This window comes from Tachysurus fulvidraco, chromosome 7, assembly GCF_022655615.1.
Source record: "Tachysurus fulvidraco isolate hzauxx_2018 chromosome 7, HZAU_PFXX_2.0, whole genome shotgun sequence".
In the NCBI taxonomy this organism is placed as follows: Eukaryota; Metazoa; Chordata; class Actinopteri; order Siluriformes; family Bagridae; genus Tachysurus; species Tachysurus fulvidraco.
In genome coordinates, this window is record NC_062524.1 from 10,352,972 (window position 1) to 10,413,919 (window position 60,948).

A 60,948-nucleotide genomic window follows, 5' to 3' on the forward strand; every position below is an offset into this window, starting at 1 on the left:
AATAAGAAGTTGATAGAGTCTATTTGGACAAATAAGGAAATCATGCAAGTGTTTGTGGCATACGTGCAAGTGGTTCATGAATTTAAGCTTACATAAATGTGAGAAAGAGAGACACTTGAGCTGCACTGAAAATTTGGCGCGCATCCTGTGAGGTGAGGCAAATAAATAAAAAAAAAAACCGCTCGCGCCGTCCCCGAGAGTGAAAAGGCGCGCTCGTGCAAGTTCTCTTCCGCCCACGACGTCACACACCCCAAAACAAAGTGGAGTAAAGAGCGCGCGCGCCATGCGCTTTTTTTTGGTTTGTTTGTTTGTTTTTTCGTTTGATGGAATAGAGTCTTAAGTTGCATGCACATAATTTCCTTCGCACGGCGTTTTTTGTTTTTGATCTAATGAGCCCACAGTGCATTAGCCGTGAAGTGTGAAACACACAAACACCACCAGGAAAAAAGGTCCACATGGAGAGCAGCTGCAAACAAAGACAAACAGGCGGTGGCGCGTGCTCCAACTCCGCCTCACTCACTCAAGCCCCCATCATCAATACCCCCAAGTGGGTCAACCTCGTGCTGAATAGAATAATAAATAGCCTTTGATCTTTTGCATCTAAACCCATTGGAACCCACCAAGCAAACTATAATGTAGACCAAATCTGTGTAATGGTGTATAAGTGCTTTAACTTAACTATGCAAAAAATATATTAATGATAAACAAACCTCAGCAAGATTTTGCATGTTTAAAATAAAATTAATAAATGCACAAACATTTTTGTACACAGGAGCACTCACCTGATCCGCCTCTCGCACACACTTCTTGCAGCGTGTAATGTTAGTTCGCGCATAAGAAGTCCAAATCGAATGTCGTCACACCAGATGTTTTCTCCTATTGGCTACTTCTTGTTGACGCCTCGGGCTTTTGGTAAGTGTAGTTCTTCAGCTCCTCACGACGTGCTTAGACAAGAACAAAAATAACCACCAAAGCGAGACCGGTTTTTCATGCATTGTTGACTGTTTTAGGGGAAGGTAGCAAATTCACGTCTTAAAATGAATAAAATAATAAATCAATACAAATTATACGAGTGACGTCATGGAAGAAAAGTTGTTTATTCGGTCATTCGTATTGCTCATTTGCATATCGCAGTATTTAATATAATTGGTATTTATTTTCATTGTTTAAAGACAATGAAAAACCCTTTTACAAGCTCTGCAACTAAAGCAGCGAACAGCAAGTAAACTTATAAACAGATTTTTAAACAGCAACATATACAGGACACACACACACACACACACACACACACACACACACACACAAGTTTGCATGTAATGTTTCTGTTTAAGAATAATCACACTTAACCATAGAGATTTATATATATATATATATATATATATATATATATATATATATATATATATATATATATATATATATATATAATGATGTAATGTATATGTAAATATAATGTATGTGTGTGTAATGCTAGTGGAGTAGTACTGCAGTTTTTGTCTTTTGTCCTGCACTGTCTTTCTATCTTTTTGTCTTTGCACCAGGTTGCACAGATGCATTTTATGTATCTAGGACTAACTAAGTCCTTAGCTCTGTCTTTGTTTTATGTAGCACCGTGGTCCTGGAGAAACGTGGTCTCATTTCACTGTGCATTGCAACAGCTATATATGGTTGAAATGACAAAAAAAGCTTCTTGAATTGACTAGTATGTAGAGTATTATTGCGCCTAATTAGGGTAGGGGCTATGTATTGGTTTATCGCAGGAGTCCTGATGCATTTAAGCATTTGACTGTCCCAGGGAAAATAATTTATTTTTCAGTCTGTTTGTTTTAAAGCTTATTACACTGTATCTCCTTCCAGACAGTAAAGGGGAGAACAGATGAAGTCCACGTTGTCTGGGGTCTTTTGAGATGCACTTGGCCTTCCTTTAAAGTCGGCCACTGTAGATGTCATTGAGTTTGGACAGTGATGTACCTATGACATGCTCAGCTGCCTTTACTACCTTCTGCAGGTCCTTGCTGTTCTGTTCTGTGCTGCTGGAGAACCACACAGTGCAGCAGAAGGTCAACAGACTCTCTACAGCTGAAAGGTAGAAGTTGGTCATGTTACATGTATGTTACATGAAGAAGGAAAATGTCCTGACAAGAACAGAGTTTTAATAGTTTTTATAATAAAAGTTAATGGTGACACTCTAACCATCAAGCTAGCAGCAAATGTATATGGTTGATAATGGATGTGTTGTTTGCTTCTGTCCAACTCACTTGCTTAGTTAAGACAACTGTTCAAAAAATGAATGGGTATAAAAATAAAAGTATACATTTTATAATACATTTTATTAATATATATTTTTTAGATAAATTGTCTCAATTGTTTTTAAGTTATTTGTAAAAACAAATTAAGAAGTTCTCTATCACTAACTACTTTGACTTTTACACTAATGAATGATTTGTACAGTAGCAGTATGCAGGCAGTGTATTTTGGTACTCTTTTGTATATATGAAAATAAATCTTTAAAATATTGTTCAACTTTTACAGTTCACATGCTTGGGTATTCAGATGATGTCTATATGTGTATATACAGTATAGGTGTATAGTGCAAAAGCAAGGAAGAGTTATGTCTATTTTTTTTATAATGTAGCGCTAATATTCTCTCTCTCTCTCTCTCTCTCTCTCTCTCTCTCTCTCTCTCTCTCTCTCTCTCTCTCTCTCTCTCTCTCTCTCTCTGAGAGATAGATTCCTCTTTTGCACACACAGGCCACAGATAATGGCTCTGCCTTAGAGCATCTCACTAACAAGTTCCAACAGAGGAAACTTTTTGAGATCTTATATTTCAAGCATAGAAGAACTCAGTGGATGCACAATAGGGTGTTATTCCTGTCTGGCCTAGAAAAAGGAAATATAGTTAAAAGATTAACATCAGCATTGTGCTATTATGAGTTTATAATGCAAATGTCCTTGAATCGGCTTTCATACTTTTACAGTTCTCAAAAGTGAAGATTCAGAGGCCAGAAACATATTTTTTTTGATAATAATTTCAATCCTTAATTTATTTCATTATCTTGACAAGTTTGCATGTAATGTTTCTGTTTAAGAATAATCACACTTAACCATAGAGATGCAATGTTTGCTCATTATTATCAAGCCATGCAGGTATTGTAATTGTTTTGTTGACAGTAATGCACAAGAGTGTTTTTTTTTAATCTTGTGGGATTATAATAGACAATGTAAAACCCTGTGCTTATTGCAAATGTGTTGGTATTGATGTGACCTCTGCTTGATCTAATATCGTTCATGCCGTGTCTCTCCTAACCTTCTTTAAGGTTTGAATACCAGATAATTCGATATTCCTGATGTACTCTCAGGCTGTAAGAGCAATCAGAACAATGCAGGATGTAATAGACGATAAGCGATGTTTCTTCTACCACGTGCTGAATCAGACTGCGCTACCACCACATCATACCACTGAGACAATGATGTCATCAGCAACACGGTGTAGCACTTAGAGGAAAACAAAAGGATGATTATTCGAAGAGTGGGGAGGATAGGATGGAGAAAATACAGTGTGTTAAATGCCTCAAATTAAGCTTCACCAGTCCTGTTGATATCACAATAATATGATCAATATACCAGATTTACAGATTTCTTTGTGTCTTTGTGGTTAAAGGAGGTTACCAATGGGTTTCCTTTTTCATATGCTTGCTCTTAATTTTAAGTATGTTGCATATGGGGCTGCATAGTCCAGTCAGGGTGGCCATGCCGACACCTGTCCACGCAAAAGCTCCAACATTGGTAGTGTGAGCATTAGAACTGGACCACGGAGCAATGGAAGAAGGTGGCCTGCTCTGATGAATCATGTTTTCTTTTACATCACCTGGATGGCCAGGTGTGTGTGTTATGGCACCAGGATGCCCTGTGGAAGAAGGCAAGCTGCCAAGGCAGTGTGATGCTTTGGGCAATGTTCTGCTAGGAAACCTTGGGTCCAGTCATGCCTACTGTAAGCATTGTTGCAGACCACCTACACCCTTTCTTGGAAATGGTATTCCATGAAGGCTGTGGCCTCTTTCAGTAGGATAATGCAACTTGCCACAAAGCAAATATGATTCAGGACTGGTTTGAGGAACACAAGTTTGAGGTGTTGACTTGACCTCCAAATTCCCCAGATCTCAATTTAATCGTGCATCCTTGGGATGTTCTTAACAAACTGTTCCAATACTTTAATTGGATATGAAGGATCTGCTTCTAACATCTTGGTGCCAGATACCACAGCACACCTTCAGGGTCTAGTGGAGTCTATGCCTCAGTATATATACATATATGTATGTATGTTTGTGTGTGCGCACAAGTGTGTGTGTATTAGAAAGATCAACGAAGTGTAAATAATAGTAATTAATAATAAATAATAATAAGTCAAAGGTTGTAAACATGTCTATGCACACTCCTTGAAATTATCCTGTCCTTTAAAACAAGTAGAAGAGACAATGTTTCTTGGACACTTATTTCCTCTTTGACTTGCCTTTTCTGCTTCATATGCCATACTACAGCACTGCTGGACTTTATGTTTCATGGAATAAATTAAGTAATGGTTTCCATTTTACAGTCCAAGGAAGTAATAACTTAAAACACATGTTAACAGAAAAATCCACCCTGAACAACTCGCATGTTATTCTTCATCATTAGCGCAGACTTTCTCAACAAAAAAAAATTATGTAAGCAACACTGTTGTACCAAAACATTTTTCTTGACTTAACAGCCAATATAATTATATCATTTAAATGCTTACAGCAATAAAGTACACCTTACTGATCTTGTTACTAAATTCACCAAAATATACTACTACAGCTTAATCCGTACAGGTTTGGCATATATGATGCTTTACATCATGAAATTTAAGGTATCATTCATTTTTAGTCTTTTTGACTTTTAGAATAGGATTTCCTCATAACAGGACAGGTTTCCTCATAATTTCATCCACTGCAACGACATCTTAGCAAGTAAAATATATCATTCTTTTAGGTAGGTAGATCTATATTTTTTTCACGTTTCAATGTAAAAAAAATAAAAGTACAATTTTGGCGATGGTGATTACGTAAGTATGAATTTAAACAAATTAACATATCGTGACGTTACTGACTGGGTCTTCAACTCGTGCCTTCGGACACATCATTGCAAACCTTATTTTGATGCAGGTTATATAGACCACAAACAAATTGAAATCTTTGTCAAAAACATGTTTATTGCATGAATTTCAGGTGCATTCATTTGAAGAAAAAAAATAGCTAATTTTAGTGGTTTCCTTCAAGTTAGTTGACACGGTCATGGTTAGACTAGACGGGAGAAGGGATGGGAAAAGATCTGGGCACAGTTTTTCCAGACCTTCGTGCCAAGTTAAAGCGGTGTCGAGCTGTTTTAATGAATTTTTAGATGAATTATGGTGCCCGAACCCGTATGATTTTGAACGATGACTGCAAACATTTTGTTTACTGCAGCCGCAGCCATCATTACCAAGCGCGAACCGTTGACTCTGACAGTGAATGAGAATATGAGACGAAGCGAACGCACAGGCCATAGTGTGACATCCGTTAACCAATAGTGTAAACATAGATGACGTCATGGGTTTTTAATTCAAAGAAAGAACGTAGCCTTCATTTGTATGTAGACCTAGGCAATTTATATATTTACAATACTTACTAAAATATAAGTAATATTAATTAATAATAATAATATTTATTGCTTTTGTATTAGTTGAGTAAAAAAAAATTGGTCGGTCTTAACGCAAATTTACAACCGGCAAGTCGTTCGGACTTAAAGCCAAAAAAATAAATAAATTTGAGTCGGTCCTAAATTGACAGGGTCGGTCGGGTTACGGCAAACAAAAATAATTTTAAGGATCGCCTTATACCTATTCCTAGACTTTTTTCAAATTTTCTAGCCAACTTCAAGATTCAAGTCTTGTTACTTTTGAAGATAATTTTGCTAATTGTTAGTTTCAACTATTGCAAGTAGAATATGAAAACCTAGAGCTTGAAATTACTAAAGAAGTCTATAATATAGGTTTCATTTTTTTTTAAATTTTATTTTAATTTGGTTTCATTTGGCTTTTAGAAATCCTGTAATCGGGCTTTATTTTTTAATGTAATTTATCAAAGAAGCTCAACAAATAAGAGCTACTGTCCTTGTTAGAGCCGATCGTTCACCTTTCAGTTAAAAAAATATTTCCTCAGAAATTAATTTTGATTGTGGCAGCTGAGTAAATTGTTAACCTATTGAAAGTTTAAAACAAACAAACAAAAAAACACAGTTGTTTTAATGGTTATTGTGATGTTGTAGGTCATATGACAATGCCAGCATTGTCTGGTTTGCTGGTTTCTTGAGAGGATAAGTCTCCATCTAGTGTTCAGAAAGGGGGACATTTCTTATTAGTTAAAAAAATCCAGGCAAAGCACATTGTTTTGTGCAAAACCCAAACCAGCATGAATGTTTTAATACAGTCCCAGCACCCCTTCCCTGTAAAGACTGGAGGTAAACTCAGTTAAATCAATCAGTTAAATGCAGAGACTTATGCATTGCTATAATCAATAAAATTGCATCTTAAATATTAATTTTAAGTATTTAGCTATTTAGTATTTAAGTGGATTTTCGTACAGTAATGTAAGGTGTAGAGGTGATATTGTGCATCATTACTGAAGTGCCCTGTTTGTTCAGAAAATCGGTTTCTACATTCGCATTGATCTACAAGGGAGTAAAGAAGGGAATTTATAGCTAATAACAAAATATAGCTAATAACAAAATAATAACACAAGGAAATATTTTCCAGTCAAGCAATTATTTTGTAACAATTATTTTATTAATTTATTTTTATTTACCAGTTTTCATTTGTATAAACAGTCCACATTATTATAAAGGTAACTGATAACTGATCGGATTACAAAAGGATCCAATTTTCAATTAATATGAAAATAAATTAGAATTTTTGTGCATTTTATAATGGAATCAAGGCATAATCAGATGTGTGTTCCTCATGTGTGGATTACTGAGTTATCTAGATCAGATGTATGACTTGACACATTCCTAAATTCTTCAACGTAGACTTGTTATTGTTGGACTTGTTACCTAAAAATGATTCCCACTCCACACAGAATACAGTAAATTTCATGATTTCTTGCAATTTCAAAATCAATTTTGCAAGATTCCTTGTGTCTTTGAATTATTTATTTATGTACTCTCATCTAAACATTATTTTATGTACTCATCAAACGAAAGACTTTCAAAACTTAATCCTACCATTTTTCTTAGTGTTAAGAACAGAAATGTAGGATTTTATTGTCACTGCCACCATCAGGAGGTTGGTATAATTGTGTGAGGACTTTTATATAAATCAATTCATTGTTGCTTTTATATTTTTTGTTGTTGTTTGTTTTATTTAAAACAAAGACAGAACTATGTCAAATTAATTAAAGGTATAAAACATTGCTTTAGTTGAGCAGAACTGAACCTGCATCTAGTTATATTTTCATTCTATGCCATATCCTGACCTTTCAAGTGTTGCTTTAAAGGGTTCAGACAGGAATGCCAAGCTGAAAAACCTGACCCAAAAGCAAATTATTGTTACAAATAGAAAGACCAACATGAGAACAGGCTGCAAAATCAGTGAATGACTAAATGCCTCCTGAATTCGAGTCCAGATCTTTAAGCTCCAAAATCATGTATCTATAAACAGCAACATACTCAGAAAATTAAAAGTGTTAAGTTTAATGTTAATGTTAATTTCAAGTAATGCTGAAACTATCATGTTCAATGTGTATTTTATTTGAACAAGGTAACACTGGTATAAGTGGAAATTCTCCAACTTTATGTCTGGTATTCATTGGATTGGCCCTGCATTCATTTCAACCCTGACCAAGACAAAATGTTTACTTAAGATGAACGAATACACAAATAACTACTGTACAAAGATTTAAAGATCTTACAAATATGCAGATTTCATTGTAACATGTAGATTATGATTTGAAATAAAATTAAAAGTGCATAGAAAGTGTGATCAAGTGAAACACGCCTGGTGTGATGCCTGGGCTCGGGTCTGACTTTCAGTAATGAGACACCTATTGTGGAATGAAATGCTAGTTAAAATGTTATGTTTTGTGACATGACTCACTTTTTGCCCCCCAAACCAAAGCCCATTTACTGCTGTTTTGCATGTTCTCAATGTTTTATTTACATTTGCTAGTTTTTGTAATTGACTAGTTTTTTTGCACTATTCTATTTATTATTAAACAGTTTTACTAATTACTAACAACGTATGTTTGTCTAAAACAAATGTTATGTGAACTCGCAACTGATAATCGAATGCTAGAGTTGCCAAAAGAGATCTTTCGCCTAGCAGTAACACATGGAGAAGTTGCTGACACATTCTGCGTGAACATTAAAAATTGAGTGAGAGTAATAGTACATAGTACAATAGTAAGAGCATCCAAATTATATCATGTACTGTCTGTGATGTGCTTGGCCAAACAGTTGCTTTAATACTGTTCTACTAGCCATTGCCAAAATGTTATAATAGAATGTCAAAACTGCTAAATGACAGACAATTATTACAGTACACTTTGTTTAAATGCTCAACTAGAGTCAACAATTATTTCCAATGTCTTTCTAGACTCTTATATTAAAAATGTCTATATCATAGTTTCTAAGACTATTCTGATTTGGCAAAGATAAAAAGACCTCAGTTTGCCAGTGTACTAGGGATACTGACAGTATTCGGAGGTTTCCATCTATTAATCCTAATAAGAAAAGTCTTCTCCTTGATTTTCCGTCACACACATAAAAGACCCCCTTCCCATACTGTCCTATAGATACCTCTGCATTGGTACTTTCATGAACTTTCCCAAATATTATTTCTGTAGACACATGAGGACACACAGACCCAATCTCTGTAGCACAGCTACCATGCTACTGCACCTCCAAAATGTCTCCCAATTTCTTCCTGCCTCACTGTTCCACTGTCTTTTCTTTTCCTACTTCTCTTTCTTTTCCTGTTACTGTAGGACTTCTCATAGTGGAGACTGGGAAGTTAGGATTCATCCTTTCCCTCTGAGCTCTCTGAAGGTAGACAGGCCTCCTGAGAAGTTGGTGACTGAACTCCTGGTCCATCTGCAGAAAGAGAGAGAGACACAGAGAGAGAGAGACAAAGAGTTAAATTCTTATATATTACGTTACATCAATGTTATTTTGAATAGAAACAGAATTTACAGTGTATAGAATTTATAGTGTGGCAAAAATCCCTTAATCATTTTTCTCACCTGCAAATACCCACCAATCAGCCAGCTCTCCCCTATTATATGACAGTTACCAGTTGGGGAGAGTAAAAATTACATAATGGTTGGCTAGTGTTGTTGTGATTGACAGGGGAGAAAAAGTATTTCATCACTGCCATCCAGAGACCACAACCAATTTTGATTCTTTGGCTCACAGCCACAGAGTTACACTTGTGGTTTTCCATATGATAGGGCAAGTGGTTTTATGTTGGGACACATTGGCACCAATCCCTTAAGAATAATAGTTTCACCCTACCCCCATATTTGAAAAGGTCCAGACCATCTTAATGTTTATTGTATTAAAGGTAGAAGAACTAACAAACTAAAACCAAGTTGTCTGATTATCCAAAATCTATAGAGGATTTAGATTTAACATCTAAACATGTGGGTTCAATAATAGTGGGTTAAGTAATATTCTTTAGGGTAGGATAGGATAAGTCCTTGGGATAAGCCTTAATGAAACCTACATTCTTTCCTGAAGGAAAGAATATAAAAGAGGATTTTAGCAGGAGGTAGAGAGGAGAGCCTCAATTGGCATCAAGTGGAAGGAAAGGTAGCCACAGTATAAAAATACTACTTAAAGAAGATAATGATGGTGAATGAGTGAGCCAGACCTACTTCGGCCGGCACTGGAGAGTGGTGTAATAATTAGTTTATTGAAAGCAAGTGTTTAGAAAGGATCTAACTGTGGCTGAGATCAGTATAGATTTATCTGACAGTAGTGTGGCTCCCTTTGCGTGTGTAATCCTTAAAGAGGATGGCTGCTCATGCTGAGTGGCGGCTTAATAGAGATGAATCAGGAGCATCAAATCGAACTGAGAAATTGGTATGTGATGATGGCTGGAAAACTCTTCATGTGATGAGTTTATTCTTAATACAAACAAAGTGCTTGAATTTGGGCCAATTAGCACACACTTTGTCATCATTTTAATTTTGTAGACTTTATAGGAATTGAATTTAGAAAAAGACAGAGCTTCAGGAAGGCTCTTTGGAAAAAAAATTCTGCCAAATCTCTCACTCTCACTCATACACACTTCTCTTCAGACTGACCTGTGAGAGACAGGTCAGTCAATTTCAGAGGCAGGTCAGATGGGTTGACCCCTGCTGGCGAGCCTAAAACGTCAGGCAGAGCATTACGTCGTCCAGACCTTCCTGACGAGGCAAAGTCCAACACCGGCTGCACTTCTGTCATTTCACCTCTTCCTGGAGACATAGAGAGAGAAAGATAGAGAAAGCAATTGCTATTATTTATTCTCAGTGTATTTAATGCAAGTAATGTATGTGTGTGTGTGTATATATATATATATATATATATATATATATATATATATATATATATATATATATATATATATATATATATATATATATATATATACACACATACACATACACATACATGAGCATCCCTCCATGGTCACAGTTTCCCCATCTAATGGCTAATTCCAGCATGATAATAAACCATGTCACTCAAATGTCACCTCTAACTGGTTTCATGAGCATGACATGAGTTTGGTGTTCTTCAGTGGCCTTCCGTGTCACTATCTGAATCAGAAAGTGGATCTGAATTACAGAAAGTGTCTGATCCAATGGACTAGAATCTCAAAGGAATGTTTCCAACATCTTGTGGAATCCATGTGACAAAAAATTTAAGCTTTATTAGAAGCCCTACCCAGTATTAGTGTAATGTTCCTAATAAAAGTGCATGGCTTGTGTATTTCATATACATGTCTTTTTGACATAACTGATTAAATGTAGGTTTTATTCAACAACATTTTGATTTAAAATTTATGCTAGAAATTTAGAGATTTTTTCCATGGGTTTTCCATCCACCAGAGGGAGTGTGTATAATAAAGGCAGGCTCTCTTTAGGATTGGTTAATTCTTGTGAAGAATAGCACTTCTGTGAAATTCCTTGTTTTAAACACACATATGAACTGTTCCTGTCTCTTCTTATCTGTATCACTTTCTTCATCCCTCACTTTCTTCATCCCTAGTGTTTAGTTTACTGACTTTTTCTTTGTCTCTGATTAATTTGCTCTGCAATGAAGGAGGTGTTTCATTGTCTGTTCATGTAAAGCTTTGACATGGAATAAAAAGGTAAAAAAAAATGTTTAAAAAAGCGAATTGTTGTATATAGAATTTAGACATACAGTACATTATCTACCAAACACACAAACACACACCAGAGCATGGAAAAACATATATTGTAAAACAGTGTCTGTAGTCATGGAGACAGTGGATGCTGAGTATAAAAGCTTCAAATGGAATGACTGACAAGCATCAATATTTCTAAAAGTAAAATATATTTATTAAGCTTAGTCTTTATACTTTATGAATAAAGAATGCATATCCACTTTCTATACAAATTGTACTTTGTACAGGTTCCTGAAAACACTTTCACACATCAGCAGAATCAAGAGAAAGTAAGATAAAGTCAGGGAGAGCTGCTGTTTCTATGGTAACAGTGTAAAAAAATAACTTATGGCACCACCATATCCTTTTTTATAATTCGCAACAACAAAACCGTGAAAAACTGCACTGTTTTTAAGCAAGTAAAAGCGATTCCCACATACACACACATCCAGAAACACGTTCACCCCTACATGGGATTCCTAAAAATTTTTCTTCATTTAACAGATCAACAGGATTTTTTGGTCTACACTGTAAAAAATTGGCCTGTCGGTTATAAAATAAATATACTATAAATAAATTAGTTCCTGGGCTTGGATTATTGTGTATCTTCTATCTGTTCATTCTTTCTATAGCTATATTTTTTTTTTAAATAAATCCGCAGTTCAAACTGCTCACTCGCAGGCAGAAGTATCTGCCGTATGTGTCCGTTCTATTTTTAACCGAATGCTTGGGGCGTTTCAGGAAGCATAGCTCGGCTCCTCATGTCAGATCTTCTCTTTGTCCGCCTGTCCAGGACAGCAGACTGCAATTAGCATGCTGTTATTAGTCTAGCACTGTTTGGGTGACAGATCAGGGCCGAGGCGAGCGTTATGCTGTATCTGATCGAGCTGCTTTTCTGCTTTGAACTGATTTGTTTATCTTCTACTTACAACATTTCTGTCTGTGGAGAAGTCATGCTTTCACATGAGTTCTAGAACACGGACTCCATATTAATACTTATTTTGAAAAATTATTTTAACCTTTAAGCTACATTTTTATGGTTATTATTTGAAACTGGAAAAAAAAAATTTTTCTTAATTCTTTGTTTCATTTTTTAAATATAAAGTATATTTAAAATTCCTGATGTTGTTCCTGATTCCAGATTGATCAGAAGGTGTTGATTCAGTTTCTATCGGCGTCTCTGACTTGACAAACAGGATTATTCACAGGAAATGTCAATTTAAGATATTCCACATAATTAATAATTTAATAGTAAACTTCTTCAAAACCGTGCTATTATTTAAGACAGAAAAACATAGAATAAGGAGCTGATTAACATTTATAGAAATCCAAAAAGTCTCCAGTGTCACAGCATTGAGGAGTCTTTAGAACAGACTTCACAAATGCAAAATTCCAGTCAATTCGATTCAAATTTCTGCTTACATATATTTGCGTAACGAAACAAGAATGGCTGGTGATTAATGACTATAGCTGCTATATTGTAACTGATAATAAATAACTGTCACAGATGTGATGTTCTTGCTGAGGTATAAATGTAATGAATCATTGCTGTTAAAAAAAAACTCTTCAGCTTCATGGTCGTAACTATTTTGCATCACACAGTACAATTGTTGATCAATTTCCTATAACAGCACATACCATAATGTTTTATTTCTGACTTAAGGACCTTTCTTACTTTTTTTAAGAAATTATAGGATATGATATGGTACCAAAAAGGGATCCATCATCATTGTAACATTTTTAAGATCACAGGGAAGCACAGTGGAGTGCTTTCCATCATAGAAAGTCTAAAACAAAATTGCTATCTGATAACAACTGTCTGGTACCATTTCCCATAAGCCCCTGCACTGAGTCATGTTTGAGTTTCCCACTCCACAACACAGCCTATTAACATGACCACACCAAACTCACCTTCCCAGAAACCATCTGCACTTCCTCTTTCCCAGTGACTTTCCTTCAAATTGTTTTGACCTGTTTTTAATTAGTGAGGAAGCTCTGTTTCAGTATGTATTTTCCAAATTAATTGCTCAGTTCTTTTGTGTCTGTAATGTTACCAAGCCTTTAATCACAATTTTTTCTAGCCCATATTGACCCGTTTAGCTAATCGACTGACCTGTGCCTGTACTGACCCTGCCTTAAGTTATATTGAATATTCCACATGAGCTGTTCTTAATATATTGACCTGTTCCTGATAAACAAACCTGAACTTGCATCCACTTTTAAGAGTCTGTTTTCCTGACAGGATAAGGTGTTGGATTAATGATTGAAGGGCTGAAATCCCAAAGCTGACAATGCTGGAACCTTGAGCAACACCCCCAACTATTCAGTTATATGAATATGATAAATATAGTACTCTCTGGATAAGGGCCTCTGCCAAATTAATGCAAGTCTAATAATGAGCACTAGTATTTACATTCTGACGTTTGTAGAACTCCTTGACTAGCATATGTCAAGCTCTCTTTGTGATCTCATGTGTTTCTATGCTTGCCGACATCGCATTCATGACTCCAGAACCCAACAACAGTTAATACATACAAATAAAAGAGACCTTTCGATCTTGTGCAAAAGTTTTAGTCCTTTTACCTTTCATTTATATTAACACCTTTCATTCTCTTTCACCCTTCTGTGATAGCAGGACCAAATGAGCTGTGATTACTGCATGAAGTACTGTAGTACAATACAAAGCTATACACACATGTAGTCTTTCAATTAGCTTTTCGCTCTCAATGTCTAATCTCAATTTAAATGTCCACAGTAATAAAAATTAACCAGTAAATAATATTCCTGAAATGTCCACCAATAGAACTTTATAAACTTTATTTATAAGCATTATTTTTAATTATTAAGGTTTGGATTAAACCCATTCAAATCAAGTGACTAGTCAAACAGAACAAGGTCTACAGGAACTCAATAATAAGTGTAACTTAAACTTGTGTGTCTGTGCGTGGCAGAAGCTCTGCTAGTTCTTTCTTTCTCTCTCTCGCTCTCGATCACTATATTTCATATTACATTACTAACATTTATGCTGATGATTCAGATAATAAACAGGCTTTAAAAGATCACAAGCTGAGAATAACCCCTTCCAAAGCAATTATTGTTTTTTGTGTCACCCAGGGTTACAAGAACATCAGGAACACCTTAAAACATAATCACACTATCAACTATTTTTTGTCTTAAAGACAAATGAACTGTCTTTATCCTGGGTTAAACAACAGTCTACAGAGAAACTCAATTGAATATGAAAGAAATTAACATGATTAGTTTGATTCTTTTCTGCTTCAATATAACTTGCAGTCAAGTCCATAAATATTTGGACAGTGACAAAGTTGCTGTTATTCTAAGCAACTTATCACAGCATATAGAGATAATGAAATGAAATAATGACTATGAGCCAAAAGACAGTATTTCCATCCAAATTTGGTAAAGAGTATAAGATTTACCACACTCTGGATATTCACTTTCCCTAAAATTGGACAAACTAACATGATCATAAAAATATATTGTTTTAATACTTAGTAAATCCTTTGCAGTCGCTAACTGTAGTATGGAACCCAATGACATGACCAGGTGCTGCTTTTTCACTTGCATTAATGTCAGGTGAGGTAGGCCTATGCTTCGGGTCATTACACATCCATCTGCGGTGTAGCTGCATCTAAGCAGATATACAACCCTATACACCTCAGGATTCACCGTGCTGCATTTGTCGGTAGTTACATTGTCAATATATAGAAGGGAGTCAGTTCTACTGGCAGACAAACACAACCCAGGGTATAAGATGATGTAAATCATGAGCAGTTCCTTTCCTTCTTCATACTCTTCTCATCATCCTGGTCCAAGTTGATCTCTGTCTCATCTGTCTGTTGATTAGTTGTATTTGTAGGTTTTTATAAAATGTTTTTGGTTAACCCTAATTTTTTTCTAATTTTAAGGCTTAACAATTGTTTACATTTTGTGTTGTCTTGAACATTGTCAATTGCTGTTTTGTACAATTCATTAATATACCTCATACTGTATAACTACTGCTATTATATTAAGTGTAAATTCCTACCTTTTTGAACATGTACTGTAAAATATACAGGATGTATATTGGTCAGCGCTGCTTTTGTGAATTGTCTGTAGTGTTTTGTATCGTTGTCCACAAAAACACTTATTTGCTTGTTAAAGTTGATTTTCTGCATTTCAGGTATACTCGCTGTTGTGCCAAAGCAAATTTATCTAGGTCTAAAGTTGTGTATGGTACATTTAGGTGATTTTTCAACATATAAAACCATGTGAATCATCAAGCTAAAAGTTAGCCTGAATTGCTAAGCTAGGCCATTTTTACCAAAATGTTGGCTATGGGGCAAAGTGAGCCAGATGATGTGGGGTAAATTGAACCAGTGGTTGGATAAGTGAAGACACTTTTGCAGAGTTCTTTGAACATCTGGTTCAGCATACCAAGTGCTCCTCTGACCATCTCATAGTGCTACTACTTGATTTAAGCAAAGAGAAAGGGGATTGTTATGCTCACAATTCCACCCCACACATCTCATCGCCTGCAGCTTCTGGACAAGAGTGTCTATGGTCCATTCAAGACCAATTACAGCCAGCATATACTGTACCACATCCCTGTATGTGTGAACGAGGCTTTCATGTCAGCAATGACACCATGGAATATCTGTTCTGGATTCAGGTCCACAGGGATTTTTCCTTACAACAGAGATATTTTCTCTGATGCAGAGTTTGAACAATTCATGGTGTCAGACAGACCAAACCCTGATGTGCGGTCTACGTCTGTAGATCAACCCATGGCTTCAACCTCCACCTCTATGTAGGATCTGTCCCACTGAATGATGTGCTGAAGAAGCTTCCTAAACCTTGAAAGGTTGGACTTCAACTTTAACTGGTTTGTTTTGTGTTGTTTGAGGTAGCTTTAATAAATGTCATTGTTTGGAAAGGTAAGTGTATTCTTAAATAACTTTTTTAAAAGTTTTTTTTTTTATATTATACTTGCATAAAATAGGATGGTCAATTTACCCCCAAATGGCTCAATTTACCCACTGACTGGGATCAACTTACCCCTAGCCTGGGGTAAGTTGAGTCACATGAACACTTTTTTTTCTGAGGTCATATTTTCAAGGATCTATGTCATAGGTGCATTCTTATATTTTCAGTTGATAGGCAACATCCCAAATTAACAGTAGATGTCTTCGTTTTACTTCTGTCTAAATTTCCCTTGCCTGGAGATCCACATAAGTAAAATCTGGCTCATCTTACCCCACTCTCCCCTACTGTGTCAGTTGTATTTGGTTGAAATGACAATAATAGTGTCTTGGTTTGACTTGACTTGACAAACCTATGTATTCTCTCTGGTGAAGTCTTTTCTTGATTACTGACTTTGATCCTGATATACCACTGAAAAAAAATACTGTTGAACATATTTAATTCAAATGTGTACACTTCCAGGTGATTGAATTGAGTAAAATTAACACAATTAGGTTTTGTTCGTCCAGCAGAATTTGACTGTGTATTTTTCAAACCCTGGATAAAAAACTGAGCTCCCAGCTGAGTTGAGAATCAAAATAACAAAACTGGTTTTATTTTAATTTTTTGCAGCAAACACTGCAGTATTCTACCACACATGCCTAAATGAAATCCTATAGATATTGTTTAGTTCCCATCAGCACCAGCATCCTCATCAGATTTCTCCATGTAACTACATGAATTGATCACACTCACTCTACATAAGTCAATCTAGTCATTATAAACTTAATTACTTTAAATTAAGTTTAGAAATAAATCACATTGTACAGAAGCATAATAATTTTATGGAGAATAGACCTTTTGTCTGTTTTCTTGTAAGCAAAATAAAGTAGGATTAACACACATCTGGTACTCTGTGTTAGACTGCTTAAAAAAAACAAAAACAAAAACAATATATTTTCAATAATAAAAAATGTACTGAATCTTTCACATTTTCAAAAATGGGAATGCCCAAATATTTATGGGACTGACTGCACACACATTACCTGTATCTGAATGTCAAATTCCTAACAAATTCTAACAACATCTTTAATTATTCAGACGTGATGTACACTGTGTGCAGCTTGCAGCTAAAGTTTCTAACTGGTAGTAGATGCCCAAAATTGGAGGTTAAATGCAAGGTCATGATAATTGAGTGATTAATTTGAATGTAATCATCCAGGTTTTATACACATACACACACACTATTACTTAGTAGGTATTACTTACTTCGCTTCTCCAAGACTTGTTTTGTAGGCTGATTATCATATCTAAATCTCATTATGTGAATGGGTGTGCGAGTGTGCCTTGAGTTTATTTGCCACCCTGTCCAACTAACCAACTAACAATCTGTGTCCCCCAGTATACCACTGATAAAAACATGGTAAACACAATACTATGAACCTCAACTGCAGAACTACAGAATAACTGGTATCAGTTGCTGTGAATTTATAAATAGGATTCATTTAGTGAATTTTGCGAATATTTTCAGGAAACTTGTCATTTTAAATGAATGAATTAAAAGAAAGCAATCCAATACAAATCCATAAACTACAATAATTTTGGATCAAAAAATGGGACCCTATAATAGAGGTGCCCTTTTGTTGTTTTCAGTCTTGTAAGCATTGCCTTTTTGCTCTTGTGGGTGTCGTTTAAATGTAAACCATCTGTGTTATGAACAAGCTTTATGTGTATAAGTGAGAGCAAAGAAAATCAGTTTTACTGAAACATCTGTCAGGACAAACGAATGTCTGTGTTGTGATGTAGGAATGGAGCAGTTCAGATAAATAAGGAGGAGCAAGAGTGTGAAGGGCTTTAAAGGTCATATGGAGGATTTTGGACTAGGGTTGATTATCAAGAGAAATTTTTCCGGTTCCGCTCCCAGCGCTTTGCCCATCATCGCATCGGAACCGCGTTTGGAACCAAAGCTTAAAAATTCTGCTCGGTTCCAGTTCCTGTTGAAAAACAGAACCGGTTCTGAATAAGAATCAGTTCTCGGTTCCCAGCGCTATTTTGGACCGAATCCTAGATGCTACAGGTAGCCAGGGTAGGTGATGTAAGATGAGTGCAATGTGAGTGGACTTAGAGGAGCAGGTGAGGACTCCTGAGTTATGACCTTGGATGATAGCAGTAAAAAATGCAGTCAAGAGTCAAGACAGGGAAGAAATAAATTTATGGATGCAAATGTCTGTTTCTATAAGCCTAAGAATGTGATGGAGGGAGTTACATTGGTGATAAAAAGCAAAAAAAAAAACAAACAAACAAAAAAAAAACGCAAACATCTCTTTACTAATAGATTGATAAATGTGGCCTATTGCTGGCAAAGTATATCCAATAACCTTTTATACTGACTAAATGGAATCTTAGAAATTCATCAAAACAATGAGACGTTGTGTGTATTCATACACACACATTGAAACATTCACACAAACACATTACTGGGAGTGAAGTGCTTTAGATGTTACTAAATAATAAAATGGCAGGTAATGAAATGATTCAAAGGTGCCCTTGAATACAACCCCTAGCAGATTAGCATATTTACAGCAAGCAACAAAGGCCATCTGGTTAGGAATGCTGGCATATCTTTTGGCATGACAGGGGCACAGAAAGCAGGGCAGCAGGCTTTAATTGCCCTGTAGCATGAACCACTTTTGTTACTGAATAAGAGCTGGAGGAGAGGGAACTGTAGGAATAAGAGAAAATGGAGTGTGCTTTAACTCTCTACATTTGATTATATTGTCTTCTGGTAAAGTAGGTTCCTGTCTTTTGTATACTATCTGCTTAACTCACTTTGTTCTAGAGTAGTGTGATTTGAATCGTGTTATATTCTATAGCATTGTTGATTTTTATAGTGTTGGTTTTTGTTGTTCTCTCAGCTGATTAATCAGGAGTAGTTTCAGTCTCCCTTAAGGTGTGAATTGGGGGCAGGGCTTACCTATTTAAATTGAAGGTTCTCCGCTACAGACGCTAGCGTCTCCGCTACAGACGCTAGCGTCTGTAGCGGTTTGTTTGTTAGTAGCTCTCTCTCTCTCTCTCTCTCTCTCTCTCTCTCTCTAACATTAGTGTCTAGTACTGTTTTGATATATTCTACCATACCTCAATTCTCACTCTTGTTTGACTACAAATATGTGCCTTAAACCCATCTCTGTACTCAAGGCCTACTCTCGCAGACGCTCTCATCCACAAAGCAGAGGTCACAATCCCAATAACCTCATCTACCCTCCTCTGTTATGTAAGTCTCAAACAGTAGTGGTAGGTGGGCTCTGGAATTGTCAGTCTGCGGTAAAGAAAGCTGATTTTATCTCTGCTTTAACTTCCCATTACTCCTTTGATTTTCTTGCTCTAACAGAAACCTGGATATCCCCACAGAACACTGCTACACCAGCTGCTTTATCCTCTGCCTATGCTTTCTCTCACTCACCACGAGAAACAGGCAGGGGTGGTGGTACAGGTTTATTGTTGTCAAAGAAATGGTGCTTTAAACCTCTACTCTTCTCTAATTTAACCATCTCTTCTTTTGAATTTCATGCCATTTCAGTTACCTCTCCTATCAACCTTGTTATCATTGTTGTCTACCGCCCTCCTGGTCCCCTAGGAAACTTCCTGGAAGAAATGGACTCACTGCTTAGTGCTTTCCCTTCCGATAGCTCCCCCCTGACAGTGCTTGGTGACTTCAACCTCCCCTCTGACAAGCTACATTCTTCTTCCCTCCTGTCTCTTCTCGACTCTTTCTCCCTCACACTCAACAGCTACATCCCCACACACAAAGGAGGCAATGTCCTGGACCTGGTTTTCACCCGTCCTTCTCCAGCTACAGATGTGACTGCTACCCCACTCCACGTCTCTGATCATCACCTGGTATCCTTCACCATCACTCTACCTATCTTACCTAAAACTACCTCTCACCCCCTTGCTCTTACTCGCCGCAACCTTCACTCTGTCTCACCTTCATCTGTAGCTTCTGGCACTCTTTCTTCCCTTCCTGATGCTAAGTCTTTTTCCTCACTACCCTTAGACTCAGCCACAGATACTTTCCTCTCATCTCTTTCCTCAACTATGGACTCCCTCTGCCCTATGTTCGCTAAACCCAAGAAAACTTCTTCTTCTGCTCCTTGGCTTTCAGATGTGCTGCGCAACAATCGAAGAGAGCTAAGATCATCAGAGAGAAAGTGGAAGAAATCACAACTTGATGCAGATCTTGATTTTTACAGAACACTTCTTGTCAAGTTCTCCTCAGATGTGACTTCTGCCAAGACTTCCTTCTACAAGGAAAAGCTTGAAGCTTCCTCACATGACCCTCGGAAATTCCACAACATCATCTCTTCTCTGCTCAACCCCCCGGCTCCACCTTCTTCATCCTCCCTGACTGCAGAAGACTTTGCTTCTTTCTACCAGGAGAAGATTGAGGAAATCTGCCGGACCTTCACTTCAGCCCCGACTGCACTTACATCTCAGAGTATGGATTCCCCTACACCTTCGTTGTCACATTTTTCAACTGTGGCAGCAGAAGAGATTTTACAACTCATCCAGTCCTGCAATCCTACCACCTGCCCATTGGATCCACTCCCTACCACTATGCTCCAGACCATCTCACAAGACCTCTTGCCCTTCATTTCCACTATCGTCAATAGATCCATAGCATCTGGTCAGGTACCAACTACTTTCAAGAGAGCAAGGGTTATTCCCATCCTAAAGAAACCTGCTCTGGATCCATCAGACATCAGTAACTACAGACCGGTATCACTTCTCTCATTTCTTTCAAAAATTCTTGAACGCATTGTCTATAATCAACTGTCTGTCTATCTCTCACAGAACAACCTCCAAGATCCCAAACAGTCTGGCTTTAAAGCAGCTCACTCTACAGAGACAGCCCTTTTGGATGTCTCTGAGAAGCTACATACTGCTAGATCAGCCAAACTATCATCCGTCCTTATCCTCCTTGACCTTTCAGCAGCGTTTGATACGGTCAACCACAAGACTCTCTTATCCTCCCTCAAGAGTCTTGGGATTTGCGGATCAGCTTGGGAATGGTTTGCCTCCTACCTGGAAGGACGCTCATATCAAGTAACATGGAGGGGAGTGACATCTGCTCCACGCAGACTCTCCACTGGCGTCCCACAGGGCTCAGTACTTGGTCCTCTTCTTTTCTCCTTGTATACTCACTCTCTTGGTGAAGTTATTTCATCACATGGGTTCTCTTACCACTGCTATGCTGATGATACACAAATTATCTTCTCTTTCCCACCCTCAGATGCCACAGCTTCTGACCGGATCTCAGCATGTCTGGCAGAAATTTCATCATGGATGACTGCTCATCAGTTAAAGCTCAATCCTAGCAAAACTGAACTGCTGTTCATCCCAGGTGATCCATCCCCAGGTCACGATCTTGCTATATCCTTGCACAACGATCTGATCTCCCCTTCAGCCACAGCTTGCAACCTTGGGGTAACCATGGACAATCAACTGTCCTTTTCCTCTCATGTTGCAAATGTGACTCGCTCATGTCGGTTTCTTCTCTACAACATTAGAAGGATTCGGCCATTTTTGTCCACACAGACTGCCCAGGTACTTGTTCAGTCTCTTGTCATTTCTAGACTGGATTACTGCAATGCACTGCTGGCAGGTCTACCTATGAACGCAATCCGTCCTCTGAAAATGATCCAAAATGCAGCTGCCCGGCTTGTTTTCAACCTGCCAAAGTTCTCGCATACCACCCCGCTACTGCGATCCCTCCACTGGCTTCCGGTAGCTGCACGCATCCGGTTCAAAACACTGATGCTGGCCTACAAAGCCAAAAATGGACCAGCCCCCTCTTACCTCAAAGCACTGCACCCCGCAACCTCCGATCTACCAGCACTGCTCGACTGGTTCCACCATCTCTCAGGGTAAGAGGCAAGTATACTACAAGACTCTTCTCTGTACTGGCACCAAGGTGGTGGAATGAACTTCCCATAGAGGTCCGGACAGCCGAGTCACTGGCTATTTTCAAGCGACGGTTGAAGACCTACTTATTCAGGAAGCACTTCAACTAGCACTTCTTTCCTTATCTTTTGCATTTAAAAAAAAAAAAAAAAAAAAAAAAAAAACACCTTTGACACTTTTTCATTGTAACTTTGAACAAATGTTTTAAACTCATGGTATCTTAAGTATGTAACCTAGTGAACCAGCATTAATGTATTCAGTGTTAGAGATTTAAGCACTTATGTACGTCGCTCTGGATAAGGGCGTCTGCCAAATGCTGTAAATGTAAATGTAAATGTAGAAAATGAGACTGCCATAGACTGTTTGAATACTCTCTCAGCCCTCAAAATATACTATAGATGCTGGACAGTGTAAGAAACAACAGGCTGTATTTCAGCAATGTTATTTTTTTAAATATGCAACTTCTTTAACAGACTCTCTATTGCAGCTTACTACAACCATTCACTTAAACAATTTCTGGGCATTATTTAGCTTAAAATGGAGCAGGGGCAGTAGTGGCTCCCAACCTTCCCTACTGTAATGTAATAATATATGTGACGACTTCTTATTTTAAAAGCACCTGATCAAGAAAGGAAAATGTTTCATGTATTTTTTTTTTTTACAATTAATTTATTCACTTTGGATTGATTACATGAAATGATGACATGCTATATATAAAAACAAACTAACACAGAAGAAAAAAAATCAACTAGACAGAGAAGTCGGCTTCTATTCTCTACTCCAAAACAGATCTCATCTGTTCTAGAGTCAAAGGCATAGTTTCAGACATATTGACAGGTGACATTCCTTCTCTTTATACATTTACCTATGCTGAGGCGTGACTACTCGACTATATGGGAAATTAAGGGCAAAGTGCACATAATGTAAGCTTTGTTTCTTTTACTCCTCCATTAATCTAAGAAAAGAAAAACTTAAAATCAAAATCTTAAAATTAAATTAGCACCAGTAAGAACCAACACTTTTTTAGACAATACCCAGTCACTTGTCAATAACAGAAGACTCTGTCTTCTAACATGCTACAAATACAAATACACAAGATCACAACATCAGGACTTCTGGAAGTTCCCAGATTATCAAAATCTACTAAAGGCGGTAGAGTGTTTTTGTATTTAGCACCTAAATTTTGGAATAGCCTTCCTGACAGTGTTCAGGGCTCAGACACACTTTCTCAGTTTAAATATAGATTAAAGACACATCTTTTAGCCAGGCATGCACATAACACATTCTACAACAGTGTGCTCCAGTAGATACGTCATTATTTTTGTTAAGTGAAATTCATGTAAATACTTCAAAGATTGCAGCCTTCACTCAAAGTATTGTCAGTATCATCAATAATGAGAATGCAAAATAGAATCATTTTCACTAGTGCCTTATATTGTTACAGTATATACAACTATAGAGAATCTGTGAAGATTAGTCCAGGGGTCCATATCAGATTAGTCCAGGGGTCCAAGGTCCAACATTTGAGAACCACTGAACTAGACAATAAGTCCTAGACCATACTCCACATCAAGCAAATGGAGTTCATTTATAAAGCTATAAATAACCACTCATTCATAGCACTGAGAAAGAAAGACCATTGTATTCAAAAGTGAGACACAAAGATGATCATAGTATGGCTGCACGTGAAACATTAACTGATATTAAGTATGCAGGGTGTGTGCTGTGTAAGATTTGCACTTACCGAGCGGTGAGTCAACAATCCCCGTGCGAAGCAAAACGTCTCTGTCTTGTCTTTTATTCAGTTATCATGTTCACTGAGAAACACGCGCGCGCACAGTTTGTGTGAAATGTCTAACTGACTCGTGCACACGTGAATGTGGTGTTACCTCTGTTCGTTCTAGTGTGCAAGCATCACACATATCCGCTCAATCTCACGCACAATTCGTAGGAATTCTCATGCATTACATGCGCGTTTCACAAACGAACAAACCCGAATGAAGATTTTGCACTCGTTAGAATAAAGTGCGCGAGCGTGTAATCCATGTCTATTGTGTCAGGGTTCTGTCTCGGAATCATGAAGCGCGAGCCCAAAAAAAAAATGCAAACTAGTAATATTTTATCTTTAAAACTGTGTAATCTTGATATCCAGCACTCCATATTGTGCATATGTTCTTTAATTTGTTTTCATATTCTTAAATGCACTTATTTAACATACATTGCAAATATTGTATTGTTTGAAATCAAGGAAAGACATTTTTACTCACTTCTGCATGATCACAGTTCAAAGGCCAAATAGTTCATGCTCAATCAGTGTCCAGCTTGACGTCACATCCTAATTAACATATTGATGCATTGTCATGATTGAAAAGGCATTTCATAAGAGGGAAAATATAGATTAGTATTGTATATTTTATATATATATAAAATGGAGACCGCTGGTCAATGCAGCATGACTATTTGCTCATTTCCAAAATACTGTATGTTAAGTTATTACTCTGGAACTAGACATAAAGGAAATGGATATAGGTGGAATTAATCCGCTTTTAATAATTATCCAGCAAAAGAGTTTAATATGAATAACGTACGTGAGTGCAAACAAAGTTGATAACAGACGTCACAGCCAATAGTTATAGCATTTCCTCTAAACAGGCTTCGTTCTGTATTCGGCTCAACTCGGCTCTGGGAACATGAATCCTTCATTGTGTTAACAAGGGCGTTGTCAAGCATCAGCTGAAAGACCAATAGGAGGCGCCATCAAACAGGCAGGTAATGCCTGATGATTCTCATCTGTGTCTTGGTAATACAAGTCTAATTATTTTTGTATCTCTGTGCTTTTAGTGACTGTATCCATATTTAAGAGAGAGAGAGAGAGAGAGAGAGAGAGAGAGAGAGAGAGAGAGAGAGAGAGAGAATTTGTGTGTGTGTGTGTGTGTGAGAGAGAGAGAGAGAGAGAGAGAGAGAGAGAGTGAGAGAGAGAGTGTGTGTGTGTGTGAGAGAGAGAGAGAATGAGAGTGTATATGTGAGAGAGAGAGTGTGTGCTTGTGCCATATTTTTGTGTGTATGTGAGAGAGAGAGAGAGAGAGAGAGAGAGAGAGTGAGAGTGTGTGTGTGTGTGTGAGAGAGAGAGAGAGAGAGAGAGAGAGAGAGAGTGTGTGTGTGTGTGTGTGAGAGAGAGAGTGAGTGAGTGAGTGAGTGAGTGAGTGAGTGAGTGAGTGAGTGTGTGTGTGTGTGTGTGTGTGTGTGTGTGTGTGTGTGTGTGAGAGAGAGAGAGAGAGAGAGAGAGAGAGAGAGAGAGAGAGAGTGTGTGCTTGTGCCACACACACCTATACAGAATACACAGATAGTAAAACTGACCCTGACCGAGAGAAAGCTGAGAGTCTGGGATGGGCTCGTTTTTTTTTTTTTGTTCTGATTTTAGATCTGTTTTAATTGCGCTGAATAAACATGACACTCAAACTCAGCAAAAAATGAATGCCTCCTGTGTCTTCCTCCAATTCCTCACACACAGGGGTTCTACAGTAATATTTTTGACCTTCATGAGTTTGAGTTACACAGTGAGGAAACATTCATGACAGCTCCAGGATTGTCTTTTGTTGGTACCAGCTAGTCAGCTGCTGGAGATGAGTGATGTATATTTACCCATGTATAGTTAATGTTCTAGATATAACATGTATGTATGTATGTATGTATGTATGTAATGTATGTATGTATATCTAAAGCAAATATGAGTATATAATGTACGAGATAATCTATGTACGGGTTCATGCTATGAGCAGCCAAGTTAAGGGGTAATTTTATTTATTTTTACTATAGTTAACGTTGACTGCAGCAATACAATTTAAAAAGGTCATGAGTGAAATTAGCCTGTTGATTAAACTCATAACCAGCAGCTGTGAACTGTAGCCATATCAAATGCACAATATTATCTTACATCTGGTGAAAAAGTCACTAGTCACTATTTTGTGTATGCTTTGTATTTTGAGGAATGGCAAGTCAAGCCTTGATGGAGACTTGATGGAAATGTGATGCAGATCAGCTGAATAGAGTTATGCAATACAGTGTGGATCATGTCACCATGAACAATAAAACCATTTGTTTCAGTTCAGGGAATATTTTTTTCCACAGCACAGTTTGTTGAGAAAGTTGAAGAATCTCGGCATTGAACCTGAAAGTCGACAAATAGAATTATGAAATGTGTCCAGTTGTGTCCCAGGATTAAGTTTTACTCACTTATGGATGAAGTGGACCTCCACTTCATCCTCCAGCACCTGAACTTCCCTGGAACCTATGCTAGGATCCTCTCTGCTACATGAAAAGCTCTCCCAGCTGAGCATGCCTGACTCCACCTGCAGGTGGATCTCTAGTTAAAAAAGCTCAGCAGCGGATGTACTTCCAGTGTCAGCTGAAGACGTTCAACCTACCAAAGGCTATGATGGTGCACTTCTACACCTCCATTGTTGCATCTGTACTCGCCTCCTCCATCACCATTTGGTACTCTGTTGCCACTGTCAAAGACAAGAGGAGAATGCAGAGTGTCATTCGCTCTGCAGAGAAGGTGATCGGCTGCAATCTACCACCTCTTCAGGATCTGTACACTTCCAGGACCCTAAAGCGGGTAATTAAGATTGTGGCTGACCCTCTCATCCTGGACACAATCTCTTTGAGGCACTCCACTCTGGCAGAAAGCTGCGGTCTATAAAATACAAAACCTTAGGCCACAAAAACAGTTTCTTTCCATCTGCAACCGGCCTAATCAACATCCAGGACCCGGTATGGTCTGTTATTTGCCACATTGACATTTCTCTCTCACACTAGTCCACTATTGTATATCTTGCACTAATATTCGGTTGTTATTTTTTTTCTTCAGTTGTACTATGTGTAACATTTTTAATTGTGTATTTGCACTGGCCACTTTGCACATCCTCATTAGTGTACCATTCATGTCTCTATTTTTGTTTACATCCAATTGCTTGTTTTTTTTGTAAATTATGTTTATACACAATAATAATAAGAATAAGAATAAGAATAATAATTTATTTCATAACCTGTGTTTCCTATATTTATGCTTCTTCTCTATTATTATTATGCACAAATACACCAAGACAAATTCCTGTACATGTAGACACTACAGCCCCTGGCAATAAACCTGATTCTGATTCTTATGGTGAATTAAACTAACGTCACCATGCTAACTTGAGTTAACATTAGCAAGGACTGTCATAACTTCTTTTTTAAGCACATATTTAGTTGCTAAACTCTTTAAAAAATGTAACTTCTCATAAAGATGTAATAATATGGGAATGTGCGTTGAGGGCTTGTCGATGAAAAGACTCACAAGAAGCCAATACAGATACAAACAAATTTTCCAGGACCGGTTCTTACTAGTACATCATCTGTACTAGTAAGAAATTAAAATATTGTACATTTGGGAACTTTCGGTTTGCGTATGTTAAGCGCATTAAGATCTGATTGGTCCAGTTGAAAGCGCTTAGTCTTCCTGACCAATCACTTCCACCTCGGTGAGTATTACTTCACCTCTTCTTGAAACGAGAAAACTTCCGCACTTTACAGCTGATCTGTTTGACGCATTTAAAATGGGCGCTTGTATGGCTTTGTGCTCTCTGGCAAACTGCGTAAGTATTTTTTTGTTTTGTTTTGAACATTTTGTAAGGTATACCACGGAGGATAGTTGTTAGCTTTAGTTTTCATGATGATTTCTATGACTAACTCACTGTTTTTCCGGGTTCGCTAACGTTCCATGAACGCATTTATGCCGACGTCTTATTATTTTTTTTCTTCTCTTCTTTTGTCCACACTTTTTAAACACAATGTGTCTTTGGGTCAAGTCAGAAAAGATAAAAGCGTTCAATGTTTGAATAAAGCTTCATTTGGAGTTAGCTCTGATTTACAGCATGGCATATGACCGTGACGTAGTTTCCACAAAAAAGGCTAACCATAAGGTATTATTTGTCAAAATATCTTCATTTGCAACAGCAGAAATCTCATGGATAGCTCTAATGGGTAAACCTTTCTATAAACCATTTTCGTGTCACATGAACTGAGTTGGTGAGAGTTGTCTTTAAAGCTAGACCATTTCCCATAGTGCACTTTAGTGTGAATAACTAAACATATTTAGGCAAATTAATGAATTATTTGGTCATTTTTATCTCTTGTAGGCATCTTGTTTGTGTGGTTCTGCTCCATGCCTGTTATCGGGATGTTGCCCCTCCACTTACAACTCCACCATCACTCGCCTGGCTTTCTCCTTCTTCCTACTGCTTGGCACAATTGTGTCCATCATCATGATCCTGCCTGGAATGGAGTCTTACTTGGAAAAGGTACACACACTTAATTATTTATTTTATCTTTATTTCTAAGCATACCAGGAAATATGTGTGATATCTGTTAAATAAAAACTGTCTGACATGGGCTGCTGGGGTGTAGATACTACTACTGGTGCTAATAATAATAATAACAATAATCACATTTATATTACTTCATTCATCTTCAGTAACTCTCCATATAGAGGCCCTTTCATCAGGATCATAATAGACCTGGAGCCTGTCCCAGATTTACTGGGTATGTGCTGAGAATTTAAGCAAGATCGAATGCTAGTCCACCACAGGGGACCATGCACACATTTACACATTATTACACATCATTAATATTTGGGTTAATTTAGAATTGCCAAGAACCTGCTGGAGAAACCTGGGGAGAGAAAATGCATAGAAAATTGGCACAGACAGTAAACCAAGGATCAAAGAGGACTATGGAACTGTATTTTTTATTATTATTATTATTATTATTATTATTATTATTATTATTATTAAACAGTAATACATAGGTCTATTTTCAAGTTTCTAACTAATTTTATATTTATAATTTATAATATTTACCATTAAAGGAAAGCTTTTAGACATTTGATCCTTCTGTTATCTTGACCCTTGTTGGATCTGCTGTTTATCTACAATTATAACTCGTATAAACCCTAAAAAATCACCTATTGTTTTTTCTGTTATCCTGCTAACTCAGGGGTGCCCAGTATTATGTGCAAAGGGCCTGTATGGGTGCAGGTTTTCATTCCAACCAAGCAGAAACCAGGCCCGAATCTACTGAAAGCTAAGATCAGCTGATTAAACAGGTGGAATCAGGAGCCATGCCTGATTCCACCTGTTTAATCAGCTGATCTTAGCTTTCAGTAGATTCGGACCTGTATTGGTGCAGGTTTTCATTCTAGTCAAGCAGGAGCCATGCCTGATTCCACCTGTTTAATCAGCTGATCTTAGCTTTCAGTAGATTCAGGCCTGGTTTCTGCCTGGTTGGAATGAAAACTTTCACCTACACCAGCTTGTTTTGCATTAGATTGAACAACCCTGCACTAACAATCTCTGAGGGATGGACAGACACACACCCACACACGTGCATGCAAAAAACCTTAAAAAGTAAAACCATAAAAAGCCTTTAGGTGTGGTGTACTATTGTTTTAATCCTGATCACCGCTTATATTCTACAGATCCCTGGATTTTGTGAAAACGGCATGTCCATACCTGGCTTTGAAGGAAAGGTAAATTGTGACGTATTTGTCGGCTATAAATCGGTGTACAGGATGTGTTTTTCTCTGGCCTGCTTTTTTTTCCTCTTCTCCATCATCATGATCCGAGTGCGTAGCAGCAAGGATCCAAGGGCCTCCATTCAGAATGGGTATGTTGCTCAGTTTTATTATGGATTGCACAATAATGTGTATATGTCAAACTAATTAATCATTGTTTGTTTTGAGAATCCAAATAACTGCCATGAGCCAGTTTACAATATTCCAGTATATTGCAGTATTACAATATATTTCAATTTAAATAATGCTTCTGCAGTCTAATCGTAGTCAAATTTGCTTTTGAGAAAAATCTGTGTTTTTGTAATGTACTTGCATGCATTATTCCATGTTAATTCATGTTTGTTGTGTGTGCTTCAGATTCTGGTTCTTTAAATTCCTGATACTGGTTGGAATAACTGTAGGAGCTTTCTACATTCCAGATGGCACATTTAACACAGGTACAACTCTTTCAGTTTAACAAATTTAAAAAGATTTTTATCCATTGAATAAAATGCATTCACATTCACAAACAGAATTTAACAAAGTGCAGTTTGTTCTTCCAGTGTGGTACTATTTTGGTGTGGTTGGTTCCTTTATCTTCATCCTAATGCAGCTGATTTTACTGGTGGACTTTGCTCACACATGGAACCAGAACTGGTTGGAAAATGCTGAGAATGGCAACGGAAAGTGCTGGTATGCAGGTAAGATCATCCACCAAGTACTGACACTTCATCTCTCCAGCTTCACCATAAATATGCAGCTGGTGCTTGAGCAGGCCCCGCAAACCACACCCCTTACTGACCCAGAATAAAAGCTTTCACATTGTGTCAGGTCATGGATCTCATAACAGCTCTTCGATATCTGCACCCCTTTGCCACCACCAGCCATTACCATAAATAGTTGTTATCAGTGTTGTAATGTAACGAAGTACAAATACTTAGTTACTGTACTTAAGTAGAAATTTCATGTATCTGTACTTTACTTCGCTATTTAAATTTATGTTAACTTTCACTTTTACTCCACTACATTTCCTAGATAAATTGTATACTTTTACTCCGTTATATTTCCACTAAGCGTCTTCGTTACTCGTTACTACAAAATAAAAGCAGAAGAAATGTGTGCGACTGCAATAAGGGAGGTTTTGCGAATCACTGCTCCTAGATTGCATTACGCACGTACGCACGCTCTACGGAGAAGCACAGGCACACGCAGCGAGCACGCGCAGTCAGAGTTGGAGGCATTTATTTATAACGTTAATCAGCTGAAAGCTGCAAATACGGCAACCAAAAGCAGTGAAATGTCTATTCTTATTACCAAAGTTGATAGCACAAACAAAATATTAATGCAAACAATCCATTCAATACTAAATAAAAATAACATTGATTGATTTGGTCTTTGTTTTGTGAATATATTTTATTAATTTTATTCATTTTAATAATTTCTTTTTTTATTAGAATGCACACGTACATGAACTGATTTGATTCAATACTGGCCTCATTACATCATGCATAAAATTTTGGTGTCCACTTTTGCCATTTTAAATAATACCATAACTTTTGGCTTACTATGTAGTCATATAATATATAATATAAAACTCTTCTTGTTTTAAATTCTCACTGAGGGTTAAAACCCCCTAAAGATGAAATCCTAGAACCGCCCCCGCTCTTATGCCTCCCGAAAATCACTGAAATTTTACTTTTATTTCAAATACTTAAGCACATTAAATATCATAAAATGACTTTTGATACTTAAGTAAAGTAAATATCAGATACTTTAAGACTTTAACTTGAGTAATATTCTAAAAGGTAACTTTCACTTCTACCAAAGTCTTTTTCTAGTACGATTCTTGTACTTTTACTCAAGTATTGCTTTCTAGTACTTTATACAACACTGGTTATCTGAGGCCATTTTGTGCATGAGCAGTAACTTTGGATGGAAAAACACAGCAGTTTTTGAGTTTGAATTGTGACCACAGCCACAGTCATCCATGGCTTAGTCTCTTGAGAGCAAAAGTGCTCTCTAGTTCTAGATCTCTAGAGGGTTGGCGTTACTCTCTCACCCTTTTCAATCAAAGTGACAATAGGCAGTCATGGGCATCTGCAATCACACATGCAGAATGCAGAAAAGTTTAATGTTAGTTTGTTTAACAATATACATTTTCTCAAAGCAGCTTTACAGAAATAAAAAATTAATAGAAAATAAAATGTGTATTTATCCATAATGAGCAAATTGCACTTTCCACAAAGTGCCTGCTTGTGACAGGATGAATAGCAGTTCAGAAAGATCTGTTCAATTCACGTGTCTTAGAATGAGGCTCTCGTGATTATAGGGCTGGGTTAATTGGGACAGGACATTTTTGTTGGATGCTGTAGTCAAGAGTGACCTGATTCAAGTCAAATGTGTGTGTGTGGGCAAACCCTTACCTAGGAGCTTAATGCAGTGTACTGTACAGTTATTGTGATCAACACAGCTTTCTGAACTAAGATTCAAACATGTAAATGTGTGTGAGCACTTGGATTGGTTTGCGCATTTTTGCATGCTTATTTTGCATAACTTGTGTGATCCTTAGTATCATGATATGTTTATGCTTAAATATGTAATATAAAACTAAAAATAATAAAAATAAAAAAACAATTAAAACATCAATTAATAAACTTACCCAAGTACATATTTTCTGTGGAATAAAAGTTTACTTCACAGGGTCATTCATGAGCATTTCATAAATAAACTAATACCACTAAGCTCTTTAAATATTAATTTAATATTTACATATTAATTTTAAATATTAATATAAAAATTAGTTTTGCTGTGTGAAGGTTCCTTCTGATATTGTTTTCAGAGGACATTCAAGATATCTCTGGGAAAACAGGGAAAGCACCATAGAGACTATACAACAATAGTTGTAGATTACATTCCCTGTGTTTGTAAAAAAAAAAAAAAAAAACCCTCTGGGTAATATTTTTGATGGGTTGATTAAATGGCTCTTTTAAGCATTATAACTGTTGTGTTGGCATGAATACAGTCCCTTTTTGGTAAGATTCTTGAGGACTCCTACAAAAATCTTGTATGCCTCTTTAAATTGACATATGCAAGTTCTTTAGAAGAGACTGTTATTATGGAAAGAGATGACTTTGTGTTGACTAGAGGGTTTACAGGTTGACACTCCTGGCATAGCACACATCAATTGTGTACATCCCTGCAAATGCTCTACCAAAAAAAACGGACCATTAGTCAATTCATTGACTCCTTCTCTGAATGTCCAGCCATAGGATTATGATGATTCACATGGTGAAGCATTACCCAGTGGGAATACTTTATTTTTATACTTAACTACTCAGTGTGATGAATAAATAAAGTAATAATGTGTTATTCTAAAATTGTCATGTCTTATTGTTGTGCCAAAAGTTACAAACAGTGAAGTTGTTCTTCTTTTCTTCCTACAGCTCTGTTGTTCTTCACTTGTGTTCTCTATGCATGTGCGTTTGTTGCGATGGTGCTGTCCTATGTGTACTACACCCAGCCGGATGACTGTGCTGAACACAAAGTATTCATCAGCCTGAACTTTATCTTCTGCATCATAGTGTCTGTGGTCTCAATTCTACCAAAAGTACAGGTAGTTCTCTCTCCCTTAAGTTCTCTGTCTCATAAAAAGATTAACATTTGTATCAACATGCTTTATAAACAAGCGATTTGGGAAACACAATGGATCATGCTGTTGTAGGAAAACAAACAGTTCTGTGGCAGTGCGATGTGGTCAGACTTTAAGCAGAAGAGATTCTCCAACCACCTCAAATAGGATATTTTCTAATAACAGTGCATCCCAGAAACAACTTGTCTATAGAAAAGCCTTTTAGATAGCAGTAGCTTAGTATGCACTCTCTGCTGTTGTGTACGGTTTGATATAATCGCCATGTGTTTGTGATAGTATTCATATTTCATGTTTTTTTTTGCATGCGTGTAAAGGATGCTCAGCCTGGCTCAGGACTGCTGCAGTCCTCTCTCATCTCTCTGTATACCATGTATCTCACCTGGTCTGCTATGAGCAACAACCCCAGTAAGTCTCACTTGCACAACACATTTGTTGCATTTTATTATATGGTGTGTTATTGAAATACAAACACTTTGACAATAACATAACTTTAAGATTATTTTAATTGCAAACAAAAACTGAATAATGAAAAGTGATAGCCTTGAGGTAGGGGCACAGGAATTGGATGAAGCAGGTGCTTAATGTTTTTAGGCATCATTAATGAGTGTGCAGTTCAATAATTTGGTGAATTAGTGAATTAATAGTATGATTATATGTAACTGATAAGTATGTTAACCCATATCATTAAGATTGGCAATTTACGAACTTCCATTTGGTTATGGAATATTGGCTGTGGTCGTGAACCCACAGTTGTGTCTGCTGGTGGTACCCCTGCAGAAACCTACAGTAGGTTCTTCAAAGTTGTAGGACAATCTGATTAGTTTTTTTTTTTGTTTTGGTTTTTTTTGTTTTGTTTTGGGTTTTTTTGTATAAATTTTAAGAACAAATCATAATTACTTAAATTGACACCAACAGAAACAGCTATGAAAATGTGTCTTATGACTTGAATAAACTGTACATATATAGACTGTTGTTTTGTGTTGAATACATATATTAAATAATACATTTATTACAAAGAAGGGGTGTAAAAGTGAAATAAATTACCATTCTGCCCTACAAATTCAAATGCTAATGTTTGTTACTAAGCAGACAGTAATGGGCTTAGAGCTATTTTGGATGTGCAGTGACTGGGCAGAGTAAATAAGTTTATTTTTTGGGAATTGTTTAAACTTTTAAAAATATATATTAATTTTAATTTTGGATCATTTAAAATTTTCGTTAAATTTGGTCTAAATTTCTCATGAAGCTATGTCTTTTCTTGCCTTAGACCGGAAATGCAACCCCAGCCTGCTAAATCTGGTTACCAATACCCCCACCACCACCGCCACCCCATCTCCCACCATCCCCCTTGGGCAAGTCCAGTGGTGGGATGCGCAAGGAATTGTGGGATTGGTCATCTTCCTTTTTTGCACACTGTATGCCAGGTGAGCATGTTTTAGAAGCTTTAAATTTGAAGCATTAAGTGTAAATTCTTGCCAAAAAAAAAAAATTATAACCCACTCAAAATGGTTAGCAAGTTGGTTTACAAATGTAAAATTTAAATGCCTGTTTAATAAAATCCATAGTAACATAATAAATAGTAGTAGTATTTTGAGCATAATGTCTACATTTAATTTGTTGCTTAACCAAAATTTTAGCAAGACTTTTTATTTTAATACTTTAAATTTTTAGCATGCACCCTCACAAGAACTTGAATTAATTATGGGGGCTGGGGGGACTTAAGATGGATTTCTGGATGTGTAAGAAGAAGTATCAGGAAACAGATGCATGCACATGGGAACAAAAGAGGGCAGAAAAGTCTTTTATGTACAAAAATTCACTTATTCTGTGAAAACTGTTAATGTTCGGAAATAACTGACCTTTTGTTTAACTTTTGCAATATGTTCTTTAACTTTGGACATCATACATTTAAAGGAATAAGCTCATTTAAAGAAAACAACTCATAACCCAGGATTGCGGCTTTGTCACCATGGATACCATGACGCTGGTCAAATATTGATTTTGTTTTGTGGTCTGAAAAAAGTGCCATGTTCATGCATTTGTTTTGGTTTTTGTTTGTTGGAAAGACTTCTGTAATTTGTAAGCGAATGTTGCAGGACACAAGAATCCGCATACATTTTCATTGCAGGGGACAAAATGCTGGTTAAACATAGTTAACAGAGCAATCTTTAATCAATATATGAGATAAAGAGCCAAAGGTCACTAGGCTTGGACATAAAGACACATGCTTAATAAAACTTGTGATGAAAGCCATGAGAACAACAGGGTATACAGAGGCAACCAAATGAAGATCTAACACAAAACATGGGAACGCCTTTAGTTAACAAACCAGTGATGAAGTAGGGACAGGACCTACAAAAAATGGAGTGTAAATGGGGAATCTGTGAGAACCACAAAAGCAAATACCTATTAAAATCAGTCATTAGAAGTTTAATACTGGAGGTTTTGTAGAGCCAGTGGTTAATGGATGGTCACAAAGGTTAGGACATTTGAAATGAAATTTGCACATTTATTATTTTAACCTTCAACACATTTCTTGCAGTATCCGATCATCCAATAACTCTCAGGTGAATAAGTTGATGCAGACAGAGGAGAGGCAGGAGTTGGCGCTGGACAATGAGGCACAAGTCGGGGAGGATGGAGTGAAACGTGCTGTGGATAATGAAGAGGAAGGAGTGAGCTATAGTTACTCTTTCTTCCACTTCTGCCTCATTCTTGCTTCTCTTTACATCATGATGACCCTCACCAACTGGTATCAGTGAGTATCAAATTACTCTAAATGTTTAGCTAAGTATATGAAAATAAATAAAAAAAACTCCTGTCTTTTATGGGCTGAAAGAAATGTTTTGCCTTCCAGTAGGTCCTTGTTATTCAATAAAGCACATACAGTATACTAAAAACAGAGAAACACCTTGTATGTGTAGAGGTACATAAACACTACAGGTTTTTGAATATAAACACTACAAGAAGCATTAGCTTGCTTGAAGCCATAACTGGTACCACTGGAAACCTGTCCAGAATTGCCTCAGATTGTTAATCTGCACAGTAACCCTGAGAGAGGTAAAGAAAATGACAGAGCTGTAGTTCTGTTTCTCAGAGCATATCACACAATGCTGCTTGTAGGGCCTAAATTTACTGATATTGAAACAAGAGTCCACAATCTTTTTTGCTGTTCATCACCATAAACAAATTTAGATTAGACTCCATATGTTATGTAGGTTCCCGGTGGGAACTTATTTTACACTAAAACCTAGTGAAGGGAAGTCATGGGCATAAATAGAACTTTGAACAAAGCAGTACTCCCAGATGTACATTCAGTTTTCTGGAAGCTAACTGTGGACATGGCAATGATTTTGAAAGTGACCAAGCACTACTCTCGTATAGGGAAGAGCCTCCCTTTGCTCACAAACCATGCTCAATTCATTGTGGCATGGATTCAGATGTTGGAAACATTCTTTTGAGATTCCTGTGAATCTGCTATTCTATCACATTCTAAAGGTGTTCTACTACTGGGAAGTTCACTGAAGATCAATGAACCCAATGTTCATAAAATCAGTTTAAAACGACTTTTGCTTTGTGAGTTGGTGCAATATCATGCTGGATACCATTTAACAGTAAATATAAAGTAATGTTTTCTTTAGATCAAGCATCATGGCCACATTACAGTTAAATCTGTAACATTGACTTTACTGCTTAATGGGTTTAGTAGCAAGCAGCAACATTTGACTTGTAAAATGAAGCAATTACAAGTAGATGTAGAAATAAGAAAATAAAGATTGAAATTTGATACAATAAGATTGAAGATTGAAAATAATTCTTATATTAAAATGAAGTAACAGTATAAATGTAGATGTCTCTCTCTTTTTTTTTTTTTTTTTTTTTTTTTAATTTCTCTTATGTCTCTCTTTTTTTTTTTTTTTTTTAATCTTTTTGAAAGGCCTGACACAGACTACAAGGCCATGCAGAGCACAATGCCTACAGTGTGGGTGAAGATCAGCTCGAGTTGGCTAGGCTTGGCACTGTACCTCTGGACTCTTGTGGCTCCTCTGATCCTCACCAACCGAGACTTCAGCTAGGCAGCAAAGAAATCATTCCACTGCAAGTCTGTTTGGCCTTATCCACAAGCTAAACTCATACTCACACCTAGCATCTCTGTAGCTGTTAAAAGTTTAAGGAATAATAAGTTTCTATGAAGGAAATTAATAACTATACATTATAATTATTTGAACATAATCTGATTCTAAATGACATAGACTGTACACTATAGACTTCCTTTCTGATGGCAGGCTAATTTCTCACAACAAATTCTGTTTTGTATAATAACTTGAGATTTTATCTAGGACAGTGGGAAAATGCATACAAAGAAAAATCCAGGGAAGGCATTATCAATAAATGGATTTCCTCTCTTGTCTCAAATGTGATGTCTAATCTTCACTTAACTCTAAAACTCTTTTAATATTATTATTATTATTAGTAGTAGTAGTAGTAGTATTATAGTGTATTAAGCTCAGAGAAGGAAAATTTGATTGTTAATACACAAACAATCTGGAATTATAGCATGTATGAGCTCAACCAGTTATGCTGTTTTCATTTTCACCCTGCTCAGTAATGTCAGCTCAGGCCTGCTATACTGTATTAATAAAATCTCTCTGATTTTTTTTTGTAGTACAATTTGACCAAAGAGGAAGCTTTTATATTGAATGTTGATCTTGGAAGGAACTGATTTTACTTGTACTTTACATGCTGTCCTGCACAAAATATAAAAAAGATTTTTGCTGTACATTTTGTCTTATTTTTTTTTTTTTTTCCAAATAGGTGAAATTGTGTGTGTAAGGTAAGTAGGTTGTAAGGGAGTTAATGTGAGAATGTGCGTGAGAGTGTGCAACACTGGTTCAAATCCACCTTGAAGGAAGGCTTTTGACAGCCTTTCAAGAAGGTTATTAAAAGGCTTTTGACACAGCTCCTACACACGCGTAAAGCAGTACAAAACAGCAGGCTTCCCTGACCGGGAATCGAACCCGGGCCGCAGCGGAGAGAACGCCAAATCCTAGCCACTAGACCACCAGGGAGAGACGGTCCATGGTGTGGGCCTCGAGTGGCTGGGCAGAGTAACCTCGAGGGCCTCCGGTGGGGAATTTCCATTTAGCGTTAGGCCTATCCCTAACCATAATCCTAATGCCTGGCTGAACAAAAGTTCATCTACTTCGTTATAAGATGGACAAAATGTCTGTACAGACTGTATCAAAAGGTTTTAAAGCGGTCCCACCTCACAGCTGCAGGGTCACCAGTTTGCAGTCTGTTTGGAGTTTCCGTGCTTGTACACCCGGTGTGTCCAAGTGGTTTCCCTCCAGGTTCTCTGGTTTCCTATTGCTTATCAAATCCATTCCAGTAGGTGGATTAGCTAAGACTATTTGCCTTTAGGTATTCACGAGTATGTGATTGTGTGTGCATATTGCTTGGCGATGAGCTGGCGAACCAAGCGGGCTGCAGTATTCCTGTAGCTCACCATTCTGGTCTACACGAGAACAGGTATGTGCATGGATCAACAAAAATGTTCGCATTTGAAGGTTATTGACCCTCACATTGGAAACAAACAAAATTGCAAAGTTGAAGGACCAGCATCGCCAAAAACTTTTACAGGCCCCAGTGCTAAATAGTCCAGCGCTCCCTGAAGTCACTGCACAACGTGGTTCATAAAAAGCAAATGGGAACTACAAATCGTCAGTGGCAAATTTTGGTTTAGGGTTAGGCCTATCCCTAACCATAATCCTAAGTCCTGGCTGAACACAATTTCAACTAATTCGTTATATGATGGACAAAATGTCTGTAGCTCACCATTCTGGTCTACACTAGAACAGGTATGTGCATCCTATGAACTAGCTGTGATGTGCAGCAATCCACAAAAATGTTCGCATTTGAAGGTTATTGACCTTCACATTGGAAACGAACAAAATTGCAAAGTTGAAGGACCAGCATCGCCAAAAACTTTTACAGGCCCCAGTGCTGTATGGTCCAGCACTCCCTGAAATCGCTGCACGACATGGTTCATGCAAACAGGAACTACAAATCGTCAGGGCTCCCGATTGCAAGGTCGCTGAAGACAGGACTACCCTTGATCTGCCTTCGATAGCTCAGTTGGTAGAGCGGAGGACTGTAGGTGCTTACAAACGGATATCCTTAGGTCGCTGGTTCAAATCCGGCTCGAAGGAAGGTTTTTGACAGCGTTTCATAAGGTTATTATAAGGCTTTTGACACAGCTTTCTACACTCCGTAAAGTGGTACAAAACACCAGGCTTCCCTGACCGGGAATCGAACCCGGGCCGCGGCGGTGAGAGCGCCGAATCCTAGCCACTAGACCACCAGGGACAGAGACGGTCCATGGTGTGGGTCTCGAGTGGCTGGGCAGAGTAACCTTGAGGGCCTCCAGTGGCGAATTTCCGTTTAGTGTTAGGCCTATCTCTAACCATAAACCTAATACCTGGCTGAACAAAAGTTCATCTACTTCGTTATAAGATGGACAAAATGTCTGTACAGCCTGTATCAAAAGGTTTTAAAGCGGTCCCACCTCACAGCTGCAGGGTCACCAGTTTGCAGTCTGTGTGGAGTTTCCGTGCTTGTACACCCGGTGTGTCCAAGTGGTTTCCCTCCAGGTTCTTCGGTTTCCTATTGCTTATCAAATCCATTCCAGTAGGTGGATTAGCTAAGACTATTTGCCTTTAGGTATTCACGAGTATGTGATTGTGTGTGCATATTGCTTGGCGATGAGCTGGCGAACCAAGCGGGCTACAGTATTCCTGTAGCTCACCATTCTGGTCTACACGAGAACAGGTATGTGCATGGATCAACAAAAATGTTCGCATTTGAAGGTTATTGACTCTCACATTGGAAACAAACATAATTGCAAAGTTGAAGGTCCAGCATCGCCAAAACCTTTTACAGGCCCCAGTGCTAAATGGTCCAGCGCTCCCTGAATTCACTGCACAACGTGGTTCATAAAGAGCAAACGGGAACTACAAAACATCAGTGGAAAATTTTGGTTTAGGGTTAGGCCTCTCCCTAACCATAATCCTAAGGCCTGGCTGAACACAATTTCAACTAATTCGTTATGTGATGGACAAAATGTCTGTAGCTCAACATTCTGGTCTACACTAGAACAGGTATGTGCATCCTATGAACTAGCTGTGACATGCAGCAATCCACAAAATGTTCACATTTGAATGTTATTGACCCTCACATTGGAAACAAACAAAATTGCAAAGTTGAAGGACCAGCATTGCCAAAAACTTTTACAGGCCCCAGTGCTAAATAGTCCAGCGCTCCCTGAAGTCACTGCACAACGTGGTTCATAAAAAGCAAATGGGAACTACAAATCGTCAGTGGCAAATTTTGGTTTAGGGTTAGGCCTATCCCTAACCATAATCCTAAGTCCTGGCTGAACACAATTTCAACTAATTCGTTATATGATGGACAAAATGTCTGTAGCTCACCATTCTGGTCTACACTAGAACAGGTATGTGCATCCTATGAACTAGCTGTGACGTGCAGCAATCCACAAAAATGTTCGCATTTGAATGTTATTGACCCTCACATTGGAAACGAACAAAATTGCAAAGTTGAAGGACCAGCATCGCCAAAAACTTTTACAGGCCCCAGTGCTAAATAGTCCAGCGCTCCCTGAAGTCACTGCACAACGTGGTTCATAAAAAGCAAATGGGAACTACAAATCGTCAGTGGCAAATTTTGGTTTAGGGTTAGGCCTATCCCTAACCATAATCCTAAGTCCTGGCTGAACACAATTTCAACTAATTCGTTATATGATGGACAAAATGTCTGTAGCTCACCATTCTGGTCTACACTAGAACAGGTATGTGCATCCTATGAACTAGCTGTGATGTGCAGCAATCCACAAAAATGTTCGCATTTGAAGATTATTGACCTTCACATTGGAAACGAACAAAATTGCAAAGTTGAAGGACCAGCATCGCCAAAAACTTTTACAGGCCCCAGTGCTAAATAGTCCAGCGCTCCCTGAAGTCACTACACAACGTGGTTCATAAAAAGCAAATGGGAACTACAAATCGTCAGTGGCAAATTTTGGTTTAGGGTTAGGCCTATCCCTAACCATAATCCTAAGTCCTGGCTGAACACAATTTCAACTAATTCGTTATATGATGGACAAAATGTCTGTAGCTCACCATTCTGGTCTACACTAGAACAGGTATGTGCATCCTATGAACTAGCTGTGACGTGCAGCAATCCACAAAAATGTTCGCATTTGAATGTTATTGACCCTCACATTGGAAACGAACAAAATTGCAAAGTTGAAGGACCAGCATCGCCAAAAACTTTTACAGGCCCCAGTGCTAAATAGTCCAGCGCTCCCTGAAGTCACTGCACAACGTGGTTCATAAAAAGCAAATGGGAACTACAAATCGTCAGTGGCAAATTTTGGTTTAGGGTTAGGCCTATCCCTAACCATAATCCTAAGTCCTGGCTGAACACAATTTCAACTAATTCGTTATATGATGGACAAAATGTCTGTAGCTCACCATTCTGGTCTACACTAGAACAGGTATGTGCATCCTATGAACTAGCTGTGATGTGCAGCAATCCACAAAAATGTTCGCATTTGAAGGTTATTGACCTTCACATTGGAAACGAACAAAATTGCAAAGTTGAAGGACCAGCATCGCCAAAAACTTTTACAGGCCCCAGTGCTGTATGGTCCAGCACTCCCTGAAATCGCTGCACGACATGGTTCATGCAAACAGGAACTACAAATCGTCAGGGCTCCCGATTGCAAGGTCGCTGAAGACAGGACTACCCTTGATCTGCCTTCGATAGCTCAGTTGGTAGAGCGGAGGACTGTAGGTGCTTACAAACGGATATCCTTAGGTCGCTGGTTCAAATCCGGCTCGAAGGAAGGTTTTTGACAGCGTTTCATAAGGTTATTATAAGGCTTTTGACACAGCTTTCTACACTCCGTAAAGTGGTACAAAACACCAGGCTTCCCTGACCGGGAATCGAACCCGGGCCGCGGCGGTGAGAGCGCCGAATCCTAGCCACTAGACCACCAGGGACAGAGACGGTCCATGGTGTGGGTCTCGAGTGGCTGGGCAGAGTACCCTTGAGGGCCTCCAGTGGCGAATTTCCGTTTAGTGTTAGGCCTATCTCTAACCATAAACCTAATACCTGGCTGAACAAAAGTTCATCTACTTCGTTATAAGATGGACAAAATGTCTGTACAGCCTGTATCAAAAGGTTTTAAAGCGGTCCCACCTCACAGCTGCAGGGTCACCAGTTTGCAGTCTGTGTGGAGTTTCCGTGCTTGTACACCCGGTGTGTCCAAGTGGTTTCCCTCCAGGTTCTTCGGTTTCCTATTGCTTATCAAATCCATTCCAGTAGGTGGATTAGCTAAGACTATTTGCCTTTAGGTATTCACGAGTATGTGATTGTGTGTGCATATTGCTTGGCGATGAGCTGGCGAACCAAGCGGGCTGCAGTATTCCTGTAGCTCACCATTCTGGTCTACACGAGAACAGGTATGTGCATGGATCAACAAAAATGTTCGCATTTGAAGGTTATTGACTCTCACATTGGAAACAAACATAATTGCAAAGTTGAAGGTCCAGCATCGCCAAAACCTTTTACAGGCCCCAGTGCTAAATGGTCCAGCGCTCCCTGAATTCACTGCACAACGTGGTTCATAAAGAGCAAACGGGAACTACAAAACATCAGTGGAAAATTTTGGTTTAGGGTTAGGCCTCTCCCTAACCATAATCCTAAGGCCTGGCTGAACACAATTTCAACTAATTCGTTATGTGATGGACAAAATGTCTGTAGCTCAACATTCTGGTCTACACTAGAACAGGTATGTGCATCCTATGAACTAGCTGTGACATGCAGCAATCCACAAAATGTTCACATTTGAATGTTATTGACCCTCACATTGGAAACAAACAAAATTGCAAAGTTGAAGGACCAGCATCGCCAAAAACTTTTACAGGCCCCAGTGCTAAATAGTCCAGCGCTCCCTGAAGTCACTGCACAACGTGGTTCATAAAAAGCAAATGGGAACTACAAATCGTCAGTGGCAAATTTTGGTTTAGGGTTAGGCCTATCCCTAACCATAATCCTAAGTCCTGGCTGAACACAATTTCAACTAATTCGTTATATGATGGACAAAATGTCTGTAGCTCACCATTCTGGTCTACACTAGAACAGGTATGTGCATCCTATGAACTAGCTGTGACGTGCAGCAATCCACAAAAATGTTCGCATTTGAATGTTATTGACCCTCACATTGGAAACGAACAAAATTGCAAAGTTGAAGGACCAGCATCGCCAAAAACTTTTACAGGCCCCAGTGCTAAATAGTCCAGCGCTCCCTGAAGTCACTGCACAACGTGGTTCATAAAAAGCAAATGGGAACTACAAATCGTCAGTGGCAAATTTTGGTTTAGGGTTAGGCCTATCCCTAACCATAATCCTAAGTCCTGGCTGAACACAATTTCAACTAATTCGTTATATGATGGACAAAATGTCTGTAGCTCACCATTCTGGTCTACACTAGAACAGGTATGTGCATCCTATGAACTAGCTGTGATGTGCAGCAATCCACAAAAATGTTCGCATTTGAAGATTATTGACCTTCACATTGGAAACGAACAAAATTGCAAAGTTGAAGGACCAGCATCGCCAAAAACTTTTACAGGCCCCAGTGCTAAATAGTCCAGCGCTCCCTGAAGTCACTACACAACGTGGTTCATAAAAAGCAAATGGGAACTACAAATCGTCAGTGGCAAATTTTGGTTTAGGGTTAGGCCTATCCCTAACCATAATCCTAAGTCCTGGCTGAACACAATTTCAACTAATTCGTTATATGATGGACAAAATGTCTGTAGCTCACCATTCTGGTCTACACTAGAACAGGTATGTGCATCCTATGAACTAGCTGTGACGTGCAGCAATCCACAAAAATGTTCGCATTTGAATGTTATTGACCCTCACATTGGAAACGAACAAAATTGCAAAGTTGAAGGACCAGCATCGCCAAAAACTTTTACAGGCCCCAGTGCTAAATAGTCCAGCGCTCCCTGAAGTCACTGCACAACGTGGTTCATAAAAAGCAAATGGGAACTACAAATCGTCAGTGGCAAATTTTGGTTTAGGGTTAGGCCTATCCCTAACCATAATCCTAAGTCCTGGCTGAACACAATTTCAACTAATTCGTTATATGATGGACAAAATGTCTGTAGCTCACCATTCTGGTCTACACTAGAACAGGTATGTGCATCCTATGAACTAGCTGTGATGTGCAGCAATCCACAAAAATGTTCGCATTTGAAGATTATTGACCTTCACATTGGAAACGAACAAAATTGCAAAGTTGAAGGACCAGCATCGCCAAAAACTTTTACAGGCCCCAGTGCTAAATAGTCCAGCGCTCCCTGAAGTCACTACACAACGTGGTTCATAAAAAGCAAATGGGAACTACAAATCGTCAGTGGCAAATTTTGGTTTAGGGTTAGGCCTATCCCTAACCATAATCCTAAGTCCTGGCTGAACACAATTTCAACTAATTCGTTATATGATGGACAAAATGTCTGTAGCTCACCATTCTGGTCTACACTAGAACAGGTATGTGCATCCTATGAACTAGCTGTGACGTGCAGCAATCCACAAAAATGTTCGCATTTGAATGTTATTGACCCTCACATTGGAAACGAACAAAATTGCAAAGTTGAAGGACCAGCATCGCCAAAAACTTTTACAGGCCCCAGTGCTAAATAGTCCAGCGCTCCCTGAAGTCACTGCACAACGTGGTTCATAAAAAGCAAATGGGAACTACAAATCGTCAGTGGCAAATTTTGGTTTAGGGTTAGGCCTATCCCTAACCATAATCCTAAGTCCTGGCTGAACACAATTTCAACTAATTCGTTATATGATGGACAAAATGTCTGTAGCTCACCATTCTGGTCTACACTAGAACAGGTATGTGCATCCTATGAACTAGCTGTGATGTGCAGCAATCCACAAAAATGTTCGCATTTGAAGGTTATTGACCTTCACATTGGAAACGAACAAAATTGCAAAGTTGAAGGACCAGCATCGCCAAAAACTTTTACAGGCCCCAGTGCTGTATGGTCCAGCACTCCCTGAAATCGCTGCACGACATGGTTCATGCAAACAGGAACTACAAATCGTCAGGGCTCCCGATTGCAAGGTCGCTGAAGACAGGACTACCCTTGATCTGCCTTCGATAGCTCAGTTGGTAGAGCGGAGGACTGTAGGTGCTTACAAACGGATATCCTTAGGTCGCTGGTTCAAATCCGGCTCGAAGGAAGGTTTTTGACAGCGTTTCATAAGGTTGTTTTAAGGCTTTTGACACAGCTTTCTACACTCCGTAAAGTGGTACAAAACACCAGGCTTCCCTGACCGGGAATCGAACCCGGGCCGCGGCGGTGAGAGCGCCGAATCCTAGCCACTAGACCACCAGGGACAGAGACGGTCCATGGTGTGGGTCTCGAGTGGCTGGGCAGAGTACCCTTGAGGGCCTCCAGTGGCGAATTTCCGTTTAGTGTTAGGCCTATCTCTAACCATAAACCTAATACCTGGCTGAACAAAAGTTCATCTACTTCGTTATAAGATGGACAAAATGTCTGTACAGCCTGTATCAAAAGGTTTTAAAGCGGTCCCACCTCACAGCTGCAGGGTCACCAGTTTGCAGTCTGTGTGGAGTTTCCGTGCTTGTACACCCGGTGTGTCCAAGTGGTTTCCCTCCAGGTTCTCCGGTTTCCTATTGCTTATCAAATCCATTCCAGTAGGTGGATTAGCTAAGACTATTTGCCTTTAGGTATTCACGAGTATGTGATTGTGTGTGCATATTGCTTGGCGATGAGCTGGCGAACCAAGCGGGCTGCAGTATTCCTGTAGCTCACCATTCTGGTCTACACGAGAACAGGTATGTGCATGGATCAACAAAAATGTTCGCATTTGAAGGTTATTGACTCTCACATTGGAAACAAACATAATTGCAAAGTTGAAGGTCCAGCATCGCCAAAACCTTTTACAGGCCCCAGTGCTAAATGGTCCAGCGCTCCCTGAATTCACTGCACAACGTGGTTCATAAAGAGCAAACGGGAACTACAAAACATCAGTGGAAAATTTTGGTTTAGGGTTAGGCCTCTCCCTAACCATAATCCTAAGGCCTGGCTGAACACAATTTCAACTAATTCGTTATGTGATGGACAAAATGTCTGTAGCTCAACATTCTGGTCTACACTAGAACAGGTATGTGCATCCTATGAACTAGCTGTGACATGCAGCAATCCACAAAATGTTCACATTTGAATGTTATTGACCCTCACATTGGAAACAAACAAAATTGCAAAGTTGAAGGACCAGCATCGCCAAAAACTTTTACAGGCCCCAGTGCTAAATAGTCCAGCGCTCCCTGAAGTCACTGCACAACGTGGTTCATAAAAAGCAAATGGGAACTACAAATCGTCAGTGGCAAATTTTGGTTTAGGGTTAGGCCTATCCCTAACCATAATCCTAAGTCCTGGCTGAACACAATTTCAACTAATTCGTTATATGATGGACAAAATGTCTGTAGCTCACCATTCTGGTCTACACTAGAACAGGTATGTGCATCCTATGAACTAGCTGTGACGTGCAGCAATCCACAAAAATGTTCGCATTTGAATGTTATTGACCCTCACATTGGAAACGAACAAAATTGCAAAGTTGAAGGACCAGCATCGCCAAAAACTTTTACAGGCCCCAGTGCTAAATAGTCCAGCGCTCCCTGAAGTCACTGCACAACGTGGTTCATAAAAAGCAAATGGGAACTACAAATCGTCAGTGGCAAATTTTGGTTTAGGGTTAGGCCTATCCCTAACCATAATCCTAAGTCCTGGCTGAACACAATTTCAACTAATTCGTTATATGATGGACAAAATGTCTGTAGCTCACCATTCTGGTCTACACTAGAACAGGTATGTGCATCCTATGAACTAGCTGTGATGTGCAGCAATCCACAAAAATGTTCGCATTTGAAGATTATTGACCTTCACATTGGAAACGAACAAAATTGCAAAGTTGAAGGACCAGCATCGCCAAAAACTTTTACAGGCCCCAGTGCTAAATAGTCCAGCGCTCCCTGAAGTCACTACACAACGTGGTTCATAAAAAGCAAATGGGAACTACAAATCGTCAGTGGCAAATTTTGGTTTAGGGTTAGGCCTATCCCTAACCATAATCCTAAGTCCTGGCTGAACACAATTTCAACTAATTCGTTATATGATGGACAAAATGTCTGTAGCTCACCATTCTGGTCTACACTAGAACAGGTATGTGCATCCTATGAACTAGCTGTGACGTGCAGCAATCCACAAAAATGTTCGCATTTGAATGTTATTGACCCTCACATTGGAAACGAACAAAATTGCAAAGTTGAAGGACCAGCATCGCCAAAAACTTTTACAGGCCCCAGTGCTAAATAGTCCAGCGCTCCCTGAAGTCACTGCACAACGTGGTTCATAAAAAGCAAATGGGAACTACAAATCGTCAGTGGCAAATTTTGGTTTAGGGTTAGGCCTATCCCTAACCATAATCCTAAGTCCTGGCTGAACACAATTTCAACTAATTCGTTATATGATGGACAAAATGTCTGTAGCTCACCATTCTGGTCTACACTAGAACAGGTATGTGCATCCTATGAACTAGCTGTGATGTGCAGCAATCCACAAAAATGTTCGCATTTGAAGGTTATTGACCTTCACATTGGAAACGAACAAAATTGCAAAGTTGAAGGACCAGCATGGCCAAAAACTTTTACAGGCCCCAGTGCTGTATGGTCCAGCACTCCCTGAAATCGCTGCACGACATGGTTCATGCAAACAGGAACTACAAATCGTCAGGGCTCCCGATTGCAAGGTCGCTGAAGACAGGACTACCCTTGATCTGCCTTCGATAGCTCAGTTGGTAGAGCGGAGGACTGTAGGTGCTTACAAACGGATATCCTTAGGTCGCTGGTTCAAATCCGGCTCGAAGGAAGGTTTTTGACAGCGTTTCATAAGGTTGTTTTAAGGCTTTTGACACAGCTTTCTACACTCCGTAAAGTGGTACAAAACACCAGGCTTCCCTGACCGGGAATCGAACCCGGGCCGCGGCGGTGAGAGCGCCGAATCCTAGCCACTAGACCACCAGGGACAGAGACGGTCCATGGTGTGGGTCTCGAGTGGCTGGGCAGAGTACCCTTGAGGGCCTCCAGTGGCGAATTTCCGTTTAGTGTTAGGCCTATCTCTAACCATAAACCTAATACCTGGCTGAACAAAAGTTCATCTACTTCGTTATAAGATGGACAAAATGTCTGTACAGCCTGTATCAAAAGGTTTTAAAGCGGTCCCACCTCACAGCTGCAGGGTCACCAGTTTGCAGTCTGTGTGGAGTTTCCGTGATTGTACACCCGGTGTGTCCAAGTGGTTTCCCTCCAGGTTCTTCGGTTTCCTATTGCTTATCAAATCCATTCCCGTAGGTGGATTAGCTAAGACTATTTGCCTTTAGGTATTCACGAGTATGTGATTGTGTGTGCATATTGCTTGGCGATGAGCTGGCGAACCAAGCGGGCTACAGTATTCCTGTAGCTCACCATTCTGGTCTACACGAGAACAGGTATGTGCATGGATCAACAAAAATGTTCGCATTTGAAGGTTATTGACTCTCACATTGGAAACAAACATAATTGCAAAGTTGAAGGTCCAGCATCGCCAAAACCTTTTACAGGCCCCAGTGCTAAATGGTCCAGCGCTCCCTGAATTCACTGCACAACGTGGTTCATAAAGAGCAAACGGGAACTACAAAACATCAGTGGAAAATTTTGGTTTAGGGTTAGGCCTCTCCCTAACCATAATCCTAAGGCCTGGCTGAACACAATTTCAACTAATTCGTTATGTGATGGACAAAATGTCTGTAGCTCAACATTCTGGTCTACACTAGAACAGGTATGTGCATCCTATGAACTAGCTGTGACATGCAGCAATCCACAAAATGTTCACATTTGAATGTTATTGACCCTCACATTGGAAACAAACAAAATTGCAAAGTTGAAGGACCAGCATTGCCAAAAACTTTTACAGGCCCCAGTGCTAAATAGTCCAGCGCTCCCTGAAGTCACTGCACAACGTGGTTCATAAAAAGCAAATGGGAACTACAAATCGTCAGTGGCAAATTTTGGTTTAGGGTTAGGCCTATCCCTAACCATAATCCTAAGTCCTGGCTGAACACAATTTCAACTAATTCGTTATATGATGGACAAAATGTCTGTAGCTCACCATTCTGGTCTACACTAGAACAGGTATGTGCATCCTATGAACTAGCTGTGACGTGCAGCAATCCACAAAAATGTTCGCATTTGAATGTTATTGACCCTCACATTGGAAACGAACAAAATTGCAAAGTTGAAGGACCAGCATCGCCAAAAACTTTTACAGGCCCCAGTGCTAAATAGTCCAGCGCTCCCTGAAGTCACTGCACAACGTGGTTCATAAAAAGCAAATGGGAACTACAAATCGTCAGTGGCAAATTTTGGTTTAGGGTTAGGCCTATCCCTAACCATAATCCTAAGTCCTGGCTGAACACAATTTCAACTAATTCGTTATATGATGGACAAAATGTCTGTAGCTCACCATTCTGGTCTACACTAGAACAGGTATGTGCATCCTATGAACTAGCTGTGATGTGCAGCAATCCACAAAAATGTTCGCATTTGAAGGTTATTGACCTTCACATTGGAAACGAACAAAATTGCAAAGTTGAAGGACCAGCATCGCCAAAAACTTTTACAGGCCCCAGTGCTAAATAGTCCAGCGCTCCCTGAAGTCACTACACAACGTGGTTCATAAAAAGCAAATGGGAACTACAAATCGTCAGTGGCAAATTTTGGTTTAGGGTTAGGCCTATCCCTAACCATAATCCTAAGGCCTGGCTGAACACAATTTCAACTAATTTGTTATATGATGGACAAAATGTCTGTAGCTCAACATTCTGGTCTACACTAGAACAGGTATGTGCATCCTATGAACTAGCTGTGACATGCAGCAATCCACAAAATGTTCACATTTGAATGTTATTGACCCTCACATTGGAAACAAACAAAATTGCAAAGTTGAAGGACCAGCATCGCCAAAAACTTTTACAGGCCCCAGTGCTAAATAGTCCAGCGCTCCCTGAAGTCACTGCACAACGTGGTTCATAAAAAGCAAATGGGAACTACAAATCGTCAGTGGCAAATTTTGGTTTAGGGTTAGGCCTATCCCTAACCATAATCCTAAGTCCTGGCTGAACACAATTTCAACTAATTCGTTATATGATGGACAAAATGTCTGTAGCTCACCATTCTGGTCTACACTAGAACAGGTATGTGCATCCTATGAACTAGCTGTGATGTGCAGCAATCCACAAAAATGTTCGCATTTGAAGGTTATTGACCTTCACATTGGAAACGAACAAAATTGCAAAGTTGAAGGACCAGCATCGCCAAAAACTTTTACAGGCCCCAGTGCTGTATGGTCCAGCACTCCCTGAAATCGCTGCACGACATGGTTCATGCAAACAGGAACTACAAATCGTCAGGGCTCCCGATTGCAAGGTCGCTGAAGACAGGACTACCCTTGATCTGCCTTCGATAGCTCAGTTGGTAGAGCGGAGGACTGTAGGTGCTTACAAACGGATATCCTTAGGTCGCTGGTTCAAATCCGGCTCGAAGGAAGGTTTTTGACAGCGTTTCATGAAGGTTATTATAAGGCTTTTGACACAGCTTTCTACACTCCGTAAAGTGGTACAAAACACCAGGCTTCCCTGACCGGGAATCGAACCCGGGCCGCGGCGGTGAGAGCGCCGAATCCTAGCCACTAGACCACCAGGGACATAGACGGTCCATGGTGCGGGTCTCGAGTGGCTGGGCAGAGTAACCTTGAGGGCCTCCAGTGGCGAATTTCCGTTTAGTGTTAGGCCTATCTCTAACCATAAACCTAATACCTGGCTGAACAAAAGTTCATCTACTTCGTTATAAGATGGACAAAATGTCTGTACAGCCTGTATCAAAAGGTTTTAAAGCGGTCCCACCTCACAGCTGCAGGGTCACCAGTTTGCAGTCTGTGTGGAGTTTCCGTGCTTGTACACCCGGTGTGTCCAAGTGGTTTCCCTCCAGGTTCTCCGGTTTCCTATTGCTTATCAAATCCATTCCAGTAGGTGGATTAGCTAAGACTATTTGCCTTTAGGTATTCACGAGTATGTGATTGTGTGTGCATATTGCTTGGCGATGAGCTGGCGAACCAAGCGGGCTGCAGTATTCCTGTAGCTCACCATTCTGGTCTACACGAGAACAGGTATGTGCATGGATCAACAAAAATGTTCGCATTTGAAGGTTATTGACTCTCACATTGGAAACAAACATAATTGCAAAGTTGAAGGTCCAGCATCGCCAAAACCTTTTACAGGCCCCAGTGCTAAATGGTCCAGCGCTCCCTGAATTCACTGCACAACGTGGTTCATAAAGAGCAAAGGGGAACTACAAAACATCAGTGGAAAATTTTGGTTTAGGGTTAGGCCTCTCCCTAACCATAATCCTAAGGCCTGGCTGAACACAATTTCAACTAATTCGTTATGTGATGGACAAAATGTCTGTAGCTCAACATTCTGGTCTACACTAGAACAGGTATGTGCATCCTATGAACTAGCTGTGACATGCAGCAATCCACAAAATGTTCACATTTGAATGTTATTGACCCTCACATTGGAAACAAACAAAATTGCAATGTTGAAGGACCAGCATCGCCAAAAACTTTTACAGGCCCCAGTGCTAAATAGTCCAGCGCTCCCTGAAGTCACTGCACAACGTGGTTCATAAAAAGCAAATGGGAACTACAAAATGTCAGTGGAAAATTTTGGTTTAGGGTTAGGCCTATCCCTAACCATAATCCTAAGGCCTGGTCTACACGAGAACAGGTATGTGCATGGATCAACAAAAATGTTCGCATTTGAAGGTTATTGACTCTCACATTGGAAACAAACATAATTGCAAAGTTGAAGGTCCAGCATCGCCAAAACCTTTTACAGGCCCCAGTGCTAAATGGTCCAGCGCTCCCTGAATTCACTGCACAACGTGGTTCATAAAGAGCAAAGGGGAACTACAAAACATCAGTGGAAAATTTTGGTTTAGGGTTAGGCCTCTCCCTAACCATAATCCTAAGGCCTGGCTGAACACAATTTCAACTAATTCGTTATGTGATGGACAAAATGTCTGTAGCTCAACATTCTGGTCTACACTAGAACAGGTATGTGCATCCTATGAACTAGCTGTGACATGCAGCAATCCACAAAATGTTCACATTTGAATGTTATTGACCCTCACATTGGAAACAAACAAAATTGCAATGTTGAAGGACCAGCATCGCCAAAAACTTTTACAGGCCCCAGTGCTAAATAGTCCAGCGCTCCCTGAAGTCACTGCACAACGTGGTTCATAAAAAGCAAATGGGAACTACAAAATGTCAGTGGAAAATTTTGGTTTAGGGTTAGGCCTATCCCTAACCATAATCCTAAGGCCTGGTCTACACGAGAACAGGTATGTGCATGGATCAACAAAAATGTTCGCATTTGAAGGTTATTGACTCTCACATTGGAAACAAACATAATTGCAAAGTTGAAGGTCCAGCATCGCCAAAACCTTTTACAGGCCCCAGTGCTAAATGGTCCAGCGCTCCCTGAATTCACTGCACAACGTGGTTCATAAAGAGCAAAGGGGAACTACAAAACATCAGTGGAAAATTTTGGTTTAGGGTTAGGCCTCTCCCTAACCATAATCCTAAGGCCTGGCTGAACACAATTTCAACTAATTCGTTATGTGATGGACAAAATGTCTGTAGCTCAACATTCTGGTCTACACTAGAACAGGTATGTGCATCCTATGAACTAGCTGTGACATGCAGCAATCCACAAAATGTTCACATTTGAATGTTATTGACCCTCACATTGGAAACAAACAAAATTGCAAAGTTGAAGGACCAGCATCGCCAAAAACTTTTACAGGCCCCAGTGCTAAATAGTCCAGCGCTCCCTGAAGTCACTGCACAACGTGGTTCATAAAAAGCAAATGGGAACTACAAATCGTCAGTGGCAAATTTTGGTTTAGGGTTAGGCCTATCCCTAACCATAATCCTAAGGCCTGGCTGAACACAATTTCAACTAATTCGTTATATGATGGACAAAATGTCTGTAGCTCACCATTCTGGTCTACACTAGAACAGGTATGTGCATCCTATGAACTAGCTGTGATGTGCAGCAATCCACAAAAATGTTCGCATTTGAAGGTTATTGACCTTCACATTGGAAACGAACAAAATTGCAAAGTTGAAGGACCAGCATCGCCAAAAACTTTTACAGGCCCCAGTGCTGTATGGTCCAGCACTCCCTGAAATCGCTGCACGACATGGTTCATGCAAACAGGAAGTACAAATCGTCAGGGCTCCCGATTGCAAGGTCGCTGAAGACAGGACTTCCCTTGATCCGCCCTCGATAGCTCAGTTGGTAGAGCGGAGGACTGTAGGTGCTTACAAACGGATATCCTTAGGTCGCTGGTTCAAATCCGGCTCGAAGGAAGGTTTTTGACAGCGTTTCATGAAGGTTATTATAAGGCTTTTGACACAGCTTTCTACACTCCGTAAAGTGGTACAAAACAGCAGGCTTCCCTGACCGGGAATCGAACCCGGGCCGCGGCGGTGAGAGCGCCGAATCCTAGCCACTAGACCACCAGGGAGAGACGGTCCATGGTGTGGGTCTCGAGTGGCTGGGCAGAGTAACCTTGAGGGCCTCCAGTGGCGAATTTCCGTTTAGTGTTAGGCCTATCTCTAACCATAAACCTAATGCCTGGCTGAACAAAAGTTCATCTACTTCGTTATAAGATGGACAAAATGTCTGTACAGCCTGTATCAAAAGGTTTTAAAGCGGTCCCACCTCACAGCTGCAGGGTCACCAGTTTGCAGTCTGTGTGGAGTTTCCGTGCTTGTACACCCGGTGTGTCCAAGTGGTTTCCCTCCAGGTTCTCCGGTTTCCTATTGCTTATCAAATCCATTCCAGTAGGTGGATTAGCTAAGACTATTTGCCTTTAGGTATTCACGAGTATGTGATTGTGTGTGCATATTGCTTGGCGATGAGCTGGCGAACCAAGCGGGCTGCAGTATTCCTGTAGCTCACCATTCTGGTCTACACGAGAACAGGTATGTGCATGGATCAACAAAAATGTTCGCATTTGAAGGTTATTGACTCTCACATTGGAAACAAACATAATTGCAAAGTTGAAGGTCCAGCATCGCCAAAACCTTTTACAGGCCCCAGTGCTAAATGGTCCAGCGCTCCCTGAATTCACTGCACAACGTGGTTCATAAAGAGCAAACGGGAACTACAAAACATCAGTGGAAAATTTTGGTTTAGGGTTAGGCCTCTCCCTAACCATAATCCTAAGGCCTGGCTGAACACAATTTCAACTAATTCGTTATGTGATGGACAAAATGTCTGTAGCTCAACATTCTGGTCTACACTAGAACAGGTATGTGCATCCTATGAACTAGCTGTGACATGCAGCAATCCACAAAATGTTCACATTTGAATGTTATTGACCCTCACATTGGAAACAAACAAAATTGCAAAGTTGAAGGACCAGCATCGCCAAAAACTTTTACAGGCCCCAGTGCTAAATAGTCCAGCGCTCCCTGAAGTCACTGCACAACGTGGTTCATAAAAAGCAAATGGGAACTACAAATCGTCAGTGGCAAATTTTGGTTTAGGGTTAGGCCTATCCCTAACCATAATCCTAAGTCCTGGCTGAACACAATTTCAACTAATTCGTTATATGATGGACAAAATGTCTGTAGCTCACCATTCTGGTCTACACTAGAACAGGTATGTGCATCCTATGAACTAGCTGTGATGTGCAGCAATCCACAAAAATGTTCGCATTTGAAGGTTATTGACCTTCACATTGGAAACGAACAAAATTGCAAAGTTGAAGGACCAGCATCGCCAAAAACTTTTACAGGCCCCAGTGCTGTATGGTCCAGCACTCCCTGAAATCGCTGCACGACATGGTTCATGCAAACAGGAACTACAAATCGTCAGGGCTCCCGATTGCAAGGTCGCTGAAGACAGGACTACCCTTGATCTGCCTTCGATAGCTCAGTTGGTAGAGCGGAGGACTGTAGGTGCTTACAAACGGATATCCTTAGGTCGCTGGTTCAAATCCGGCTCGAAGGAAGGTTTTTGACAGCGTTTCATAAGGTTATTATAAGGCTTTTGACACAGCTTTCTACACTCCGTAAAGTGGTACAAAACACCAGGCTTCCCTGACCGGGAATCGAACCCGGGCCGCGGCGGTGAGAGCGCCGAATCCTAGCCACTAGACCACCAGGGACAGAGACGGTCCATGGTGTGGGTCTCGAGTGGCTGGGCAGAGTAACCTTGAGGGCCTCCAGTGGCGAATTTCCGTTTAGTGTTAGGCCTATCTCTAACCATAAACCTAATACCTGGCTGAACAAAAGTTCATCTACTTCGTTATAAGATGGACAAAATGTCTGTACAGCCTGTATCAAAAGGTTTTAAAGCGGTCCCACCTCACAGCTGCAGGGTCACCAGTTTGCAGTCTGTGTGGAGTTTCCGTGATTGTACACCCGGTGTGTCCAAGTGGTTTCCCTCCAGGTTCTTCGGTTTCCTATTGCTTATCAAATCCATTCCCGTAGGTGGATTAGCTAAGACTATTTGCCTTTAGGTATTCACGAGTATGTGATTGTGTGTGCATATTGCTTGGCGATGAGCTGGCGAACCAAGCGGGCTACAGTATTCCTGTAGCTCACCATTCTGGTCTACACGAGAACAGGTATGTGCATGGATCAACAAAAATGTTCACATTTGAAGGTTATTGACTCTCACATTGGAAACAAACATAATTGCAAAGTTGAAGGTCCAGCATCGCCAAAACCTTTTACAGGCCCCAGTGCTAAATGGTCCAGCGCTCCCTGAATTCACTGCACAACGTGGTTCATAAAGAGCAAACGGGAACTACAAAACATCAGTGGAAAATTTTGGTTTAGGGTTAGGCCTCTCCCTAACCATAATCCTAAGGCCTGGCTGAACACAATTTCAACTAATTCGTTATGTGATGGACAAAATGTCTGTAGCTCAACATTCTGGTCTACACTAGAACAGGTATGTGCATCCTATGAACTAGCTGTGACATGCAGCAATCCACAAAATGTTCACATTTGAATGTTATTGACCCTCACATTGGAAACAAACAAAATTGCAATGTTGAAGGACCAGCATCGCCAAAAACTTTTACAGGCCCCAGTGCTAAATAGTCCAGCGCTCCCTGAAGTCACTGCACAACGTGGTTCATAAAAAGCAAATGGGAACTACAAATCGTCAGTGGCAAATTTTGGTTTAGGGTTAGGCCTATCCCTAACCATAATCCTAAGTCCTGGCTGAACACAATTTCAACTAATTCGTTATATGATGGACAAAATGTCTGTAGCTCACCATTCTGGTCTACACTAGAACAGGTATGTGCATCCTATGAACTAGCTGTGACGTGCAGCAATCCACAAAAATGTTCGCATTTGAATGTTATTGACCCTCACATTGGAAACAAACAAAATTGCAATGTTGAAGGACCAGCATCGCCAAAAACTTTTACAGGCCCCAGTGCTAAATAGTCCAGCGCTCCCTGAAGTCACTGCACAACGTGGTTCATAAAAAGCAAATGGGAACTACAAAATGTCAGTGGAAAATTTTGGTTTAGGGTTAGGCCTATCCCTAACCATAATCCTAAGGCCTGGCTGAACACAATTTCAACTAATTTGTTATATGATGGACAAAATGTCTGTAGCTCACCATTCTGGTCTACACTAGAACAGGTATGTGCATCCTATGAACTAGCTGTGATGTGCAGCAATCCACAAAAATGTTCGCATTTGAAGGTTATTGACCTTCACATTGGAAACGAACAAAATTGCAAAGTTGAAGGACCAGCATCGCCAAAAACTTTTACAGGCCCCAGTGCTGTATGGTCCAGCACTCCCTGAAATCGCTGCACGACATGGTTCATGCAAACAGGAACTACAAATCGTCAGGGCTCTCGATTGCAAGGTCGCTGAAGACAGGACTTCCCTTGATCTGCCTTCGATAGCTCAGTTGGTAGAGCGGAGGACTGTAGGTGCTTACAAACGGATATCCTTAGGTCGCTGGTTCAAATCCGGCTCGAAGGAAGGTTTTTGACAGCGTTTCATGAAGGTTATTATAAGGCTTTTGACACAGCTTTCTACACTCCGTAAAGTGGTACAAAACACCAGGCTTCCCTGGCCGGGAATCGAACCCGGGCCGCGGCGGTGAGAGCGCCGAATCCTAGCCACTAGACCACCAGGGACAAAGACGTTCCATGGTGTGGGTCTCGAGTGGCTGGGCAGAGTAACCTTGAGGGCCTCCAGTGGCGAATTTCCGTTTAGTGTTAGGCCTATCTCTAACCATAAACCTAATACCTGGCTGAACAAAAGTTCAGCTACTTTGTTATAAGATGGACAAAATGTCTGTACAGCCTGTATCACAAGGTTTTAAAGTGGTCCCACCTCACAGCTGCAGGGTCACCAGTTTGCAGTCTGTGTGGAGTTTCCGTGCTTGTACACCCGGTGTGTCCAAGTGGTTTCCCTCCAGGTTCTCCGGTTTCCTATTGCTTATCAAATCCATTCCAGTAGGTGGATTAGCTAAGACTATTTGCCTTTAGGTATTCACGAGTATGTGATTGTGTGTGCATATTGCTTGGCGATGAGCTGGCGAACCAAGCGGGCTGCAGTATTCCTGTAGCTCACCATTCTGGTCTACACGAGAACAGGTATGTGCATGGATCAACAAAAATGTTCGCATTTGAAGGTTATTGACTCTCACATTGGAAACAAACATAATTGCAAAGTTGAAGGTCCAGCATCGCCAAAACCTTTTACAGGCCCCAGTGCTAAATGGTCCAGCGCTCCCTGAATTCACTGCACAACGTGGTTCATAAAGAGCAAAGGGGAACTACAAAACATCAGTGGAAAATTTTGGTTTAGGGTTAGGCCTCTCCCTAACCATAATCCTAAGGCCTGGCTGAACACAATTTCAACTAATTCGTTATGTGATGGACAAAATGTCTGTAGCTCAACATTCTGGTCTACACTAGAACAGGTATGTGCATCCTATGAACTAGCTGTGACATGCAGCAATCCACAAAATGTTCACATTTGAATGTTATTGACCCTCACATTGGAAACAAACAAAATTGCAATGTTGAAGGACCAGCATCGCCAAAAACTTTTACAGGCCCCAGTGCTAAATAGTCCAGCGCTCCCTGAAGTCACTGCACAACGTGGTTCATAAAAAGCAAATGGGAACTACAAAATGTCAGTGGAAAATTTTGGTTTAGGGTTAGGCCTATCCCTAACCATAATCCTAAGGCCTGGTCTACACGAGAACAGGTATGTGCATGGATCAACAAAAATGTTCGCATTTGAAGGTTATTGACTCTCACATTGGAAACAAACATAATTGCAAAGTTGAAGGTCCAGCATCGCCAAAACCTTTTACAGGCCCCAGTGCTAAATGGTCCAGCGCTCCCTGAATTCACTGCACAACGTGGTTCATAAAGAGCAAAGGGGAACTACAAAACATCAGTGGAAAATTTTGGTTTAGGGTTAGGCCTCTCCCTAACCATAATCCTAAGGCCTGGCTGAACACAATTTCATTTAATTCGTTATGTGATGGACAAAATGTCTGTAGCTCAACATTCTGGTCTACACTAGAACAGGTATGTGCATCCTATGAACTAGCTGTGACATGCAGCAATCCACAAAATGTTCACATTTGAATGTTATTGACCCTCACATTGGAAACAAACAAAATTGCAAAGTTGAAGGACCAGCATCGCCAAAAACTTTTACAGGCCCCAGTGCTAAATAGTCCAGCGCTCCCTGAAGTCACTACACAACGTGGTTCATAAAAAGCCAATGGGAACTACAAATCGTCAGTGGCAAATTTTGGTTTAGGGTTTGGCCTATCCCTAACCATAATCCTAAGTCCTGGCTGAACACAATTTCAACTAATTCGTTATATGATGGACAAAATGTCTGTAGCTCACCATTCTGGTCTACACTAGAACAGGTATGTGCATCCTATGAACTAGCTGTGATGTGCAGCAATCCACAAAAATGTTCGCATTTGAAGGTTATTGACCTTCACATTGGAAACGAACAAAATTGCAAAGTTGAAGGACCAGCATCGCCAAAAACTTTTACAGGCCCCAGTGCTGTATGGTCCAGCACTCCCTGAAATCGCTGCACGACATGGTTCATGCAAACAGGAACTACAAATCGTCAGGGCTCCCGATTGCAAGGTCGCTGAAGACAGGACTACCCTTGATCTGCCTTCGATAGCTCAGTTGGTAGAGCGGAGGACTGTAGGTGCTTACAAACGGATATCCTTAGGTCGCTGGTTCAAATCCGGCTCGAAGGAAGGTTTTTGACAGCGTTTCATAAGGTTATTATAAGGCTTTTGACACAGCTTTCTACACTCCGTAAAGTGGTACAAAACAGCAGGCTTCCCTGACCGGGAATCGAACCCGGGCCGCGGCGGTGAGAGCGCCGAATCCTAGCCACTAGACCACGAGGGAGAGACGGTCCATGGTGTGGGTCTCGAGTGGCTGGGCAGAGTAACCTTGAGGGCCTCCAGTGGCGAATTTCCGTTTAGTGTTAGGCCTATCTCTAACCATAAACCTAATACCTGGCTGAACAAAAGTTCATCTACTTCGTTATAAGATGGACAAAATGTCTGTACAGCCTGTATCAAAAGGTTTTAAAGCGGTCCCACCTCACAGCTGCAGGGTCACCAGTTTGCAGTCTGTGTGGAGTTTCCGTGATTGTACACCCGGTGTGTCCAAGTGGTTTCCCTCCAGGTTCTTCGGTTTCCTATTGCTTATCAAATCCATTCCCGTAGGTGGATTAGCTAAGACTATTTGCCTTTAGGTATTCACGAGTATGTGATTGTGTGTGCATATTGCTTGGCGATGAGCTGGCGAACCAAGCGGGCTACAGTATTCCTGTAGCTCACCATTCTGGTCTACACGAGAACAGGTATGTGCATGGATCAACAAAAATGTTCACATTTGAAGGTTATTGACTCTCACATTGGAAACAAACATAATTGCAAAGTTGAAGGTCCAGCATCGCCAAAACCTTTTACAGGCCCCAGTGCTAAATGGTCCAG

General features: G+C 39.7%; 2 protein-coding genes and 18 non-coding genes across 22 annotated transcripts in view; 10 read left to right on the top strand and 10 right to left on the bottom strand.

Moving 5' to 3' along the window:
• Nucleotides 1-894, bottom strand: part of stmn1a (stathmin 1a) — a 3,984-nt gene extending 3,090 nt beyond the window's left edge. The window contains exon 1 of one of the 2 annotated variants that reach the window (XM_027144035.2): nucleotides 783-894. The gene's annotated coding sequence lies outside the window, so the exon portion shown is untranslated. Of the gene's footprint in view, nucleotides 1-92; nucleotides 203-782 lie in introns of those variants that run through there. The other variant, XM_027144034.2, reaches the window with a different exon arrangement.
• Nucleotides 895-27,543: 26,649 nt separating this feature from the next.
• On the top strand, nucleotides 27,544-38,386 carry serinc2 (serine incorporator 2). Of its 2 annotated transcripts, none has more exons than XM_027143972.2 (10): nucleotides 27,544-28,002; nucleotides 28,546-28,707; nucleotides 29,883-30,070; nucleotides 30,336-30,415; nucleotides 30,521-30,658; nucleotides 33,401-33,570; nucleotides 33,921-34,011; nucleotides 34,874-35,030; nucleotides 36,149-36,364; nucleotides 37,544-38,386. In XM_027143972.2, exons 1-10 carry the CDS (start codon nucleotides 27,964-27,966, stop codon nucleotides 37,680-37,682), a joined length of 1,380 nt encoding a protein of 459 aa, XP_026999773.1. In that variant the 5' UTR covers nucleotides 27,544-27,963; the 3' UTR covers nucleotides 37,683-38,386. The 2 variants fall into 2 exon arrangements, with proteins under 2 accessions (XP_026999773.1, XP_026999774.1); XM_027143973.2 differs by having other exon boundaries at nucleotides 27,870-27,888.
• A 1,340-nt stretch (nucleotides 38,387-39,726) lies between these two features.
• On the top strand, nucleotides 39,727-39,815 carry trnay-gua. The gene is given in 2 exon segments: nucleotides 39,727-39,763; nucleotides 39,780-39,815. It is a non-coding gene; the product is annotated as a tRNA-Tyr (tRNA).
• An 85-nt stretch (nucleotides 39,816-39,900) lies between these two features.
• Nucleotides 39,901-39,972, bottom strand: trnae-cuc. The gene has a single exon. It is a non-coding gene; the product is annotated as a tRNA-Glu (tRNA).
• A 2,468-nt stretch (nucleotides 39,973-42,440) lies between these two features.
• Nucleotides 42,441-42,529, top strand: trnay-gua. Its single transcript is given in 2 exon segments — nucleotides 42,441-42,477; nucleotides 42,494-42,529. It is a non-coding gene; the product is annotated as a tRNA-Tyr (tRNA).
• An 85-nt stretch (nucleotides 42,530-42,614) lies between these two features.
• Nucleotides 42,615-42,686, bottom strand: trnae-cuc. Its single transcript has one exon. It is a non-coding gene; the product is annotated as a tRNA-Glu (tRNA).
• A 3,176-nt stretch (nucleotides 42,687-45,862) lies between these two features.
• On the top strand, nucleotides 45,863-45,951 carry trnay-gua. Its single transcript is given in 2 exon segments — nucleotides 45,863-45,899; nucleotides 45,916-45,951. It is a non-coding gene; the product is annotated as a tRNA-Tyr (tRNA).
• Nucleotides 45,952-46,036: 85 nt separating this feature from the next.
• On the bottom strand, nucleotides 46,037-46,108 carry trnae-cuc. The gene has a single exon. It is a non-coding gene; the product is annotated as a tRNA-Glu (tRNA).
• A 2,468-nt stretch (nucleotides 46,109-48,576) lies between these two features.
• On the top strand, nucleotides 48,577-48,665 carry trnay-gua. The gene is given in 2 exon segments: nucleotides 48,577-48,613; nucleotides 48,630-48,665. It is a non-coding gene; the product is annotated as a tRNA-Tyr (tRNA).
• Nucleotides 48,666-48,750: 85 nt separating this feature from the next.
• On the bottom strand, nucleotides 48,751-48,822 carry trnae-cuc. The gene has a single exon. It is a non-coding gene; the product is annotated as a tRNA-Glu (tRNA).
• A 2,467-nt stretch (nucleotides 48,823-51,289) lies between these two features.
• Nucleotides 51,290-51,378, top strand: trnay-gua. Its single transcript is given in 2 exon segments — nucleotides 51,290-51,326; nucleotides 51,343-51,378. It is a non-coding gene; the product is annotated as a tRNA-Tyr (tRNA).
• Nucleotides 51,379-51,464: 86 nt separating this feature from the next.
• Nucleotides 51,465-51,536, bottom strand: trnae-cuc. The gene has a single exon. It is a non-coding gene; the product is annotated as a tRNA-Glu (tRNA).
• Nucleotides 51,537-54,180: 2,644 nt separating this feature from the next.
• On the top strand, nucleotides 54,181-54,269 carry trnay-gua. The gene is given in 2 exon segments: nucleotides 54,181-54,217; nucleotides 54,234-54,269. It is a non-coding gene; the product is annotated as a tRNA-Tyr (tRNA).
• Nucleotides 54,270-54,355: 86 nt separating this feature from the next.
• On the bottom strand, nucleotides 54,356-54,427 carry trnae-cuc. Its single transcript has one exon. It is a non-coding gene; the product is annotated as a tRNA-Glu (tRNA).
• A 1,404-nt stretch (nucleotides 54,428-55,831) lies between these two features.
• Nucleotides 55,832-55,920, top strand: trnay-gua. Its single transcript is given in 2 exon segments — nucleotides 55,832-55,868; nucleotides 55,885-55,920. It is a non-coding gene; the product is annotated as a tRNA-Tyr (tRNA).
• An 85-nt stretch (nucleotides 55,921-56,005) lies between these two features.
• trnae-cuc lies at nucleotides 56,006-56,077 on the bottom strand. Its single transcript has one exon. It is a non-coding gene; the product is annotated as a tRNA-Glu (tRNA).
• A 1,760-nt stretch (nucleotides 56,078-57,837) lies between these two features.
• On the top strand, nucleotides 57,838-57,926 carry trnay-gua. The gene is given in 2 exon segments: nucleotides 57,838-57,874; nucleotides 57,891-57,926. It is a non-coding gene; the product is annotated as a tRNA-Tyr (tRNA).
• An 86-nt stretch (nucleotides 57,927-58,012) lies between these two features.
• Nucleotides 58,013-58,084, bottom strand: trnae-cuc. Its single transcript has one exon. It is a non-coding gene; the product is annotated as a tRNA-Glu (tRNA).
• Nucleotides 58,085-60,109: 2,025 nt separating this feature from the next.
• On the top strand, nucleotides 60,110-60,198 carry trnay-gua. Its single transcript is given in 2 exon segments — nucleotides 60,110-60,146; nucleotides 60,163-60,198. It is a non-coding gene; the product is annotated as a tRNA-Tyr (tRNA).
• An 85-nt stretch (nucleotides 60,199-60,283) lies between these two features.
• trnae-cuc lies at nucleotides 60,284-60,355 on the bottom strand. Its single transcript has one exon. It is a non-coding gene; the product is annotated as a tRNA-Glu (tRNA).
• Between the last annotated feature and the right edge of the window lie 593 nt (nucleotides 60,356-60,948).

Bases quoted from the DNA above. Each gene is read 5' to 3' on its own strand.
- serinc2 (XM_027143972.2), top strand. From the start codon at position 27,964: ATGGGCGCTTGTATGGCTTTGTGCTCTCTGGCAAACTGC. The intron at 28,003-28,545 runs GTAAGTATTTTT...TATCTCTTGTAG, and splicing joins TGTGCTCTCTGGCAAACTGC to GCATCTTGTTTGTGTGGTTC. The intron at 28,708-29,882 runs GTACACACACTT...TATATTCTACAG, and splicing joins TGGAGTCTTACTTGGAAAAG to ATCCCTGGATTTTGTGAAAA.